General features: G+C 38.5%; 3 protein-coding genes and 1 long non-coding RNA gene across 11 annotated transcripts in view; 1 reads left to right on the top strand and 3 right to left on the bottom strand.

Annotated features, from left to right (window-relative positions):
• LOC133655822 (myosin-16) overlaps nucleotides 1–14,889 on the bottom strand; it is a 143,731-nt gene extending 128,842 nt beyond the window's left edge. For 2 of the 5 annotated variants that reach the window (XM_062056364.1, XM_062056367.1), the window contains exons 1-4: nucleotides 14,753–14,889; nucleotides 12,305–12,418; nucleotides 12,154–12,210; nucleotides 5,965–6,021 (exon numbers count right to left, since the gene is read on the bottom strand). In XM_062056364.1, coding sequence (XP_061912348.1) covers nucleotides 5,965–6,002 — 38 coding nt within the window. In that variant the 5' untranslated portion in view covers nucleotides 6,003–6,021; nucleotides 12,154–12,210; nucleotides 12,305–12,418; nucleotides 14,753–14,889. The remainder of the gene's footprint in view (nucleotides 1–5,964; nucleotides 6,022–12,153; nucleotides 12,211–12,304; nucleotides 12,419–14,752) is intronic. The other 3 variants (XM_062056366.1, XM_062056368.1, XM_062056365.1) reach the window with 2 other exon arrangements.
• Nucleotides 6,497–7,270, top strand: LOC133655078 (uncharacterized). Its single transcript, XR_009826937.1, has 3 exons — nucleotides 6,497–6,550; nucleotides 6,791–6,835; nucleotides 6,920–7,270. It is a non-coding gene; the product is annotated as an uncharacterized LOC133655078 (long non-coding RNA).
• Nucleotides 14,890–22,120: 7,231 nt separating the features above from the next.
• Nucleotides 22,121–38,881, bottom strand: pts (6-pyruvoyltetrahydropterin synthase). Its single transcript, XM_062054985.1, has 6 exons — nucleotides 38,662–38,881; nucleotides 30,104–30,183; nucleotides 27,065–27,087; nucleotides 26,425–26,481; nucleotides 25,131–25,201; nucleotides 22,121–24,145 (listed from the first exon to the last, which is right to left on the bottom strand). The coding sequence occupies exons 1-6, from the start codon at nucleotides 38,724–38,726 to the stop codon at nucleotides 24,022–24,024; spliced, it is 420 nt and encodes a 139-aa protein (XP_061910969.1). The 5' UTR covers nucleotides 38,727–38,881; the 3' UTR covers nucleotides 22,121–24,021.
• Nucleotides 38,882–44,237: 5,356 nt separating this feature from the next.
• LOC133655817 (glucagon-like peptide 2 receptor) lies at nucleotides 44,238–71,174 on the bottom strand. Of its 4 annotated transcripts, none has more exons than XM_062056358.1 (13): nucleotides 70,714–71,174; nucleotides 65,216–65,312; nucleotides 63,266–63,370; nucleotides 61,153–61,280; nucleotides 59,903–60,009; nucleotides 53,631–53,787; nucleotides 53,394–53,553; nucleotides 53,139–53,199; nucleotides 52,979–53,045; nucleotides 50,696–50,784; nucleotides 50,359–50,497; nucleotides 50,244–50,285; nucleotides 44,239–45,348 (listed from the first exon to the last, which is right to left on the bottom strand). In XM_062056358.1, the coding sequence occupies exons 1-13, from the start codon at nucleotides 70,804–70,806 to the stop codon at nucleotides 44,998–45,000; spliced, it is 1,596 nt and encodes a 531-aa protein (XP_061912342.1). In that variant the 5' UTR covers nucleotides 70,807–71,174; the 3' UTR covers nucleotides 44,239–44,997. The 4 variants fall into 4 exon arrangements, with proteins under 4 accessions (XP_061912344.1, XP_061912342.1, XP_061912343.1 ...); XM_062056359.1 differs by having other exon boundaries at nucleotides 61,153–61,274; XM_062056360.1 differs by lacking the exon at nucleotides 59,903–60,009 and having other exon boundaries at nucleotides 44,238–45,348; nucleotides 61,153–61,309.
• Between the last annotated feature and the right edge of the window lie 915 nt (nucleotides 71,175–72,089).

Genomic DNA, 72,089 nt, shown 5'->3' with positions numbered 1-72,089 from the left:
CACCGTCGCTTAAGTCAGGCTCGTCACAACACATTTAATGTCCAAACAGCTTTGTGCCACATCCCCCTTACACAGCTGGAAGTGCTGCCCAGAAGAACAAAATAAAGAAATATGACTAACACTAGCATAGAAGTTGAAATAACATTTAGAAAGAGCAGCAACTTTAGTTTTACTGAAGCTCACCAGTAATCCTGACCTAAATGCAGATTTGCAGGCAGGCACAGAATGTCTTTGTGACTGAACTACTGTATTTGTACAATCCTGCATGGGACAATCAGCCATTAATTTAAAAAAAAAAAATTGAGGGACAAGCGGTAGAAAATGGATAGATGGATGGGTGATATTAATCGAAATGAAAAAATTAATTGTGATAAATTTTTTTGCCTTATCGGCCAGCCCTACCTTTGAGGACCTCAGTTGTGAGAACACAATAACAAATTCATAGTATTAGTATTAGAATTTCTATAGTCGAATCTGATTAGTTAGATTGTTCCTATAGTCCAGGGATTGTCAAACGTTTTTTTTAATTTCTTTTAAAAGCACAGCTAATGGGGATAAAGAGATTTATTTTTCCACCTATTCCATCCTTAAAGAAAAAGGCTGAAACACTGCGATAAACAAATGAACACAGTAGAGATTCAATGGTTTAGTGGTTTTGACTCTGACGAAAAGCCGAGAAGACAATCAAACTTGACTATCTCCAGAGGTAGTAAAAGTCATGACAACATTTTCGTAGGTGAACCTGCAGAAGGATCATCACCGTTGCCAGAAAGGAGCAGTAAGGGAGGCCTCCTGTCTGATACAAACTGGTCGAAGCTCCACCTTTAAGGCACATGGGGTATGGAGAGCTCCATGGGCACTGGGAACGTGCTGACTGGCACTGCGTCCCCAATCTCGGAACATTCTGCCAACACAAGTCTGAAGACTGCACTTTTAACGCAAGTTGAAAACTCGTCATGCTGCGTCAATATGGATGGATACCTTTACCATTTGAAGCGATACGGTACCAATTCCTGGTATTTCAGTGTGTTTTCATGTGTTAATAAATAAATAAATAATAAAATCTATTGGTTTTTATTCATCATGTAACATTGAGCTAATAATGATAACTATGCTCTCCAGTTGTTATATCTTGTTTTTAATGCTTCTGAGTATTATATAGGGGGTTTTGCATGCAGTTGCAATTCCAAGACATTAAATGGCAGTAGTGTATAGACCAGAGCTGGGCAAATATTTTGACTCGGGGCCATATTGAGAGAAAAAAATGTTCCTGGGGGGGCTGTCACGCCAATTTTCTTCCCATTACAAAAACCTTCCTAACCCCCATTTACTTCCGGGGTCATTTCCGCTTACGTCAGTTCCTCTTACTTACGTCATTTCCTCTTACGTCATTGACAGCGATCGATAAATCCAAATCTCCTGAAAATGGTGGCGTCACTGGATGATATTCGTCTTTATCTGTCCCAGGGGACTTATGTCAAACACCAGCAGGCTTCGCAACATTTCAAGCGGAGTGTTAGGGCCGCTGCTGCGACCTTCTGTCTTCGTGGTAACTTGCAAAAAATATTAATTAATATATAATACTGTTAAATGTCTGTACTACTTTAAATCAACATTATTGTTGAAACAATTTCACTAATATGAATTAATATATAATAATGTTAAATGTCTGTACTTTAAATCAACATTATTGTTGAAACAGTTTCACTAATATTAATTAATATATAATAATGTTAAATGTCTGTACTTTAAATCAACATTATTGGTGAAACCATTTCACTTATATTAATTAATATGTAATACTGTTAAATGTCTGTACTTTAAATCAACATTATTGTTTAAACCATTTCACTACAATATTGTGTGTGCTGCTGTCCTGTGTAGAAGAGGTCCTGTACCATGGGAACAGAAGGGTCATTTGGACAGAGGGGGAGAAAGTGGCTGTGTTAACCAAAGCCCATGCAGGCCATTTTGGACCACGGAGGATGCAAGCGAAGATTGCTCCCCGGTTTTATTGGCGGTCCATCACACAGGACACATTGGATTGGGTAAGCAAGCTCCTAGAAGGAAGATAATTGCTTTTAATTTTTAATTTTAGTTGAAACACTCAGGTTAGTAGTTAGTATTAGGTCGCAAAGTGTTGTGGAATCAAATCATATCTACAATATGTTTCCCTTTATTACTGCTCTTAGGTGCGCACATGTCCTGACTGCCAGCGCTTTGAAAAATTAAAGACCGAGGCGCCTGAGCTGAAGCCCATCAAGGTCGTATCACCTTGGTACATGGTTGGTGAGTGGGTTTATTCACACATCCCTCACCTTTTCACGCACAACTATACAAAAACTCAGTCCACATTCAAATATTTGCTAAACTGAGAACTGGAATTCATGCTCTAGGTGTGGACCTCTTTGGACCTGTGAAAAAGTCGTCTAAGGGGAACAGATATTGTCTCACTTTGACCGATTATTTAACCAAGTGGGTTGAAGCAAGAACATTCCCAAAAAAGACAGCAGCCAATGTGAAGGAGGTATTCTTTATATTTTGGTGTTTCACTTACCCATGGCCATATATATATATATATATATATATATATATATATATATATATATATATATATATATATATATATATATATATATATATATATATATATATATATATATATAATTCTATTGTAATTATTAGTTGTACTAATATAATTTCTGTGGTGCCCCACAGGACTTGAGGGACATTTTCTACACTCATGGTTTGCCTGAAGTTATCCTCACTGACCAGGGCACTGAATTCAAGAAAGAGGTAACTTTCTTTTTCTACAACTGCATGTTTAAACTGGCCATATTTTTAGCAGACACACACATTCCTCAAAACACAAGTAACAGACTCCTTTTTCGTGTATAGGCTGAGGTAGCTTTCAAGGAGTTGGGCATTGAACATGGGGTTTCGTCAGCATACCACCCCCAGACCAATGGGCTTGATGAGAGGACGAACCAAACCCTTAAAGTGTCTATTGGGAAGACCATCAGGGGCCAACAGGAGAAGTGGGAGGACAAGCTCAGGGAGAGTGTATGCCCATAACACCTGTGTACAGGCATCGACCAGGTACTCCCCCTTCCGCCTGATGTTTGGTCGAGAGGCACGGATGTTTACGGAGGTAGGTGGTTTTTTTTTTATTTAGCTCTATGTAGGTCAAATCAAAATGAGTGCTCATTACACAGTGGTACCTCGCAATACAGTGTGGCTTTCGTCCAGCTAGGGGAACATCGGACATGATTTTTGCAGTTCGTCAACTGCAAGAGAAATGTCGAGAACAACACCTGCCACTATACATGGCATTCATTAACCTTACAAAGGCCTTTGATTCTGTGAACAGAACCGCCCTCTGGGGTGCCCTCTCCAAGATCGGATGCCCAGACAAGTATTTGAAGATCTTGCATCTGTTGCACGACGAAATGACCGCAGTGGTAGTTGGAAATGGCGGCTCTGAAACGGCTCCCTTCAAAGTTGACACTGGTGTCAAGCAGGGCTGCATCATCGCACCAACCCTGTTTGCTATCTTCATCTCAGCCATACTTCACCTCACCAGTCAAAACCTGCCTGAGGGAGTCCAGTTCATATACCGGACAGACGGCGGGCTCTTCAACCTGAGTAGGTTCAGGGCAAAAAGCAATGTGCTTATATCCTCCATTACAGAGCTTTAGTACACAGATGACAATGCTCTAGCTGCTCATTCTGAGTTTGACCTCCAGAACATCATGGATGCTTTTTCCAGAGCGTACCGACTCCTGGGACTTGACATCAACATAAAGAAGACTCAGATCCTGTACCAACCGGCCCCTGACACACCCTACCAACCCCCCACAATGTATGTGGACAACAACATCTTGGAAAACGTGGAGCATTTCGCTTATCTTGGCAGGCTTCTTTCAACGAGAGCTGTCATCGATGCCGAGATCCACCACCGCATAGGTTGTGCCAGCGCAGCTTTTGCTAAGCTCAAGAAAGTAGTTTTTGAGAATCGGGTCATCCAGACCAACATCAAGCTTTTCGTATATAAAGCTGTAGTTCTGCCCACTCTGCTCTACGGGGCTGATAGTTGGACCACCTACAGCAGACACCTGAAGGCTCTGGAGCAGTACCACCAGCGATGTCTCCGCAAGATCCTCAGGATCAGCTGGGAAGATAGGCGTACCAACTTTAGTGTTCTGAAGGAAGCTAACATGCCCAGCATCACTACAACTGTCATTCGGCACCAGCTGCGATGGACAGGCCATGTAGTTCGCATGCCAGACAGTCGCCTTCCAAAACAGATGTTGTACGGACAACTGACGGAAGGACAACGCACCCAAGGGGGGCAGAAGAAGCGGTATAAAGATAACCTCAAAATCCACCTGAGGAAATGCTGCTTCAACCTCAACACCTGGGAGGATGCTGCCCACCAGAGGGTTTTGTGGAGCAGGATGGTCGATGAAGGCACAGCACAATTAGAAAAGGACCTCCACCGTGCTGCAGAAACCAAGAGGCAACAAAGAAAGGAGAGATCCACTACCAAAACAGCTCCTCAGACCACCACCACAACCACCACTACTACCACGACAATCACGCACATATGCCCCCACTGCAATAGAGTCTGTGGATCACGGATTGGCCTCTACAGCCACCTGAGGACCCACAGATGACCAGACTTACCAACGGGAGGACTATCATACTCGCTTCGAGTGATCGCCAATGATGATGATGGTACCTCGCAATACGAGTTCATTTCATTCCTAGACGAGCTCCTTATGTGAAACTCATTTTGTGAGACAAATATTCCCATAAGAAATGATATTCGTGCCATTCATACATTCCAGGACCCTAATATAACCACAGCCTTTTGAACAAAACAATACGCTCCTGTGTAGATGAAAGTGTCTTTGTAGCCATAAATTCATACTTAGAAGTAAGTCTGTGTTGTCTTTCAATGTGTTAAAGGTTACAACTGAGTGTCCTGAGGTGATGGCAGCTCCTGACCAGGCTGATTCTCTGGAGGCCTTTGTGCAGCTCTGAGTTGGCCAGGATGAGGACGTTTTTGGAAAGGTACTCATTATGTTGATGTATGAAAACGTGTCCTGTTGAAGGATGATTACTTAATGGCTACTGGTTAATATTTAGTCATACTTGCCAACCCTCCCGTTTTTAGCGGGAGAATCCCGGTATTCAGCGCCTCTCCCGACAACCTCCCGGCAGAGATTTTCTCCCGACAAACTCCCGGTATTCAGCCGGAGCTGGAGGCCACGCCCCCTCCAGCTCAATGCGGACCTGAGACTGAGTGGGGACAGCCTATTCTCACGTCCGCTTTCCCACAATATAAATACGCTTGCAAGTTCCAAAACGAATGGAAACAAGAATTTCAGTTCATCCAGGACAGTTCGAAGGGGAAGGTGTATGTTGCCTTTAAATATGTAGAACAGACTTCTCCATTGAACACGGTGGCCGAAATGACTTCTCAGTCATGAACAGAGAAGTTAAACAGGACAATACTGCCCTCTAATGGATAGATAATTCAAGTATTTATTTTATGTAAATAAAATAAATATATATACATAGCTAGAATTCACTGAAAGTCAAGTATTTCATACATGTATATATATATATATATATATATATATATATATATATATATATATATATATATATATGAAATATATATGAAATAGGCTCCAGCGCCCCCCGCGACCCCGAAGGGAATAAGCGGTAGGAAATGGATGGATGGATACTCGAGTTGGTGAATTCTAGCGGTAAATAACCACGCCCCCAACCACGCCCCCCCCTACCCCCCACCTCCCGATATTGGAGGTCTCAAGGTTGGCAAGTATGTATTTAGTTATTCATTTTTCTTTAAATGCTCTGTAATCTAAACATCTTGAATCAATTAAGGTGATCAACAATGTGGAGAGGGCCCAAGAGAGACAGAAATTGTCATACCGGCAGAGGATGAAGAAGGGGGTCAAGCGCTTCATCATCCAACCTGGAAGGGAGGTCCTTAAGAAGGATGCGAGGAAGAAAGGGAGACCTGGGTGAACCATGGACCCAAACTGGAGCCAGACCATCTACAGGTATGCTTATCTAATGTCCCATTACATTTCATACCAAAAGTATCGCTGATGGCTTTTTTTCTATTTTCAGCTCAATACATCTGTTTGATTGTTATCTGTGAAAACATTTGCAAAGAAAAAAATATTTGATTGGAAACCAAGTAAATGGTGGTCTTTGACTATTGTACTCTAGGATTGTAATTCAGTCTGAATGTACTCACATGCTTGAATGCAATATTGAATTCTAACCACAACGTTACTGGTAAAATGTTTCATGATTGTCATATTGGTGATGACCAAGCCAGAACTCATTCCCTTGATGTTACAGAGTTATGCAGGTAATAGGTTTACTCTATAAAATATACATTTCTTGTAGTAAACCCAAAGGCTGTATACATTTTCATGGTGCTAATGTGTATTACCAGGAGATCCCACGCCAGACCTCGGGGAATGACTGTGGTGTTTTCATGCTCATGGTAAGTTGAGCATTTTTAAAGAAGAAGAGTAGGTTAAACTTCCCTCACAATGATGTGAAACACAGTATCAAATTACAAAAATATTTGGTTGCAATTATTGCTTCTAGAGATATTCCTATCTATCTATCATGTTGACGGCTCTTTTAATGAATTTAGTAGATTATTACAAAGTAGAGAAATCTTTTTTTCATTACACAATTATTACATGTGCTCAGAAAAATTACTATTTTCTATTTTTAGTACTCCCTCTGGCTCTGTACAGACACTACTTTTCACTACAGTGTGGTAAGTATTTAGATATTTAAAAGATTTCAAAATAAGCGGCTCTGAGAGGTAAAAATAATGAACTCATTGTTATATCTGCTCTAGCTGGACATGCAGTCAATCCGGCGTTGGTGGTGTGTCCTTCTAATGGAGCGCTTTGGCATTGAAGGGTAGGACAACTTCTTGAAATATCTGATGTATTGTTTATCATGATTAGTAACTGCCTGCGATGAGATGGCGACTTGTCCAGGGTGTACCCTGCCTTCCGCCCGAATGCAGCTGAGATAGGCTACAGCGACCCCAAAAAGGGACAAGCGGTAGAAAATGGATGGAAGGATGGATTAGTAACTGTAATCTGAAGAGCTTTTCTTCAATTTCCCCAAAGGCATGGCCAGAGGTTCTGTTATTGGACAGACAAGGCGAGCGGCCTATTGCAGGGCATTCTTCAGCCAGTCTTTAGGGCAGACCTGGGCATTGTACGGCCCGCGGGCCGCATCCGGCCCTTTGCGCATCCCTGTCCGGCCCGCGTGGCCAATCATATATTACAAAATACATTTCAAAAAGTATCTATGTCGAGTGTGCAATACAACGGTGCTGCTTTTGTTTTGAAAAGCGTTATTTGTATTACTTCCGTGTGGACGTATGCGCGTGTGCGATTGTGAGTGAATTGAACGGCGCAATTACAAATGACAAAATAAAGTTTAAAAAACATCTATGTCGTGCGCGCAATACAACTGTGCTGCTTTTATTTTGAAATGTGTTATTTATGCCGTATGTCCGGGGGGAACCTGTGAGTGAAGGCGCATAGAGACAAGTGATGAGACGCTAAAAAAAAGAAAAGTTGATGAGGATTGGCGTGTTTCCAACAAGACATGGACTGCCAAGTATTTCTTTACATAAATTAATGGTAAAGCCGTGTGCTTAATGTGTGGTACACAGGTTGCTGTGTTTAAATATCATTTTAATCGCCACTACACGAAGAAACACGAGGGAAAATACCGGAATGTGTCTGATGAAGCGCGCGCAAGGGAGGCTGATGCGTTGATGGTAAAACTGCAAAGCCAACAAGGACTTTGTGCCATATTTCACACCCCCAGAGATGCAGCCGTCAGGACAAGTTTCGTCATTTCTCACAAAAGCGCCAGAAAAAGTAAGGCGTTTTCTGACGGAGAGTTTATTAAGGAGTGCTTATTGGACTTTGTTGCGCTGATAATGCCCGGAGACATGGACTGTTTTTCGCTAACTTTGGATGAGAGCTCTGATGCAGTCAATTAAAGAGACAGCCACAGGTAATGACTTGTTCACAGAGGTAAATGCGTGTTGGGACAAGCTGGCAGGTGTGACAATCCAATCCACTTTATTTATATAGCACATTTAAACAACAAAATGTTTCCAAAGTGCTGCACAACAATATTACAAACAATATTCAAATATTATCCTTAGCTCCACCAATGACTAAATAAAAAGAAAAAACAATTACATATAAAACCAATATAAAAAACAATATAAAATAAATATGATTAAAAACTATTTTTAACAACAGATGGTTGTCCAAATCTGATGGGGAAAAATGTTGGATAATGCAGGATAAAGTGACCATCAAAAGCAATCTGCTTTTGTATAAAGTTAAGTTAGGTTAAATTAAATTATTATTATTATTATTATTAATTATTATTATTATTATCATCATTATTATTTATCTTACGGTATATCGAAAATAATATTGAGCAAAATTTAATTGAAATATTGTCGTGTGGCCCTCCAGCAGTGCTCGGGTTGCTTATGCGGCCCCCGGTGAAAATTAATTGCCCACCCCTGCTTTAGGGTAACCAGAACTCAGTCCAGGCCATCGACTGCGTCATCAAAGAATAACTGAATACAGTACTGGTATGCCATGACACAAAAGTGAATAAATTGTATCATACCTATGTTGCTCCATAAAAAAAATGATTGGAGAAATATGTAAGCTGGGGGAAAAAATAACTGGTTCAAAAAAAATAATCTAATAACCTTTATTGGTTTGTACCTTGATGTGGTTTAAGAGCTTTTCACTATAACATGTCTACTTCTGGGCAGCACGGTGGAAGAGGGGTTAGTGCATCTGCCTCACAATACGAAGGTCCTGAGTAGTCATGAGTTCAATCCCGGCCTCGGGATCTTTCTGTGTGGAGTTTGCATGTTCTCCCCGTGACTGCGTGGGTTCCCTCCGGGTACTCCGGCTTCCTCCCACCTCCAAAGACATGCACCTGGGGATAGGTTGATTGGCAACACTAAATTGGCCCTAGTGTGTGAATGTGAGTGTGAATGTTGTCTGTCTATCTGTGTTGGCCCTGCGATGAGGTGGCGACTTGTCCAGGGTGTACCCCGCCTTCCGCCCGATTGTAGCTGAGATAGGCTCCAGCGCCCACCGCGACCCCGAAGGGAATAAGCGGTAGAAAATGGATGGATGGATGGATGTTTACTTCTGAGGTGACCACCACTTGTGATTATAATTGACGCTTTGTCCTTTATCTGTGTTCCCCATTCTTTAGGTGCAGCTCGCGCAATGTTTGGAACAAAACATTTGTAAACAATAAAAAATCATTTTACATTGCAGTTTTTTGCCTCATTATAAAGTCTTGAAGAAATACCCAAGGTTTTTCTTTATTTTTATCTTCTTATTCTAAATATTGTCGTTTGTCTGACAACGGGTCATCTGACTTCACTGAGGTACATATGTGCACATAAATGTCATTTTAATTTAGTTCACTTACACAGAGAACTAAAAAAAAATGAATTTAACGAATAAATTTAGTTTTAATAAAGTTTGATAATGTTGATTGATAATGAATTAACTTATTTTTACATTGCAGTTTTTTGCCTCATTTTAAAGCCTTGAAGAAATACCCAAGGTTTTTCTTTATTTTTATGTTCTTATTCTAAATATTGTCGTTTGTCTGACCACGGGTCATCTGACTTCACTGAGGTACATATGTGCACATAAATGGCATTATAATTTAGTTCACTTACACAGAGAACTAAAAAAAACTGAATTTAACGAATACATTTAGTTTTAATAAAGTTTAATAATGTTGATTGATAATGAATTAACTTATTGCACACTGTTATTCATTTCCGCATATGTCCACGAGTCAAATGTGCAGTCAGGAATATCCTCAAGTTAATTTGTCAGATTAATACTTGTCCGATTAACACAGACGTTTTGTTAACGCTGTATTATAAAAAAGAGTCAAACGAAGTGCTATCAATTGCTGTCAAAGACGTAAGAGGAAATGACGTAAGCGGAAATGACCCCGGAAGTAAATGGGGGGTAGGAAGGTTTTTGTAATGGGAAGAAAATTGGCGTGACAGGGCCAAAGTGTATGTGTGTATAAATTATATATACACATTTAGCTGTAAAAATCTGCTGTACAGTATGTGTGTTTGGGTCCCTCTTTTTCAGGAACACTAATACCAAAAGTCACAATGTCCGATAGAATTCTAAAAACATTATGACAAACACCTAAAAAAAACGGAATGGAATTTTACTTTTTTTTTTACTAAATGGGACACCCAAAATGTACATGAAAATAAAGAAAGTGGGATTTACAATATTAACTATGAACAATAAAACACTGAATATTAACAACATATGAACATCGCAAAGTGTAATAAACACCTACAATATGATATATTAACATATAAAAATCTCCTTCTGCATCTGTTCCTGACACACGCGTTTCGGGCTGGCTGCTCTAAAAACAAACGCCCCCCCACTTTGGTTTGTTCCTCATCTGAGCTGCTGTGACGTAGATTACCGTAATAACTCGTATAACACCCAAAAGCGCAGATTTCGTCCATTGAAATACTTTCTATAGTTCAAGACTTAGTCATTTAAAAACAGCATTGCACATCACAATGGTGATGGTAAAGGTCTAAAAAAATTACATAGAAGTCCGGTGGGCCGGATTGAAAATCATAACGGGCCATATTTTGCCTAGGTCTGGTAGACTGTGGTGTGTTTTTTACACCAGCTGTTTGATTGTAACATGCATCTTAGTTGTAGTTTTCATTACCAAATTTGGAAGTGATTATATCGCCATGTAAAATCTCGATTGCTAATTAGTAGGGATGTATACCAAGTTCCGGTATCGGTTCCTAATTGGGTCGGGCCTGGAGGATTGTTATGATGCTGGACAAATGATACAGCTGTTGGATAGTTTTTGTTTTATATCCAGCTGACCATCCTAAAAATAACACGCTGTCACATTCACTTCAGGTAGCGCTGCTGCGCATAAAAAATACACTAGTAAGATCTGACAAGTAAGTGGTCTTTTTAAGTGCATATTGTGCACAGCAATATTGAGTTTGTCCTGTATTGAAATCGCTGACTTTGTGAGGTCCTTTATATTCATAGATGTGTTTTTGGCTGAGCAACTCTTGACTATCAAAGCTTGTTTATACTTGTAGCGCAAAATTTGACCATCAGAGGGCGACAGCGCTACGCTTCAGGTTTACTTGTGTTACATTACAATAATTGTGTGCAATATAATGCTGTGGATGTTTGATTTCTATAGAAGTGAAACATCTGTAGTTTATTGTGTGAATGCATTGACACTAAACCTTCTAATTTGTGTTTATATTTTCAGTCTTACAAACTTTTTCCTTACAAATGAAGGAAAAACTATGAAGAAATAAAACTGAGGAAAGAAAATAACTCATAAGAAGGAATATCAATCCTCAACAAAACTTCTGGATCTCCCCTCTTTTCGAGCTAATAACTATCTGTCTAGCTGCATACGCTGGAAATGTGTAGCAAGGGCGGAATAAATATAAAAATCCGTAAAGTTGTTGTGAAGCAAGATAACATTTGCCTAGTCGTTGTCTTGACGCCACTACATGGCACCGCCACCTAACATCCATCCATCCATTTTCTACCGCTTGTCCCTTTCAAGGTGGCGGGGGGCGCTGTAGCCTATCCCAGCTGCATTCGGGCGGAAGGCAGGGTACACCCTGGACAAGTCTCCACCTCATTGCAGGGCCAACACAGATAGACAACATTCACACTCACATTCACACACTAGGGACAATTTTAGTGTTGCCAATCAACCTATCCCCAGGTGCATGTCTTTGGAGGTGGGAGGAAGCCGGAGTACCCGGAGGGAACCCACGCAGTCACGGGGAGAACATGCAAACTCCACACAGAAAGATCCCGAGCACAGGATTTAACTCAGGACTACTCAGGACCTTCGTATTGTGAGGCACATGCACTAACCCCTGTTCCACCGTGCTGCCCTAATTGATTATATTGTTTTATATTATATTTATATTATATGACATTGCAATTGCACTGCTCCAACCTTTTGTGTTATGGTCTGGGAACGCCAAGAAGTCATTTTTGGTGAGTTGACAGTACCCTGGGAAGATAAAATTGATGATGAACATGAAAGGAAGCTGACAAAATAAGAAGATTTGATAGCAGAATGCAGAGAAAGAAGTTGGAGGGTCTACCGATATTCCATTGTGAAGTAGGCTGCTGTGGGTTCATTGCATTTTCTTTCCAGAAGTGACTTTGAGATCTCGGCTTTAACAGGAAACAGATCAAGTCAGTCAGCAGGGCAGTGTCTGAAGCAGCAGAAACAGGATCATCATGAGCGTGGTCAAAATATGTTCAAAACAGATCTGGAAGGGAAATACATCTGTATCTCCGCAGTTGGAATTCACAGGGGTGATGTTCCACGAGAAGCAGACTGTTTGCTGGTCGATGAAGAGACAGCAACATATTTAGTAATAGCCTTTTCTATCAAATTCAGCTCACCAGTGGGAGGTGGTGAAATGCACTGCTGGTCCACAACCGTGAGGGAATATTGACTGTAAGAGGGACAAAATTCCTGTTGACAGGATCCCACTGGTGATAGACTTTTTCCATACTCGTCATTGTGTAAATTTAACTATATTTAATATAATATATCAGGGAAAAGGTATGTGCTCTGCACATGGATGCCATACATAAGTATTATTTCAAGCTGATTGTAATTGTACAGAATAAAAACACAGTGGTGGATCTGTGTGGTCTTTACAAGATGATGACATAACAACAGCATTGCAGCTTGCACTGCAAGCATAGTTGACTTTTTTTAAAACTCAAAAAGCAGTTGTTGATAGACAACTTCCCTGATGTGAGATGTTACTTGATGTTGATGGAGTACAAACTCTTGGTAATAAAAAATACATCTGTTCAAAACTTTATTTACAGCAATTACGTACGAATACTAGTATTGATAAGGAATGTCAATATTGGTATGGATAAAATCCTAACGATATACATCCCAGTAATCAGTAACATGTCTGTGGCAAACCCAATGTTAATTAGCATTATGCTAGCGCATTTTGAAAAGTGGAGCCTAACTGTACATTTGAGTGTTTTCTATCAGGTTTTACATGAATCTATAACTGGTAGTACCGAAATAAACTATACAAATATTGAATTTGGTACTCATCCTTGTCATTCTGCACAGGAATAGGTATGAGGTCGTGAACACCTTTATCTACTTACAGTTTATAATGAAAACAATATTTCCAGTTTTGAATATTCCTTTCATAAACCTGTTAAAACTAAAAAATTACCTTTGAAGCAGGCTGAGCCTATATGACAAGGAATGTGCAGAAAGTTATCCCATGGTATGTGAGCTACACATATTTTATCTGGCTACTTACAAAACTATAATCTATGTTCAGCAACATATTTTGTAAATCATGTAGTAATAGCCGGTTTGACAAAGGATTGCACAAATGATTTGGTGTTTATTCCTCTGCAAATCCCCTTTGGGCGTTGTAATGCCTATGATGTCTGGCTTCATGTGTCAATATGTCAGTAAGTCGTCGCCTCACACTCGTGGCTGCGGAATCCGCTTGCTGCAGGCAGCAGGAAATCATGCAATAAATGATGTTTACCTTTCAACATTGGAACTGTGACAGCCGAAGGTGATTTATCTTGTTTTAAGTACAGGTAGGCGTGTGAAAAGAACAGCTCATTTTCATTTATTTACTCTGACAATTTAAATCTTGTTAGGTTTTTTAAATTATTATTATTTGTATTGATACGCTATAAGTTAACAGTTTCTGGCTTGAGTTGAGTAGACAGCCAGGTTGAACGGATGTCAGCATGTGCGCATGTGAGTTCAAGAATGTAACCTTTTGCTCTCAGTAGTGGAAAAAAGCAATGTGCAAAAAAAAATAGTCGGTCGTTAAACCTGCACCAGTCAGTGCCATGCAAACAGGTTAGATTTCGGTTTCATTTTTCACGATGTTATTCAGCGAGAGCTAATCACATCTGCACTGATGCTTAAAAATCTGATAAGATCTCACAAGTGAGCAGTATTGTGATGCCAGCATAATTTGTACGGTTTTATTTGTAGATATACACAACTCATTTTAGAGGCAAGGTTAATTTTGCATATTTGAACCTATGCAGGGACACAGGCCATCACAGAAATCCTTAAAATCGCAATTATTTTTGCCATGTCAGCACTCCATGGAAAGTTTAGATGTCATGTTTTTTCTTAAAGCATTTAATTTTTACAAATCTACAACAATATTTGTTTTATAGAATTTCATTTATGAACTACTGCGAACTACACTAGTAGTATAGTTGAACAGTATAAAAAGAAAAATTATAGTAAAATGTAAAACATTTTTATGGAATTTGTAATATCTGATTGGGGTAGCAGTCGATTATACTTTGGAACTGCCGCCATCTATTGGCCAAATCTGTTTGTTACTCCCTCCGCGGTCCGGGCTGCAGCCAGGGGTTACTTGCTCAAATCACACACATTTATTTCAGCCACGCCTTCTTCTCGGTAACAACGATGCCAAATATAATGCCGTCAGAACTAATAAAATAAGAAAACAGAATTTACAATTAGTCTGACATCCAATACATATCAGTAAGAATCATACCTCATTGGCCTCACAAACTCCAAGGGAATAAAGTTTATTTTTAATCCGAGACTCCATTAACGTCTTCCATCAAACACGTGTCGTCTCATGCTGCTTCCTTAATTCCGTCACATATTAATTGTCCCCCCAACAACGTGACCAAACCGGAACAAAAATATATTCCCCTCCAATTTACATGGGTTTTGCAACAAAAATAAAGTTAACATAAGCTTGCATGAATTAACCCAAGGAAATACCTTTTTAATCACAATATGTGTACAATATGAACTTATATTTATACATTGTATTTATTTATTCTAACCAACTATGAAATATATGTAACAAATATACATGTTGCTTCTGTCAGCAGCTAGACTGTTACTGTTTAAACGTAGGCATTTCGAAAGCAGGTGGTCATTATTTCATGATGTATTTATTTAACTATTCATTTCATGAACCTCTGTGGCGGCTTTATTAATTTGTTTTATCTGTCATACTAAGTGGGTGGGTTCCAACACCGGTACTTTAACTTGAACCTTTCCACCAGAGAAGTGTGGGAGTACTTTGATAAATTCCTCTACTTTGACTGCTTGGTTCTCTGGGTCAGCAGGTCCTACTTCCACATACTAGGAATTAGAACATGAGCTAATTGGAAGCATATACCAATATTTTAGTACCGGTACTTTACAATCAAATAATATTTTGTCATAAAAAAAGATAGTAAACCGACTAGACAACTTGTCTTTTAGTAATAAGTAAGCAAATAGAAGCTTCTAATTTGGCTGCCGACATATGCGGTAACATATTGTGTCATTTCCCATTCAAATATTTTGTCAAAATTATTAAAGGCTTATTAATGTACTTGGGGGGCGTGGCGCGGTTCGGAGAGTGGCCGTGCCAGCAATCTGAGGGTTCCTGGTTCGATCCCCAGCTTCTACCAACCTAGTCACGTCTGTTGTATCCTTGAGCAAGATACGTCACCCTTGCTCCTGATGGTCGTGATTAATGCCTTGCATGGCAGCTCCCGCCATCAGTGTGTGAATGTGTGTGTGAATGTGTGTATGAATGGGTGAATGGTGAAATAGTGTAAAAGCGCTTTGAGTGCCTTGAAGGTAGAAAAGCGCTATACTAGTATAACCCATTTACTTGTTCATTTAATGTTAATATCTGCTCACTTTCTGTTTAAACTTGTTCCATCTACACTAGTATTCACTTATTCGTCTGTTGTTTGATACGACAAATGTTGCTATCAATCCAATACCAAGTAGTTACAGGATCATACATTGGTCATATTTACACACTGCTGACTGCAATGGACGTGAGTCGCTAGCAAGAGCTAAGCACCTCTTGCAGAGCAGCGCTTCAGTTTTTATAGCTTCACCTTTATCGTTATTTTTTTAACCCAACATGTGTCCGTTCTCCTTTTTCTATCTTTACATTGTTTCTGCTTGTAAGTGTTCCTTGTAGGGCTGTACGGTATACCGGTACTGGTATAGTATTGCGGTATTAATGGATCAAAAACGGTACTATACACTGTTTGAAAAGTACCGGTTCCCGGGCATGACGGCGCATCGTCATGACATTGCTGGTTTACGAGCAGAGGAGCATGTTCGACAGCGCACAATCACAGAGTACTTACAAGCAGACACGGTGTGTAGACAGAAAAGGGAGAACGGACGCATTTTGGCCTAAAAACTGAAGATAAAGGTGAAGTTATAACACTGAAACGCCCTCAGGAAGAGCTAGCTAGCGGCGATTGTCCATTCGCAGTCGGCAGTGTTTTAGCTACTTCTAAATCACTAATCCTCTCCTCCATTGCGACAAATAAAGTAAGTTTCATACAAGTATCATCCCTGCAGGACGAGGAATAGCTAAACATGCTTCACTGCACACCGCAGGATATGATAGCTTTTTCACTCAGCTACATACTCCCCTCTGAACTTCACAAAACTGCACAAGGTGAGTTAGAATTAGTAAAACTAGCGCAAGTACAAATATTTATAAAAAAACGCCTCTGCGCGACACATGTCTCCCAACATAAAGGGAAATCAGAATAGCTGACCAAACTTCAAATACCCACTTTGTTTAAGAAAGTGCCATATACACCATCTCATAAGACGCCAACCTAAACATTACCTAAGGTTGAACCAATGTGAAAACTGTACTAGTAGTACACTGAGTGACTACTGTAGGTGTAACTTACACAAATAAAATCCAGGCAAACTTTCTGACCCTTTTGCCCGCCTTTGTGTTTCATTGTGTCATGTTCTGGATAAGTCTATTTACAGGCTTTACAACTTGACCGACTTTGCCTCACTGGACTATCTGGCTCGGTGCTCATGCAAACATGCAAACTGCCTCAAGTCTGTGGGCTTTGGGATTCTGATTCAGTTTTATCAAGGGGGATCTAAGAAAGCTCAGCGGTTGTGTCTTCAATTGCCGTGGGAACTATTGGAGGAATGGTCTCTGCTACCCAGCTGGCAGTGCATATTCTGATTGGTTCAACTCAGATGAAGGAAACAGGTCACTGTTATGGATCATTTGATGTCCACGACTTTGCTCAGAGTCACTATCAAAGAAGAACACATGCTATCGCTCAATTTCAACTGGCAAAAAGTTGGCCTGCAGAATCAGATTTATGTGGACTACTTTCCCCTGCCCTGTGTCAGGGTGTGCGCTCCAGGTCACAGCATCAGTTTTATGTAGCAGATTTTGATTAGTCTCTCTGACGAAAAAATTCTCGACACTCCAGTTCTGAGGTTCTGCACGTTTATTTTGCCTGTGAATGAAAAAGTAGCAAGGAGGACACGGTTAATTCAGGCACACACATAATCAGCAGCAGTTCCACTCTCTGCTTCACAAGTAGTCACATTCTGCCGACTAATGCGCGTCCCCCAGTGTGCGTCGCTAACAACAGTCTTGCAACAACTGGACGTTACCGAAAAACATATACATACATATTGTTTTGCCTAAACAAAACAAGCAGTCTTTGACAAGGTTCACACACAAACAACAATTAAAAAACAACTATTTACTCAGCTACACCAGTACACCAAATATTCAGAGGATATGTACAGTATGTACAAATATTTTCTATTGTATCAATGTGTGTTATTGTTTTATCTGAAAACCTAATTATTAAGATTAATTAATGCATCTTTTACAGCACATTGTGTGTAAGTAACATAAATTTACATGATCTTTAACCTTAACTGAGTTAACTTTTCTCTTGCATTTTGAGAATTTCACAGATAATCATGAACTGCAAATTGTGTAATGAATACTGGATTCCCAACAAAACCTATGCTGGGGAAAAGTCACCAAGGAGCAGCTGTTTGTCATGAAAGCCTGCGAAACAGAAAGGAAACCGCTAAGAACACAGAAGCTGCCTTTAGTCTACTTAAATTTAGTGGATACTTTGAAGATAAATCGACAGACGTTTGGCAGAACCCAACCCTGAGACACCTACTGTTGAAGAGGAACCAACTGTCACAGAGAAGCAGGAGCTTGCTGATCAAAAAGTTAATGAATTAAAAGAGAAAAATAGGCAACTGGAAACACAAAATAAGTGTTTAAATAATAGTGTCTACAAAATGAAGGCTAATTCACCAGAGAACTTTGAAAATGACAATGACAAAGTGAAGTATCATACTGGATTGCCAAGTTTTGCAACACTTACGGAACTTTTTTATTTATTTATAAATGGTTGATTTATATAGGCTAGTAAGGTAAAGTTTTGTACCTGACAAGTTTCGGCTATCTTGCTTCTGCAGCCTTCCTCAGAGGTGTCACGTGATGTTAGTGTGACGTCCTCTGTGATGTGTTATATGGATTGTTCCATCCCACCTGAAGTGGTGACGTCACACTAACATCACGTGACGCCTCTGAGGAAGGCTGCAGAAGCAAGATAGCCGAAACTTGTCAGGTACAAAACTTTACCTTACTAGCCTATATAAATCAACCATTTATAAATACACATTAGTAGGCTAAATGAACCTCTTCAACAACTTACGGAACTTTTTCATTTTTTGGCCCCTTAAGTGAGTGACAACATGAAATCATCTCTCAGCAAATTTCTGAAGATTATTATAACCCTATTTAGACCTAAACTGAATCTGCCAATCACAGACTTGAGCGATCGCTTTGGTGCATCTGAGCTACATTATCTAAGGCTTTCTTGGATACTTTGAACTTAATGTATCTGGCCTTACAACCTTTAGTGCGTTGGCCTTACCGTGAGGAAGTAATTGAAACAAGGCCGATGGTGTTTCGTAAATACTTTGGAAAGAAACCTGCATTATCGACTGTTTCAAGATTTTATCAGACCACTCATCCAATCTGACCGCAAGGGCACAGACCTGGTCCAACTACAAATACCATAACACAGCCAAGTATTTGACAGGCATGCAGCAGGGAATAGGCTGATTGACAACACAAAAATTTACCCGAGTTTGTGAATTTCTCCACCTGATCACCGTCAATGAACTGTAGAGGGGGATGGGTCGGTGCTATGCTTCCTATAGTTGAAGATTATCTCGCTGGTTTTCTTGGTGTTCAAAGCGAGGTTGTTCTCTGAACCCCAGGCTGTCGGCTTCAGGACATTCTCTCTGTAGGTAACATCATCACCCTTGGAGATGAGTCCAACCACTGCAGTGTCATCTGCAAACTCAACGATAATGTTGTTGTTGTGTGCCGGACTGACTGCAGTCATGAGTGTAGAGGCAGTACAGGGGGAGGCTCAGCACACAGCCCTGTGGGGTGGCGATGCTCACTGTGCTGGAGTAAAGGTGGGGGCGAAGTCTCACAGTCTAGGGTGGTTACAGGCTGGCTACCCACCAAAAAGGTTCATTGAAGCTCTAGTTCCTGAAATAATAGGTTCCTGAAGAAGTGTGTGGTTAGTGTTTTCACCGCATTTCACAGTATAGGGTAGTTTATGCAAATTAGGCTGATGACGAATGAAGGAGTGGTTTAGTATATTTCTAAACTGATAGCATGTAAATAAACAAACAATCTTAGGTCAGTTATTTTATTAAAGTCTAAGGAAATTAATTACAACGCAGTAATACACAAAACGATATGATTTATCTTTGTCACCGATTCTGTTCATAACTTTTATGGACCAAATTTCTAGGCGCAGTCAGGGCGTTGAGGGGATCCGGTTTGGTGGCTGCAGAATTAGGTCTCTGTTTTTTGCAGATGATGTGGCCCTGATGGCTTCATCTGGCCATGATCTTCAGCTCTCACTGGATCGGTTCACAGCAGAGTGTGAAGCAAGTGGAATGGGAATCAGCACCTCCAAGTCCGAGTCCATGGATCTCCCCCGGAAAAGGGTGGAGTGCCATCTCTGGGTTGGGGAGGAGATCTTGCCCCTAGTGGAGGAGTTCAAGTACCTCGGAGTCTTGTTCACGAGTGAGGTGAAGAGTGGATCGTGAGATCGACAGGCGGATCGCTGCGGTGTCTTCAGTAATGCGGAAGCTGTATCGATCCGTTGTGGTGAAGAAGGAGCTGAGCCGGAAGGCAAAGTTCTCAATTTACAGTTCAATCTACGTTCCCATCTTCACCTATGGTCATGAACTTTGGGTTATGACCGAAAGGACAAGATCACGGGTACAAGCGGCCGAAATGAGTTTCCTCTGCCGGGTGGCGGCGTCTCCCTTAGAGATAGGATGAGAAGCTCTGTCATCCGGGAAGAGCTCAAAGTAAAGCCGCTGCTCCTCCGCATCGAGAGGAGCCAGATGAGATGGTTCGGGCAGCTGGTCAGGATGCCACCCGAACGCCTCCCTAGGGAGGTTTTTAGGGCACGTCCGACCGGTAGGAGGCCACGGGGAAGATCCAGGACACGTTGGGAAGACTATGTCTTTCGGCTGGCCTGGGAACGCCTCGGGATCCCCCGGGAGGAGCTGGACGAAGTGGCTGGCCTGCTGCCCCCGCGACCCGACCTCGGATAAGCGGAAGAAGATGGATGGATATGATTTAAAAACTAAGGTGTTGGAGGCGTTTGTGGTAGTGAGGGACAGGAGGACACTGGACGAACAACTGGCCATCATAGACAATCCTGCCCACCCACTCCACCAGACAATTGAGGGACAGCGGCGCTCGTACTCCAACAGGCTCCTTCAGCTTCGTTCCAACACTGTGGGATTCAAGAACTCCTTCATTCCGCACTCCATCCAGCTGTACAATCACCCGACATACAGCAATAGATGATATGTGTCTATTACCTGACCGCTTCTATGTTAGTTATATCTCTTTGTTTATAATGTATATTTTCTGTTGGAGCTACTCTCTATTTTATGCTGCCCTTTTTTTTGGCTGCAGCTGTTACATATACTGTAATGTTGTACATGGTAATTGGGATTTGTTATATATTAAAGTTAAAGTCCCAACGATAGTCACACACACACTAGGTGTGATGAAATTACCCTCTGCATTTGACCCATCCCCATGTTCACCCCCTGGGAGGTGAGGGGAGCAGTGAGCAGCAGCGGTGGCCGTGCTCGGGAATCATTTTGGTGATTTAACCCCCAATTCCAATCCTTGATGCTGAGTGCCAAACAGGGAGACAATGGGTCACATTTTTATAGTCTTTGGTATGACTCGGCCGGGGTTTGAACTCTCGACCTTCCAGTCTCAGGGCGGACACTTTAACCACAAGGCTACTGAGCAGGTTCAATATTGTATATATCATATAAAAATATAATATATCAGTATATATTATATACTGTATATATAATATGTAAATAATACATATATGTTATTATTTTATATTGCTACTATGGTACATTTTTAGTCTACTTTATCCCTTTTGTTTCCACCCTCTTTTTGTGCCCTTGTGTGCATTATCATTTCCATCCTTTGTAACTGAGCTACTGTGTGGAACAATTTCCCTTGTGGATCAATAAAGTTTGTCTAAGTCTAAGTTTACTTGAGTGTTGGTATCTGTTGATCCAGTTGTTTCCTTAATGCCTTTACACATGTAAAATCAACCTCACGTAGTGGAGCATATGTTATACTTGTCTTTGAAGTGGGCAGCATCCAGTAAGCAGGTTTCTGAGTTACTGTACTCACTTCTCCACACAAAAACAAACTGAAGCGCCATGAGAACAGCATTCTCTCAATTCTGCCTTATAGTCACAGTGTGTTGAGCTGACCTTAGATTGGTTATCTGTGATTATCCAGGCGGTCATCCGGTTAATGCGTCAGTTGTCATTTAGCAATTAGCGTACCAGTTATCAGCTAGCGATTAGTGTGCCAGTTGTCAGCAAGTGATTAGCGGCGCTATACTAAATTATTTGACCATAGTATTGTGCCATAACAAAGTACCTTAAGAACCAGTTTAATTTAAAACACAAATGTATACAAAATACTAAGGGGGTCCCTGCTTCATCTCTCCAACAGTTTGTGGGGTCCTTAAAAAAGTTGAAAACTCCTGACCTAACTCATACCTCAAATCAAAGTCGGCCATTAAATAAATTGAAAATAATGTAATCGGCGCTTTACCCCCAAAACAGCACAATTTCAACATGTAACATGCCTTTTAAAAAAAAAAAAAACATTTATATAATAAATATTGCTTGAAAAACAATACAATATCAAACAACTATATATATGCAATGCAATTCTATGTATGTTAATACATAGAATACATACTAACTCAGTTATACTGAAAATAAACATTTTTTTTGGAAGTCCACCTGTTAGCTTATAAGAGGCAGAGCGCACAAGACAAGAGGGTTTGTAAAGCATGAATGCCCAGTGAAACATACTGTAAATCCGCAGACTCAAACTTGCGGCCATATGGGCCATTTGCGTCCCGCAGGCCCATATTTTGTATCTCTCAACCTAATGTCATAGTTTAGTGCACAGGTGTCAAACTCAAGGCCCGGTTGCCAGGTCTGACCCGCCACATCATTTTATATGGCCCGCGAGAGCCTGGAAATAATAAGCCTCAATAAAGTACTTTATTGTCTATCTTAATTTTGACAGAAAAAATACATATATGTAATGTAACCAATTTTAAAGTATTATGTTGTCTAATGATGCAAAATAAATAAAAAATTCAAATATTTTTTTGTTAAAATGAAAACAAATACTAAAATATTTGCTTGACTTATGATTTCAAAGCTAGTTCAAAGTTATCCATCAAATTATACACTGTAAAACTGAAAGTAGAATTTTCGGTAAAAAAATAAGTGGTACCGTTTTACATTTACAGTAATACACTGTAAAAACAACAACCATAGATTTTACGGTAAAAATAACCCAACAACCTGGCAGCTTCGCCAGAATTATACCGTAAAAAACAATGTCAATTTTTTTAGTTGACATTAATAAGCCATAACAATTTTACAATAACATTTTGGCGACTGAGCTGCCAATTTAAAATATAGATTTTTTTTCTACAGTGTATGTAAAAAAATAAATAATAATCAAATGCTTCGGGAATTGTGTTACAATATCATTAGGTGAATCCGGATACATTTATATTCTTATATTATTCACATTTACATAACTGCGTTGTGGCCCTCAATGAAAACAAGTTTGACACCCCTGGTTTGGCGTAATTGCGGCCTACACATCCTGGGTGGTTAGTAGTTAAATACATTGTTGCAATCTCGAATCCCACTATAAAAAACAATGCAAACACAAAAATTACAGTGAAACAAACACACATTGAGCACAGCAAAGAGCAACTTCCTATAAGCAAACATAAGTTTCTCTGACCACCTCTTGGGGAATTTAACAGTGTGCAAATATCCAATATTTATAATCAATTTGAATTTTATAATAATTTAAAGCCTATTATGGGTCTGAGACACCATACCTGCTGGTAGAAGTAGTTCACACATTTAGTCACTAGGTTCAGAACACTTTGTGCGGCCCAGCCTCTACCTCTGGCGACCGCCAGGTAAATTGAGTTTGAGACCCCTGCTGTAAATGTCTTTTTGTTTTATTCATAACTCAAAACAAAGTGGTTATTACATACGTTCATGACTGGTTAATGGATCTTGTGTTGTTCTAAAATAACAACAATCGAGACAATACAGTTTAAATTTAACAATATATTTTCAATTTCAGTCAAGAGGTCGAAAATCACTGATCAACAATTTATTTTACAGTATTATCTTATCTCTTTAAATTATCTTTGAAATAAAAGTAACAATAGGACTATACCATCTTGCAAACATTACCAGACTAAAGACATCTGTACCTGTCGAGCAAAAAATTAAAATGTATAGTACACAGCCATTCCATTTTTGTAGTTTATAAACATCACTTTTGTATGTTTATTATTCACCCCTGTATGTAACAATGTTCTTATCTGTCTCATGAATTTTTATTTCATAGAGATTTTTCGGTGCGAGGGCTTCGGCCATGCTGTCCCATATGTAAACAGCCAGGTTTTCAGTTGTGCTTGGGGAAGAACAAAAAGCAGTATTAGTTCAAGTCACAGCCGTAATAATAATATTACAATTTATTCAAATCTAGCATTAGTCAACACAATGGCTTTTTTTTTAAAACATCTTTTAATAAAACAAAAAGCACATGATAGTCATGGTCAAGAGTTTATGTACACTCAACAGTGGCTGGAATGTCATAAATGTTGGACTTTTAATTAGTTATCAGTTATACCTTTGAATGTATTTAGTTTTCTATTTTCTAATCAACAATCTTTATGTATTTATATACTTTCCGCTCATTTGACTCATTAAAAAAAATAAATGTTTTATATACATACCGTATTTTTCGGACTATAAGTCGCAGTTTTTTTAATAGTTTGGCCGGGAGTGCAACTTATACTCAGGAGCGACTTATGTGTGAAATTATTAACACATTACCGTAAAATATCAAATAATATTATTTAGCTCATTCACGTAAGAGACTAGACGTATAAGATTTCATGGGATTTAGCGATTAGGAGTGACAGATTGTTTGGTAAACGTATAGCATGTTTTATATGTTATAGTTATTTGAATGACTCTTACCATAATATGTTACGTTAACATACCAGGCACGTTCTCAGTTGGTTATTTATGCGTCATAACGTACACTTATTCAGCCTGTGGTTCACTATTCTTTATTTATTTTAAATTGCCTTTCAAATGTCTATTCTTGGTGTTGGGTTTTATCAAATAAATTTCCCCAAAAAATGCGACTTATACTCCAGTACGACTTATACATGTTTTTTTCCTTCTTTATTAGGCATTTTCGGCCGGTGCGACTTATACTCCGAAAAATACGGTATGTTAAAAAAAATAGAGCCATTAAAGGAACTTATAGCTAACGCGTTATCTTGTTAACTTTGACAGTTCTGCTATAAAAGACAAATTACATTTATGTCAATTGTGAGTGTATGTAAACGTCTTACTACAAATGTGTTATCTGAGCGTATGCATACCTGACAAGATTGGCAAAGTATGGGACGTCCTTATCTAGGTTCTTATGATCAAGTGAATTCATGATGACTTCCTGTAGAAGGGAATCAAGCAAGTATCAACATCAATAGCTCCATTTCCATTATATCTAGAAATGCGCAAAACCTAAATATCCCAATAACTGGTTGTGGAAACACCCATATTTGGACAAACCTCACAAATATAGCTAAAACATTTTTATGCTCTCATGAGGTGCTTTTTCAGACGTTTCGATATTGAAGTGCGTCGCAAAAACAAAATGGAAACACTTTTTTTGCATTAACAGGGCACCTAAACACCGAACTGGCAGGGCCCCTATGCAGGACAACGAGGGCAGACGAGTAGTCTCGGTCTCGCTTACTATCAGTCGGCCGGGGCGACCGGGCCGTCTCGCAGGTCCCTTCTCGGCAATAGAGGCTGACCCGCAGACTTGGAGAGACCCACATGACTAAACAATATCAAAGTAGCCATTGAATCCACAGTTTTTCTGTGAATTCCTAGTTTAAAATTCTGTCCAAAGCATCCATCTTCCTCAAAATGGAGTGTCGCGGGACAAGGATTTACGAGAATTACGACTCATAATGCAAAACCCTCCTTAATGGAAACACATACAAGTCGCAAATGTACATTGTTGAAGTTTTTAAAATATCGCTTTTGTTGTGCGAAAAACTGCAAAGGTAACACAGCTAATTAAACCTTGCTTAATACCTCTACAATTTGCCAGCCTTCTTCCACTAGTAAAATTTTAAATATTCAAATACTGTAACTGTCAAATGTGAATGACCCCACTTAACTTGTTAATTTACAGGACTAAATAATTTGTTCCAGGCCTGACTGTGGTAAAGGAATTTCGGGATAGAGACATTTTTTAGGCAAAATTATTTCAATTTCCTAAAAGAGAATGATAATAATAAATAAGATAAATAAATAAAGTGCTAGCTGCTTGCTACCACATCAGCAGCTGTAAGAATGCACATGCAGATGTGGATACGATTGTTGGAACCTTTCTGTGAAAGAAGAAAATAAAAACACGAATACCCCCAAATACGTCTCCATCCACTCATTTGACAATATCACAATGTTTATAAAAAAATATATATTTATAAATGCTAACTTGGATTTAATTGGATTACCCAACTTTTGCCTAATTTTTCAAGTTTCTTGCAGAATAACAGACTAACCACAAGATAGAAGTTTACACTAAGTGAAAGTAATAACTGCCATAAACATTGTGGATGTAAAACCAAAGTAAAGTGATTAGGGAAAATGTTTTCTTACCTCTATCGACCTCTTCAAGTCTGTCAGGTTAATTACCATACCGGTGATATTATCAATCTATGCAGAAATACATAATGAATAACATGCACATAAAAGAAATACATAATCACACAGACTAAACTTTCAATTGATAGTTAAATAAATAATAACATTGAAATCATAAATGACATTTAAATAACACATAATTAACACATTTAAGTAATTACTTAAAGATTCATGTATGTATTTAATTATGTATTTTTTGACACTCAGCAAGCAAAGCAAACAAAATTAAGACAAAAAATCTCTGACATTCTGTGAAAAGAGCTCAAGTGCCCTGTACTGGTCCAAATATTGTTTATTTACATTTAGTGTATGTTCAATGTCTTTCTTCTGTGATCTGACGCAAGGATACAAGTTGTTCAAATTGTAAAAGACTAGGTCCCGGGAGCGTGGAACATTATTTCTATGAACCATATAGACCACACATAAGCTACATTGAGAAATTGGGAATGTGAACATTGACTAATATGTGAAATAAATGCAATTCTGGATTGAAATCAATCTTGTGTCATTGTAAAAACTTTATGAAATTATGGCACAGTGAAAACAAAGTTGATATTTTTTGTACAGTTTAGTAAAAGCAATGTCTGATACTCACCTTCCCACGCACGGTTATCTCAACTGTGGAAACAAAAAGTTATAGTTAATAGTTGGGAAAGACACTACCTATGTACACTTTCTCAAATATCTTTCCTAACAGTATAGATTATACATTTACAGTATTTGATTTTAATTAGGTAAAATAAGTATTTGATATCAAAACAAAACATGGCTTGGTACAACAGAAATCAGACATTTCTTGTAGTTGGACACCAGGATTGCGTGAATCTAAGGAAGGATTTTGTTTCGTCTCTCCAAAACGGATACAAGCTTCCTTGGTAGATTTTCGATTAGATTAAAGAGGATCTGAACTTTTTTTGTAATTTTGTCTATCATTCACAATCTTTATGTGAGACAAGCACAAATATGTTTTTCTCTTTTTTATGTATTCTAAATTGCAAAAAAATAACATGAGCTAGAGGTGGCTAATATTGTAGCTTACACTTAAAAAGACCTCTAAAAACATCCAAACACTACCAAAAGTAGTTCATTTACCTGTCGTGGCCTGCATATTAACCAAGTATTACCAACATTGTTATTAAAAGCGCTAACGCAGAAGAACTACTTTTAGCAGCGCTTTAAATACAGAAATAACTGGCTACTGCGGCTATTGACATACTGAGCTGGTGAGCTGCTGCATCGCCTCTAAGTTGGTAAAAGTTTGTACTATATTTAAGTCATGCCTCTCACCTGTATAGTAAATTGGTTGTGGCTGTAAACTGAGAAGTTGGTCATCTTTGACATTCAGTTTATACCCAGCAGACAAGACAATATGCTCGTTTGCTTCCGACATTTTTACCTGAGGATTGCAATGACTACCTAACCAGAGAACACAAGTCTTGTGTTGATATAAATAAACATACCATCAGTCGGCATCCCACTGAGAGCTCATCCTTTTTATGTTCAGGCTCAAAATTATAAGGTTCTGGATCATCATTTGTCCCAAAGTAGTTGTTGGCTGTCATGAAGTCTGCCATGATTAGTAATAGTTGTTGTTAAGGAAATAGTGAACATTGTGAAGCACTCTGTGAAATCAATGTGCCCAAAAATAAATGTTCCAGCAATACTTAAAATGACCAAAATATGTTACTATATTACATGTATACTTACACCATGTTTCTAAGCCCTGATGGAGGTTTTTGGATGTTTTTCAGAGCGCTTTATAAGCGGAATAGATGGAAATGCCATTACCTGCATTGTTAGCCACTCATTGCTAGCTTTTATTTATGATTTACAATGTATAAAAAAAAACATGTGTTCTTGTCTCACATAGGGATTGTGAATGACAGGCAAATTCATAAAAAAAACTGCAGTTCCCCTTTAAGGTCCAGAAAAATGCTTGGCCACTCCAGGATTTTGATGTGTTTCTTCTTGAGCTACTGCTTTTTTGCCTTGACTGAATGATTTGTCATGCTGGAAGATCATCCATAACCCATTGTAGTGTTCTGTCTTGTATGGTACTTAGGGCCTGATTTACTAAGATCCAAATAACTTGTGCTAAACAGTGTGTGTAGTCTACAAAATAGTGTGTACTGTTAGTGGGCATGTTGCGTGTGATCTACTAAGACTGTGTGTACAATTGAAAATTGGTGCAGACAACCTTACTTAAGTGAGGATTTTGCGTGTACCATACAGGGCATCACCATGGAGACACTCTCATTTACTGCACATTCATGTTATCATGCCCCTACCTGAGGCGTTTTGCTATGTTTTCAAACAACATTTTAGCAGCAGATGTTTAGTGCATCTACACATTGACACCATTTTTTTCCTTTTATTTTTAATTGCTGAAGGTGCATGGGAGGTAGGCTGCACTGTGCTCAAGATGCAAAAAAAATGCATACTTCAAGAAATGTTTATCATATAGGATATACAGTATGTTACAAATATATATCCTATGTTAAAAAAAAAAGAATGCCATTGAAAAAATATTAAATGACGCCAAAACGCATTCAATGAGTTTGTTTAAATTCCCCCCTTAAGTAATCTATCAACTATTAAAATCATGACGATGTGTTTATTTCTGACCGTCCAAATATGTTGACACACACGCACACACACACGTAGGATGGAGGATTCTCTGTTCATCGTCTGTCTTTGCAGCGCGAGCAGTCCTCTCTCACAGTCATGTGGAACTGTGTCAGTTTGCACGTCCTTTTCAGACGTGGTAAATAAAACGCAAAATAGAGCTTGCAAAACAGTGATGAGTGTTGATAAATAATTTTGGGCCTGCTATTTAATGTAGTTGCATTTTTCTTCCCAGTATCATGGCCGTTTTGATGATCAGCATATTTTTTGCATATTAATGAAGACAGTAGGGTTGTCCCAATATTTTGGTACCAGTACCGGTACCAAAAAGTATTTTGATACTTTTCAATATTTTTTTTAAATAAATGGGACCAAAAAAATTGCATTATTGGATTTATTTTAACAAAAAAAATCTTATGATTGATTAAACATACAGTATGTTTCTTATTGCAATCAAATAACAATTTTGTCATTAAATAACGTCGTGAACTTACTAGAAAACTTCATTTTTAGCAGTAATTAAGCAAACAGGTTACAAGGGCTCCTAATTTAGCTGCTGTAGTATGCAGTGACATATTGTCCATCCATCCATCCATTTTCTACCTCTTGTCCCTCTCAGGGTCGCGGGTGGTGCTGGAGCCTATCCCAGCTTCACTCGGGCAGAAGGCAGGGTACACCCTGGACAAGTCGCCACCTCATCGCAGGGCCAACACAGATAGACATACACCATTCACACTATCATTCACACACTAGGGCCAATTTAGTGTTGCCAATCAACCTAAGTAACATATTGTGTCATTTCTCATTGGATTATCTTGTCAAAAATATGACGGACAATCGGTAGGAAATGTATGGATTATTAATATTTTTGTTTATTTACTGTTACTGTTATTTTCTGTTTTAATATGTTGTATCTACACTTCTGGTCAGATGTAAGAAGCACTTGTTTCCTGCACTGCATGTTTTTACTGACACAACATATGAAACAGGCAATTGAAACAACACCAACCTTTGTAGTTGTGTCCATGGCCATTTGGATTGTTGCATTTCCCATAGACTCTTTTATTTTCTTCATCGCTAAGGTGAATGCTACAAAGCAGATAAGAACCATGAATAACATGTATGTGAATGAAATGTATTGCAGTGAAAAGACACTGATGCCCTGAACAAATTAACTGGAGGCTACATGGAAAAACAGTGAGACAGTATCTGAAAGTGCTGTCTTCAGGCACACCTCATAAATACAATAGTTTATATGAAGTTAGGAACTTAGTTTAACATCACAGTTTTAATACCACTACCTCGTGAGGCAACTGTATTAGCTAAGGATGTAACGGTACGCCATTATCATGGTTCGGTACAGTGTGGGAACGTAATAGGAACACATTTGAATTATCGTAAAACCTTGATTAAGTACCGCATTTCGATGAACTAAAGGCACGGTGCCACTGCTCATTTCCTGGAGAAGCAGCTTCCGCGTTGATCGCTAGATAGCAGCTAGCACGCTGACTGCTAGCTATCTTAAATGCTAACATGCAAGTCATGTAAACACTTAAAAAATAATATAGCTCTTAAGAAGTTAGAACAATCTTTAATGTTTTTTCTGCCAAGGAAAACTTTTGTTGTTCACTTAATTTTAAAAAAATATAGTACTTTTGAGTACATACTGCAATACCGTTATAATAATGATAACTACAACAATAATTGTAAAATTTTCATATCGTTACATCCTGACTATCGGCTAATTGTTATGATTTAAGTTTGATTGATTGATTGACACTTTTATTAGTAGGTTGCACAGTGAAGTACATATTCCGTACAATTGACCACTAAATGGTAACACCCGAATAAGTTTTTCAACTTGTTTAAGTCGGGGTCCACTTAAATTTATTCATGATACAGATATATACTATCAGATATACTATCATCATAATACAGTCATCACACAAGATAATCACATTGAATTATTTACATTATTTACAATCAGGGGTGGGGGGGGGGGGGGGGGTAGGATATGGACAGCAAGTAGTGGACAGAGAGAGAGAGAGAGAGAGAGAGAGAGAGAGACAGAGAGAGACAGAGAGAGAGAGAGAGAGCGAGAGAGAGAGAGAGAGAGATCAGAAGGCATAAGAAAAAGTATCTGCATTTGATTGTTTACATTTGATTATTAGCAATCCGGGGAGGGTGTTAGTTTAGGGTTGTAGCTGCCTGGAGGTGAACTTTTATTGCGGTTTTGAAGGAGGATAGAGATGCCCTTTCTTTTATACCTGTTGGGAGCGCATTCCACATTGATGTGGCATAGAAAGAGAATGAGTTAAGACCTTTGTTAGTTCGGAATCTGAGTTTAACGTGGTTAGTGGAGCTCCCCCTGGTGTTGTGGTTATGGCGGTCATTTACGTTAAGGAAGTAGTTTGACATGTACTTCGGTATCAGGGAGAGGTAGTGGATTTTATAGACTAGGCTCAGTGCAAGTTATTTAACTCTGTCCTCCACCTTGAGCCAGCCCACTTTGGAGAAGTGGGTAGGAGTGAGGTGGGATCTGGGGTGGAGGTCTAGAAGTAACCTGACTAGCTTGTTCTGGGATGTTTGGAGTTTAGATTTGAGGGTTTTGGAGGTGCTAAGGTACCAGGAGGTGCATGCGTAATCGAAAAAGGGTTGAACGAGAGTTCCCGCCAGAATCCTCATGGTGCTTTTGTTAACCAAAAAGGAGATTCTGTAGAGAAATCTCGTTCGTTGGTTAACCTTTTCGATTACCTTGGTTGCCCTTTTATCACAGGAAAGGTTAGCCTCTAGAATGGAACCTAGGTAGGTGACCTCATCTTTCCTGGTGATAACAATGTCACCCACTTTTATAGTGAAGTCATTGACTTACTTAAGGTTGATGTGGGACCCAAACAGGATGGATTCCGTTTTACCCAAGTGTATGGATAGCTTGTTTTCAGCGAGCCAGGTGCAAGTTCTACAGAGCTCAGCACTGAGGATTTTCTCCACCTGTGACTTGTCCTTGTCAGATACCAGCAGGGCAGAGTCATCCGCAAACAAAAACAATTCACAGTCGCATGCCGATGACAAGTCGTTTATGTATATTAGGAACAGTAAAGGTCCCAATATACTGCCTTGGGGGACTCCACAGCTCACCGAGAGGGGGGGGGGGGGGGGGGGGACACGGTGCCGTTCACCTCTACCACCTGCTCCCTCCCCTCCAAGTAAGATTGCATCCAGTTCCATGAGGTTTTGTTAAATCCAGTTGCTCTGAGCTTATCCAACAGTATAGCGTGGTTAACAGTGTCAAAGGCCTTCTGAAGGTCCAGCATGACCATGCCGCAGTATTTGCCCGCGTCCACCTCATGTTTGATGTGGTCGGTCAGATAGAGAAGGCATGTGTCAGTGGAGTGGTTAGTTCTGAAACCGGATTGGAATTTGTACATGAGCTTATTAGTGGCAAGGTAACTATCGACCTGTTCATAAACTATTTTCTCCATTACTTTCGAAATGGAACTGAGAATAGAAACAGGTTGGTAGTTGCCAGGTTCCAATTTGCTTCCTTTTTTAAAGAGGGGAGCTACTCTTGCTATCTTAAAATATTTTGGTACTTGGCCTTGTGTAATTGATAGGTTTATTATGTGCGTGATGATCGGGGCAATGATGGAGGCAAGAGTTCCTGAGGAATTTGGAGGGAATATTATCAAGGCCGGTGGCCTTGTTTGGGTGGAGCGCGCTCAATTTTTTAAACACCTCATCAGCTGTGACCATTTCTAATTTGAAATCATCGTTGAATACTCCTAGCTTTCTGTAGAAGGCTTTAATGTGTTCTACACCAAAGCGACCAGAGTGGTGGGACAGCTTGTTGACAAGAGTTGCGGCTATGCTGGTGAAAAAGGTGTTAAGTCTGCTAGATACCTCCATTTTGTCTGTAATGAGGGAGTCACCCTCCTTGATGCTGATGTTGGTGAGTCTGGTTTAAAGTTTCTGGCTGCAACCAGGAAGCTGGTTGTTGAGAATTTTCTAGAGCTCACGTGGCTTATTTGTGTTTTCCTCTATTTTGTCGTTAATGTAATTTTTTTTTAAGGATTTAGTCAGGTTGGTTGACTTATTTCTTAATTTATTGCATTGCTTTTTGAGAGTTGAAAGGAGTGATTTGAGGTTGATATTATTGGGTTGTTTATCTACTTCTGTTTTACATTTTTGGTATTCGGAGTATTTTGCCAGCAAACATTTTAGGACAAGCATTCCCACCATTAGTTGTCGTAGCAAACGCCACAGCAAACCCCGTAAAATGTGTTCAAAACATTTGGTCTTATCTGCTAGCATAGCTTATAGCTAGGGATCGACATAACTTTGACTTCCAACCATTGAAAAAATAATAAAGTGAGTGTGAAGGACAGTGCTAAGAAGAAGTGGATGATATTCATTGAATAAAAAAAATAATTATCACAAACATGACAGAGTGCAGTGTACCTGGTGAAGCAATTTGAGTGTATCAATGCTAGTCTGCACCATACTAAAGCGGAAGAAGTCTTATCGCCAGCCAAAAATGCAAAAAACAAAGATCTAAATGGCGGACATTTATCCATGTAAATATGAAAGCTGCTGATCGTGGTTGACAGAGAAGCAGCTGGAAGGAGATACTGTAGAAGTTCATGCTACAAGGTAAATGCTGTGGATTATTATTACATTACTACATAAACCTATTGTAGTTGTTTGTATTATAATCAATAGTAATGTTTTTTATACAATATTATCAAAAAGTTAGTTTTTTTTAAAAAGACGTTACATCTTGAAAATATGAACTAGTTTTTTTGGGGGGGTAATCACCAATTAATTAGTTTTTAATTATCTAAATCGTTATTAATATTAAATCGTGGAGTGATTTGAGTTATGAGCTCCATTATAAAACCAATTAAGCTCTTAAACTGAGGTACTACTGAATATTGATCCTTTCAGTTAGGCAATTATAATTAAGCACATTTTTACATGACAAAAACCAGCAAGGTCTGATTGTTGCTACACATAAGTGGATCTGTGTATACCACTGAGGTTCATGGATTGAGTGTATTTCGAACATGCATACAATTACAATTCATCACAATTTCCAGTTTCTATTTCAACATGTTTAAAAAGGAGGACAAAGAAGCAGAGCTTATTTAACCCTACACCATTTCCATTACATAGCAACTGCTAACACTTTTGTTCACTTCTTGTTCTCAATTTGTTCACAATATACTCCTTGAATAAAAAAATAAATCATTAATTAATTAATAAATAGTGATACATTTTGCATAATTACATTTTATTGTGTGTGATCTCAATGCTGCTTAAGACTGCCACATCCTTCTATCACTGCTTGACTGCTTATATTTCTATTATTATATTTATGGTATTTCTTTAAACATCCTAACGCTGCTAGATATTGATGTGGAAATCTGAACCAAGTTTTATTGTTTAAAGTGTGTAATGACAATACAAAACATCTAATCTATTAGCTGCAAACAGCTCAAAAAATGTGTGCAGACTGCAAATGAATTGCAAAACAAACACCAACAAAAGCACAAATTGACAGAAGACATTTTCTTATTTGTTGTAAGCATATTTCTTTGGCTTTTAATGTTTTGTCTCTCCCACAACCTTATTCTGCGTCAATTGCAATGCCATGCATGTGTGTCATGGTCAATTTTGCAAACTAGACAATGAGGTCATCGACGACTTTTATGGTCTGTTCCATTAACCTCGAAAGTTGGAAGTCAGCGCTGGGAATGACGTCACAGCCGAGTTATGAGCGCAGTGTTGCCGATTTCTCATCAAGGACAGTAACTATTGGCTGTTCTAAAAGTCGTAAGATGACGTCATCGCCTCATTTGCATAATTTATTGCAAAGGGTTTCTGCAGACACTGTAGAAAAGATACAAAGGTGAGGCAAACCAAATATTTTTAAGTGTGACAGTCAAGAAACATTTATATTTAAAATTCCAGTCGAAACTTACGGCTACGAATTCGGAAATTCCGACTTCCTACTACAAATGGAACGCACCATAAAAGCCCAGACGGCAAATGTTTTACGCATGCGGGTGAGGCTCTCCGCTGTCCACTCGCGCAGCAGCAGCACTCGCTAACCGACAGCACCAGTCACTGCTCTCTGAGGACTGTAATTACTGCGTGCTTGCACCTCAAAGTCTCCAAGACATACAAAAGTCTCCAATATCACCAGAAAAAGTCGCTAGATGTGTCGCCAAATATTACAGAAGCTTCTATTATTGTTTACAAAAAGAGCAGCCATCTTTGAAGTCAACTTGGGAGTGGTGAGGAGTCAAGGACTCTCCGACTTTTCGAGTAGGACATCCAACATAGGGGGGCGTTCCAGTTTAAATTTCCGAATAGGAACTCGGAAATTCCGACTTCCCAATACAACTGGAATGCATCATTAGAAAAGCCAATACCTGCTTTTCTTACTGAGAAGTTAGCAACAATGGGTGTACTAATAATTTGACCCCTCAGATTAACATTTTTCCAGTGCCTCTAAGTCTGGTGACTTTCCAAATCCTCTTGGCAACTTTTTTGTAAACAGCTACAAGTGAAAAATCTAGCACCTTTTTCCAGTGTAATTTGAGGCTTTTCTGTGTCTTGGATACTTTTTTTGTATCTTGGAGACTCTAAGGTGAAAACATGCTGCAGTTACTGTCTGCAATGAGCAATGGCGGGTGCTGCCGTGAGCCCCTCCCCTGTTCCAAGGCACTCACGGGCGGGTCAGTCTGCTGTGCAAGCAGAGCGGAGACCCTCACCACTCAAAGTCCAGACTGCAAATAACATCCGCATGTGCAAATAAGCTGCCGCTGTTTTCGCCCTAGTATCAAGAGCATGATGTAAATGTAAATATGAATTTACTGTCATGTCACGCTAAAATAATTCACTGCAACGTCCCAATCCAATTTGTTGATGTTAATAAGCCAGTCAATAGATGAAAATAATGTCACAACTCTCTGGTCTGTTGATCAAATTTCATTTTCTAATATTTTAATTGATTTAAAGATTTAAAGAAAACAACCCAAGAATCAACATCCATCCATCCATCCGTCCATTTTTTACCGCTTGTCCCTTTCCGGGTCGCGGGGGGTGCTGGAGCCTATCCCAGCTGCATTCGGGCGGAAGGCGGGGTTCATCCTGGACATGTCGCCACCTCATCACAGGGCCAACACAGATAGACAGACAACATTCACACTCACATTCACACACTAGGGCCAATTTAGTGATGCCAATCAACCTATCCCCAGGTGCATGTCTTTGGAGGTGGGAGGAAGCCGGAGGGAACCCACGCAGTCACGGGGAGAACATGCAAACTCCACACAGAAAAACCCTGAGCACAGGATCGAACCCAGGACCTTCGTATTGTGAGGCACTAACCCCTTTTCCACCGAGTTTAAGAAAGTTTAATTTACAGCTCCGATCATACTTAGCAACTCAACTCGTTTTCCTCCCACAACAGCATTCCTCCCTCCTAGGCAAGGCAAGGCAAGGCAACTTTATTTGTATAGCGCTTTTCATGCACAAGGCAGACTCAAAGTGCTTCACAGACAACAAAGTGAAATGAAAGAAAATAAAAGCAAAATTAAAATGCAGACAATAAAAATAAAAACAGTTAAAAGTTAAAAGATTAAAAGATTTAGCTGAAGGCTAAGGTGAACATAAAAGTCTTCAGTCTAGTTTTAAAAGTAGTCAGAGTTGGGGAGAGACTGGAAGTTTATTCCAGCTATTTGTTGCATAGTGACTGAATGATGCTCTTCCTTGATTTGAGTTTACTCTGGGAACCACTAACAGATTGGTCTCAGAAGATCTTAGTGATCTAGAGGGCTTATATAGTGGGAGCATATCAGTGATATACTTCGGCCCTAGACCATGTAGTGATTTATATGTGAGCAGGAGGATTTTGAAATCAATTGTCTGATGTACAGGGAGCCAATGTAAGGATTTAGGAATTGGTGTAATGTGCTCACATTTTTTGGTCTTTGTTAGAACTCTAGCAGCAGCGTTCTGAACAAGCTGTAGATGCCTGACAGTTTTTTTGGGAAGACCTGCAAGGAGACCATTACAATAGACTAGCCTACTGGTAATAAAGGCATGTACAAGTTTTTCTAAGTCTTGAGCTGACAAGAGCCCTCTAAGTCTTGTTACATTTTTGAGGTGATAGTAGGCCGATTTTGTTACTGATTTGATGTGACTGTCGAAATGTAAATCAGAATCTAAAATAACCCCAAGATTTCTGGCTTTATTTGAGGTTTTCAGGGACAGTGATTGAAGGTGTTGGACGACTTTAAACCTTTCTTTTTTAGCACCAAAAACAATTATCTCCGTTTTATCTTCATTTAGTTGTAGGAAATTTTGGCACATCCAGTGTTTGACTTGTTCAATGCACTGGCACATAGGATCTATGGGGCGATAGTCATTTGGTGATAGCGCTACATAGATTTGGGTGTCATCGGCATAGCAATGATGGTCAATGTTATTATTTTGCATGATTTGTCCTAGTGGGAGCATATAGATGTTAAATAAAGTCGGCCCCAAGACTGAACCTTGGGGGGACTCCACACTTTACGTTACAACATTCACTGCAATCAATTATGCAAATGAAGCCATTACCTAAAATAGCTACTTACTTTTAGGACAGCCAATAGCTACTTTACCATGAATTGATTTACGTGGACCCCGATTTAAACAAGTTGAAAAACGTATTCGGATGGTACCATTTAGTGGTCAATTGTACGGAATATGTACTGTACTGCAGTGGTCCCCAACCTTTTTGTAGCTGCGGACCGGTCAACACTTGAAAATTTGTCCCAGAAATACAATCATGTGTGCTTATTGGCTGTATTGATCTATATTGATATATAATGTATATACTGTGTTTTTTATGTTGATTCAATTTTTAAAAAAAAAATTTTTTTTTTTTTTTAATTTCTTGTGCGGCCCGGTACCAATCGGTCCGCGGGTGTCAATCAATCAATCAATCAATCCTTACTAAAGAGCTCACAACACACCATTAGTATAGCCAATGGCTGCTTTCCTTACTAAAGAGCTCACAACACACCATTAGTACAGCCAATGGCTGCTTTCCTTGCTGAGAAATTAGCAACAATGGATGTACTAATAATTTAACCCCTCAGATTAACATTTTTCCATGACCACATTACGCAGCTGCACCATTAGGGTTAAATAATTAGAATTGAAACAAACACCCATACAATATCATGGAAGGTCCTTATAACTATTTGCTTAAATCCTGTATGTGTGTGTGCGAGGAGAACCAGGCGGTGTGTGTGTGTTTCTCTGGCCGGCGAGCCTCGCTGGGAGACGGCACAGTGAGGAAGAAGCGTCGGCCGTCATGCCGACGACAGTACAAGCTAATTAACACATCAGTTAAAGAGTCAAATGGCGATTTTATGTTTGCAGGTCATAAGAAACACCGTCAGAAAATAAAAATGATCAAATACGTTTGCTTTCGCGTCTGTGTTTTTTTAGTCACGGAGGCGACAGCGAACCTTTAGTTAGTAAGGCGGCACAGTAACATGAGGAAAGTACCTATGAAGACGGTGACAGGCGCTGAAGCTCTGGACGCGGGTGATGTATCCGACGCGCTCCTCCATGGCGGAGCCAGCCACGGTCGCAGCGTGTCGTGTAGTGGGGAGAGGAATCAGTGGCGGCGGATAATAAAGGCTTTTGCTGGAGCTCCGGGCCGCTCATGACTCACACAGCCATTGGTTTAAAAACAGGGCGTACAAAAGCGCTCACATGACATCTCACACATGCACAAGATACACTTTAAACGTGAGGTTTATTGATGTCTATCTGGCGTATACAGATTAGATAGACATACTATTAAGTTATCATGAATGTCATTACTCCAGTATTAGGTATGCAACCGGTGGCTCTGGAGCGCATGCAGCTCTTTCATGCCTCCGCCGTGGTTCCCTTTGGCTTTGAAACAAAATGTCAACAAATAATGGTTACTTAATTTATACATTTTTATTTTATTTAACAGTTGTTATTTTGGACAGTTCTGGGATTTTGTCATATAATAATAAAACATATTTTAATGTATGTCACAGCCCCTATGCATCATATCTTGCTGCCAAGCAATTGTTAAGTTAAAGTTAAAGTTCCAACGATTGTCACACACACACTAGGTGTGGTGAAATGTGTTCTCTGCATTTGACCCATCCCCTTGTTCACCCCCTGGGAGGTGAGGGGAGCAGTGAGCAGCAGCGTGGGCAGTGCTCGGGAATCATTTTGGTGATTTAACCCCCAGTTCCACCTTTGATGCTGAGTGCCAAGCAGGGAGGCAATGGGTCCCATTTTTTGTAGTCTTTGGTATGACTCGGCCAGGGTTTGAACTCACAACCTCCCAGTCTCAGAGCGGACACTCTAACCACAAGGCCACTGAGCCGTTTTTTGGGGGACCTAAATAGTTAATTTCTTTTGGTGGGAAATATTAATTATAATTTAATCTGGGTTGTGTTTTCATTGTAAACATTCAGTAAGGCGGTACCTTATCCCCGTGCTTCGAAAGTGAGATCATTATTTTGTATTTTCTCCCAAAATGTTATTGTTTTTAGCAATGGATGGATCAAAAAAGAAAAATGTTATTTAATAGCATTTTTATAAATTTTCTTTCATTGATGATGAGGTTGTTGTTTTCCCTTTTTAGTCAAATTAAATATGCCGTGGTTGTATGCCTTCAGAATATTGGAGCGAGTTGATTTTTTAAAATTCATTAATAAGGGAAGGACCCGTGTATTTTTTTCTATGTTCAAAATAATTTGGCGATTTGCTTTGTTATGCCCAGAAATAAAATGGGCTGAAATGGCTCTTTGTATGCTGATTGCTGCCGACCCCTGGTCTATATCCGGCATTATACACCACAATGTGTAGATCAGTTTATTACTCATGCACTTTGTATAATAGACTGTCTATAATATCTTTATTTAACTTAGTTAATTTATTTTCTATCTATTTATATAACTGTCTTACAGTTTTCAATAATTTCTGAAATTATTGTATTTAAAATATTTTTTGTAATTATTTAATAAATCGTATTTGTGATTCATTATTAATATTTACTTGTTGGTATATTTAAAAATATATACTTTCTAAAAAAAACATTTGCTATATATATATTATGTAATATTATTGGATTATTATTGTATTTTGTTTCTTTTTACACATGTAGATGTATTTTGTGTAGACCATAATTTTTCCTGTATTGTTAAAATTCTCTCGTGGAAAAAAATTATAGTAAAGTTGATTTGCATGGGGGTTATTTGTAGATTCTATAGTTTTTTTGAGAAAAGACAAAATAATGATCTCACTTTCGAAGCATGGGTATAACCGCCTTACTGAATTTTTACACTGACAACCCTACCCAAATTAAATTATAATTAACATTTTTTTAAATTTCCCACCCAAAAAATTTTACTATTTAGGTCCAAAAAATATATAACGAGACAGCATTCTGAGCGACTCTTTAAAAGGAATGGCTCTTCAAGATCCGTCTTGCTGCAGAGAGCTCTAAATCCCATTTCTACTCTCCATCTTCTTTTCTGTTGTTTAAAGACAGGAAGTAAATAAACTATCAGTAATTGCACATGAATGAATGAATAAGTGCAGCTTCTATAGTGTGTTGAAATGTACTATGGCAAACACGTTTTTCCTCAGTGTAACTCATTGAACATGTTTGAAATAAATAAATTATAACCAAAAAAGGGATACCAGCGAGAGAAAAGAAGAAAAGTGATAACAACCATTGAACTTGAAATAGAGCGTATTAAATCATTACAATATTAGCAATACAATTAATGAAATGTTTTATCAATATACATTTCCTATTGTGCCCCACTGGGATCCAATATAATTTTAAAAGCCCCCTGTGACATGATGATTTTCCTTTTTTCTGACTCGTACATTTTGTAAAAATGTTGTATACTCGAGTTAAAGCTAAAGCGTCAAATTTGTGCAATTGAGCATGAGCTTGCACACAGTTTTGGATGCCTCTGAACGCTGTGTTTTGTAGTCCTTTCTTAACTGGACCATTTGTGACATCACAGATTGACAGATGTACTTAGTATCTGTTGTGGGCCAGCCTCCCTACTTTCCCTACAAAAGATGACACAAGTCGTAGGTAAAGCAGAGGATTGATTTCCCATTTTAGAATCTCAATTGCAGCACACGCAGAGTCTGGCATTTGCGTGGTACGTCAATGGTGCGGTCAAAATGCCTTACTTTTTTTTTCTGATGTCACTTCTGATGAGGAAGGACGGAATGAAAATAACTCTGCATTGATTCAAAGTTTTTGGACTATTTTGGCAAAGATCTTGACCAAAACTCAAGATCGTTTGCTGACACCAATGGCTTGAATAATGTCTGTCGGAGAAACTAAACTAAAAATAGTTATGACTGCCGACACCCGCTGGCAGGACAAGTTAACCAATGTTGCGCAAGTTACATGGAAAATACTGTAAGCTAAGTACGGTAACAAGTTATTCTGCATTCACTACACTGAAGCTACTCACCAGAGATACATAACTAAGCTAAGCTACAATATAATTACAAAAGTATCCTAACTATATCAGAGATATATTTTTTAATGAATTAACTTGGCTAAACGAAGTGTTTGCCAGGTTGGATTAACAGCACGAGGACATGAAAGACTTGTCAAAAAGCATTAAGGAAGTGAAAAAAAGATACTGAAAAAATTAGTGTTGATACTGCAATACTTTGTGAACAATTGGATGGGACTGGAGGAAAAAGTGATTTGACTAGAAGAGAAAGATAATGTTTTAAAGAGGTAACATGATGAAAAGGTTTACATGATATCTCATCAAGATGAGTCAGATACAGGACATGCAAGAGGAGTCATTTTTAAGTTTTGCTTTCTAAGATAATTTTGTAAGAAGCACAAGTTATAAATGGTGATGGTGGAGGATTTGGATATATGGGAGAACCAAACCAAAAACAGGGACCACAAAACCTTGATAAGCCGTGTTTAGGAGACAGAATTAGGGGTTTGAGGCATACTTGCCAACTCTCTTGATTTTCCCAGGAGAGTCACAAAATTCAGTGGCCCTCTCGAAAATCTCCCGGGGCCACCGTTCTACAAAATTTCCACCCGGACAACAATCTTGCTACACCATCCTTCACTGGGCATTGTTTCTGGCCAATGTTAATTTTGTTGACTAAACATTTTAGTCTTGGATATTGTCAACAACCTATTTTTCCATGACTAAAATAGGACAATAATAAATCACAACAAATGCATGTTGATGCAATGACAAAATTGATTGACAAATTAGGCCCCGTTTACACTGCACACCAAATCGGGTTTTTTTTGTCCCCAAGTGACACAGATCAGATTTTTTTTGCCAGTCTAAACGCTCCAAAGTGCTTCGAATCTGATCTTATCGCTTCAGATTCAGGCCACATCAGGGGTGTAGTCCAAATCCGATTGGAATCTGACTCTATCAAATGTGACTTCAGTCTAAACGCAAAGTATGCGACTTTTTTGTCAGCTTTGGGGGAGCTATGTAACTCGTCTCCGCCGAGAAAGACGCAGTCTCCAGCTGAAGTGAATATTTCATCACAACCGGTTTCGGTGAGCAAAGCCTATTTAGGACGACCTAATTTTCGGTGCATCACTTGGAATCAATAATTAGGTGCTGGTGACTAGGAGACTGAATTAAGGGTTTAAGGAGCAGTGTGTGCGTGGGCATGTCTTTAGTGTCAGGAGTTATAAGTCGCATAGGTATAGGTGGGTGTGTTCACCAGTGGGTGTATGCATTAAGGCATTTAAGGAGAGCACATACACCTTTTTTAACATGCCACTCAAAATATTTCAAGCCTTCTTTTGATATAATTTTGATGATTACGGCTTACAGTTTATGACAATCTTTAATTGAAAATCTCACAAACTTTGGGGTTTTCAAAAACTGTAAAGCATGATCATCAAAATCATAAGAAATACAGACATATCTCACTTTGCATGTAATGAGTTTGTATAATTTCACATTAATTGTGAACATGAATGGACTTTTGCACAATATTCAAATTTTTTTGAGTTTCGCTGGTATATTTTTATTTTCTCAAAATCATTTTATTGTTGTTTTTGTTCATGTTTAAAATGTCAGAGAACAGTTTAATGGACACAAGATGACTTTAAGGGGAACAAACAAATGGTTTAAATGAGTAGTAGATAATAGATTTTAACATTTATTTAGGGATTATGTACAATTGACTTTATTTTGAGGGCAGCACGGTGGCAGAGGGGTTAGTGCGTCTGCCTCACAATACGAAGGTCCTGAGTAGTCGTGAGATCAATCCCGGCCTCGGGATCTTTCTGTGTGGAGTTTGCATGTTCTCCCCGTGACTGCGTGGGTTCCCTCCGGGTACTCCGGCTTCCTCCCACCTCCAAAGACATGCACCTGGGGATAGGTTGATTGGCAACACTAAATTGGCCCTAGTGTGTGAATGTGAGTGTGAATGTTGTCTGTCTATCTGTGTTGGCCCTGCGATGAGGTGGCGACTTGTCCAGGGTGTACCCCGCCTTCCGCCCGATTGTAGCTGAGATAGGCTCCAGCGCCCCCCGCGACCCCGAAGGGAATAAGCGGTAGAAAATGGATGGATGGATGGACTTTATTTTGATCAAACACTTGTATATAATAAAAGAGAATAAGAAACTAGTTACAATATTGTGTTGATATTGTTGAACAATAAATAGCGCTTACCACAAATAAATTGACAAATTTACAGTTAAATACATGTCATACCAAAGACTATAAAAATGGGACCCATTACCTCCCTGCTTGGCACTCAGCATCAAGGGTTGGAATTGGGGGTTTAATCACCAAAAATGATTCCCGGGCGTGGCCACAGCTGCTGCTCACTGCTCCCCTCACTTCCCAGTGGGTGATCAAGGGTGATGGGTCAAATGCAGAGAATTATTTCGCCATACTTAGTGTGTTTGTGACAATCATGGGTACTTTAACTTTTTTAACTAATGTGATCAGTATCGGCCAATCTCACTCATAGATGATGGTATCGTATAATCGGCTGCATAAAACCCTGATCGGAAGAACATTCTTAATTTTAAGTGTACTATAATTTTTGATTACTGACATACTTTGGCTGAAGCAAACGCACACAGGCATGTTAGATTTAAGGGGAAAAGTTACATATGTCTCTCCTTTGAGTCCAATTCTGTGTCTTTATTTTGGCCACTCAAACCATAGTGGGACCACATATACAATTCATGTTTTCTGTGCAACAAACACTTACAACTATACATTAAAGCTACCTCATTTGAAAATGAAACATATACGAAAAGCCTAATCACAATCAGAAAAAAACAGTGCGTTCATAGAAACCATTTCAATCCAGACATTTTGGCATATGGATATTTATATGTGGTTTGTAACAGAAATGTTATATTACACCGAAGAAAATGCAAATGATTAGAAATAGGCTTATATTCAGTTGAATTCTTCGTTGTAGTAGGACATGTCCTTTAATTCTTAAACCAGAGGCCTTTTTTTCTCTTCATTGTCATTATACAGAATATAGGCGACATATTGGAAATAAAATGTGCTTATGTACAAAAAGAGATTCTGGTGGATGGATGAGAAAAAAGCAAACCCTTTGAACAAATGATTAACTTCAGGGAACAAAGACGCCGCTCGTCGAGTGGGCAACTTGCCTGACTTCAGTTGCAGGCGGCAAGGGATTAGTCCCCACTCAGTGATGACTAGTCCTGGGTATACTGTAGTCTGCCTGGGGTAGGCTCCAGCCCATCGTGACCCCGAACAGCACAGGTAACAGAAAATGGATGAATAAGAGTTTTGAATCAGCATACAGACAACCTAAGTGCTTTCAAAACTCGCTTTCCTCTAAAATTTCCTCCATGGTCTCTCCATGTGTTATTTCCCCATCGCTACTGGATAAGCTCTTTCGAGTCAGAAAGTCGAGGCCTGTTGTGTCACATCCTCTAACGTCGTTTAGTCCATTAGCTCCACAGCCGTCCCGTAGGGTTACCTGCAGCAAGTGTGGATGCATTATAGAAAGCCCGCCTTCCTCAAAGGATCCCCTCCGCTGGCATTGAGGGCGGTGCCGTCGAGTGCTCTTCCATAAGTGCTTGAGTGGCGTACCCTGAAAACAACTTCTGAACTGGAAGTTGTTGGTGACCATGAAAATTTGCCAGCGTTTCTTCAGCTCCGCTTGAACCTAAAATTGCAGACATATTTATCTGTTCCAGATGATTGACCTGAGATACCAAAGTTCCTGCTAAAATCAGGTATGTCCAAACAGAGTGGTACAATATATGTAACCACAATTTTTACATCCATTGTTATCAATGCTGTTGTTGTAAATAGCTACAGTAAGGTCCTGTAATATTTTGAGAGTGACATGTTTTAATGATTTTGCCTTTTTAGAACGTACAGCAATAGACTTTAAACAAATTAATCGATACATCAGCATGTGATTCAAAAGTTGAGTTTCAGCATTGATTTAAGAGGTTTGACAAAAATATGACATTTACCATTTAGAAATGACATTATGTCAAAAACATCCATTTAACTTTCAGTGATTTAATCGACATAATTGTAAATATATTCTTCTTCTTTTATACTCATAATTTAATGATGTCCATAGACTTTATTCACTGCAAATGATTTTCATTCAAGCCTTAAAATGGTGGTTATATTTTGAGTGTGTGTTTGGGCACGCTCAATGTCCACAGTGCAGGTCAATTCCGATTTTTTTTGCCTGTATGCGACATGTGTCGGATTTTTTTCATCTCAAGGTGAACGGTCCAAGTCTGAATGTTTCATATCCGACCCAAGCCTCTTTTGTATGTGGATATAAATCAGATGTATATGCGATTCGACTGCAGTTTGAGCGCTCCCACGCGTCAGTCGCATTCATCAACCATAATGTCATTAAAAAGCGATAAACATCCTAATTCTTCGCCAAAATAGACGTTACAAAATGAATAGTCGACAAATGTGAAAATAATATGTTTTAGGAACCCACGTAAATATTCCTCCACTAATGTCCTTCTTATTTAATCTTCTAGGCGCAATAATTCAGAAAATGGTGACATTAATTGCACAAAATCCTTGAAATTGTCACAAATGCCCCAGGACTGACAACGATTAGAATCATAACAACATGTATGAGTTTACATTAAAAAAAGCGTGAAAATCTGTTTTGTATCCTGAAAGTTATGATGCATTTAATGCGCTGATGGATCATTGTGCCTGTCACTGGATGGCAATGTCAACCATTCCTAGATAGCAGCGTCTATTCATATACTAAGATGACGCTCACGGTGCCACCTGGAAATGGCAATTTAAAGCGTGGCTGTTGAAATGCATAATCAATCATGATTAGTCACTGCAGTTCTGCAATTTATTTTAAGTGCTGTTTAAAACCACTTTAAAATCACTTCTCACTTCTTTCAATGACAATTGCATCGTGTAGAAAATATAAAGTATTGGCTTGAACTAAATTAGTTTCTATGTTCCCTAAAGGCAAACTGATAGGAGACACCACTTATCCTTTTGGCTGAATGGTCTGTCATGAGGCTCCGCCACTCGTACGTGATCCATGTAAAGAAAGGTTCAAAAGTCTGAATTTGAACTAACTAGATTTTAATCTGAAAAAAAAAGGATTTGAATCTGGTAAAAACACCTTTTCAACTGTAAAAAAAAATTAATTAAATCTGAAAAAAACAAGCCGAAATATCAAAATATATGAAAGTGAAAAATTTAAATAAAGAATTAATTCAAAAAGTTTTAAGTGTGAATCATAATTATATTCAACCTGAAAAACAATTGTGTTCACTTGTTTGGAATACACTTGTGTATTTTTCAACATTAAAACTTTAACTTTTGGTTTCAAAGTTATTTTTTTCAAGTACATAATTTTTGACGCTGATTTAGCAAAATAAAAAAGTAAACAAAATACAAAAAAGGGGAAAAACTATGAAAAAAATGTTTTTTAGACATATCTTTGGGGAAAAGGTTCGGCTACAATATGAAGTTAAATAGTACGGTCTAATTGCGGTCATAAATCTGTCACAATGATGATGTTCAATGGGGTGCTAAATTAGTAATAATCTCTGAGGGCTTTTGAATGGATGTGACCACGGTGCTACTAAACCTAACCAGAAATATTACAAATACACAGGACATGTTTACTCACCGCTAAATAAAAGTTTAGCAGAGTATAATTATATCGATTATGCAATTCAGTCCATCAAAGTAGAACAAGAAAACCCCTGCAGAGTATGATGACCACATTGATGATCGACTGAAGTGATCAATCACCATAATCATGTGGCCCCCCTATTGGTTGTGGCCCTCAACAACTGCTTAGATTGTTTACTGTATGCCAGGGGCCGGCCCAGCATGTACATGTAGCTAGAAGTCCTAAACTATATGTTACATTATTTTGTCGCAGCTCATAAATTAAAGTTCAAAGTCTAAACATAAATCGCATGTGGATTTATTCATGAATTTATAAATCATAAAAAAATGTCACTGTCCAAATACTTGTGAATCTCACAGTAGTAGTTTACAAACAATAACAGCAGCAAAGGAAGCTCAGTATTAAAATTGTGATTAAGTTTAAAGTACCAATGAAATGTCGGGACATTACTTCTTACTATAAATAAGGGGTCCTAAAACATTTGACCTGTTTTGTGTATATACAGTATATTGTAATTGAATATTCAAGTGTTGTTCATTTTAAATATTCCTACAGTCAGCATGCGTAGTGCAGATTCAGACAGATTTGTCAACAATATTTTAAAGACTCTGCAACATTGCGTGGACATTGGGGGCGGTACCTTTGGATTGGCAGACCGGGGCGGTGGTTCCTCTCTTTAAGAAAAGGAACTGGAGGGTGTGTTCCAACTATTGTGGGATCACACTCCTCAGCCTTCCCGGTAAGGTCTATTCAGGTGTACTGGAGAGCCGCCGGATAGTCGAACCTCGGATTCAGGAGGAACAATGTGGTTTTCGTCCTGGTCGTGGAAGTATGGACCAGCTCTATACTCTCGGCAGGGTCCTTGAGGGTGCATGGGAGTTTGCCCAACCAGTCTACATGTGCTTTGTGGACTTGGAGAAGGCATTCGACCGTGTCCCTCAGGAAGTCCTGTGGGGAGTGCTCAGAGAGTATGGGGTATCGGACTGTCTGATTGTGGCGGTCCGCTCCCTGTGTGATCAGTGTCATAGCTTGATCCGCATTGCCGGCAGTCAGTCGGAACCATTTCCAGTGAGGGTTGGACTCCACCAGGGCTGCCCTCTGACACTGATTCTGTTCATAACTTTTATGAACAGAATTCAGTTCATAAAGTCAGGGCGTTGAGGGGATCCGGTTTGGTGGCTGCGGGATTAGGTCTCTGCTTTTTGCAGTTGATGTGGTCCTGATGGCTTCATCTGGCCAGGATCTCCAGCTCTCACTGGATCGGTTCGCAGCAGTGTGAAGCGACTGACATGAGAATCAGCACCTCCAAGTCCGAGTCCACGGTTCTCACCCAGAAAAGGGTGGCGTGCCATCGCCGCGTTGGGGAAGATACCTTGCCCCAAGTGGAGGAGTTCAAGTACCTCTGAGTCTTGTTCACGAGTGAGGTGAAGAGTGGATTGTGAGATCGACAGGCGGATCGGTGCGGCATCTTCAGTAATGCAGACACTGCATTGATCCGTTGTGGTAAAGAAGGAGCTGAGCCGGAAGGCAAAGCTCTCAATTTAGCGGTCGATCTACGTTCCCATCCTCACCTATGGTCATGAGCTTTGTGTTATGACCGAAAGGACAGGATCACGGGTACAAGCAGAGTTTCCTCCGTCGGGTGGCGGGGCTCTCCCTTAGAGATAGGGTGAGAATCTCTGTCATCCGGGAGGAGCTCAAAGTAAAGCCGCTGCTGCTCCACATCGAGAGGACCCAGATGAGATGGTTCGGGTATCTTGTCAGGATGTCACCCGGACGCCTCCCTGGGGAGGTGTATTGGGCACGTCCGACCGGTACGAGGCCACGGGGAAGACCCAGGATACGTTGGGAAGACTATGTCTCCCGGCTGGCCTTGGAACACCTCCGGATCCCCCGGGAGGAGCTGGACGAAGTGGCTGAGGAGAGGGAAGTCTGGGCTTCTCTGATCAGGCTGCTGCCCCCGCGACCAGACCTCGGATAAGTGGAAAAAATGGACGGATGGATGGATATAAAATAAATATTCCTTTTGTGTGTTTTGAGTGGGTTGGATGCAACTTAGTGTAGTCAGTGTACTGTTTGTGGAGCAATTTAAATGTACTGACCTCTATAAGAACAACAACACACTTGTCATCTTGGTGTTTTGTGCGTCGTTATGTTGAACAATTGCTTCAGAATGTCACAATACTCACTGGAATTCACACTGGAAAGACACAATTGTTTTGGTCCTTCCATGTGTTACCAGCTATGTAGACTACAACAATGTTGTGCATAGTCATCTACTAATTGACACAAACTACCATATACTTAAATTTCTAAAGCATTGTATGACATTTTTTCTTTTCTATTTTTTTCTTTCTTTTAACCAAGCAAAAAAGGACAGCCAAATATGAAGCAATGCTCTTAATACTCAATCGTTTCTTGACGTTTTTTGGTAGTGGACATGGCAGCGATAAATGAATGAATTGATTATAAATCAAATATTTTCATAGCTAGAGAATCAAAACTTGTTTACTACCTTATAAATATTTTTTTTTACCATTATGAGAGCCTTGTAGACATAAAATAAGACCCTTTAGCCACCTTCGCACTCCCTTAATACAATATAGTAACGCTGCCTGAGGCTGAGCCAATCATTGGGCACTATACTAAATAGTGCTATCTGATTGGTTTGGTCTTATTTTGTGGGCAATAGTACCGTAGTATTGCTATTGTTTGTTAATTTAGCCATTTTCTAATGCATGAATATGCTTAATTTAGGGCAAACATTTTGTACAATATGCCGAAAAGACAAAAAAAATATCTGCAAACCGCAATATTTGTAGCGCATTGTGGGAAGGGGTGACTATACTTCATTTATGAAGACCATAATCTAGAATTCAGTGTATAGAATTGTAATAAAATCATACCTCTCCATTAGCGAAGCAATACAACACGCCAACCAGAAAACCCTAAAAAAGGGGGACAGCATTGTAACTCAAGTTTGACTATTGATAAAACTGCAATCAGTATTATTAATCTTACCTGGAAAGAACTGATGGTGAGATTTATGAAATCCCGAGCGTAACGACTGCTTCCCGTCATGCATTCATCAACGAGTACGGTGAAGACGACTTCATGAATTCCCAACAGAGGAATCAGCACAAGGGTTGCTCTGGCTAAGCTGACATTAAATACATACATACAACCAAGCATAATTATACAACATCACTTCATGAGGAATATATTTTCCTGTTTTACTGGACAGACACTACTGACATGACTGCATGATCAATATTTAAATGTCAGGTCATATGCTGCTCAGGGTTAACTTTGTCCTAATGTGACTGAACGTGGTTAAAGTTAATTCCTGAGGAAATACCTGTATCTGTAGTCTGTAAATTTCACCTGATCTGCCTTTAGCTTGGACAGGAGCAGCAGCAGAATCTTGATGAATATAAAGAAAATTATCTGCAACACAAATTAAAGGTAGTTCGAAAATGGAAATAAATATCTGTTTTTACTAGTACTAGTTGTTCCATATCACAAGGACTCACATGACAAGAAGTGTTAAATGTGATGTGAAATCGGAGTAAATTGAACATAAATTCCTAGGCCATCGACTCCAAAGTCATATGATGACTTTGGAGTGCTGCTGTAACTAAGTGAACCTCAGAGCGGATAAATAAAGCAAAATCACCACGTGCCGCTATGACCTTTTGAGGTCGGCTTCGGAGGCTGTATCAAAACTTGTATGCAACATATTTAAAGGGGACCTATGATGATTTTTTTTTGCATTTAAACCCTTCCTTATTTTTCCATAAGTTTTGCTCCACGGTGACTTTTTAACCCGTTTTTTGAGTCAGTCTGCAAGCTGGCCCTTTGTGCAGGCGTTCCCAGATTGAGATTGAAACCACGCCCCACCCTCTTAAAAAGTGTCATATTTATTTAAAATAATGTACACAGTATAAATACATATCTTGAAGTCATTACCGCATTTTTTTTCACACAGTCGAAAATTTAAAAAAAAAACACCGGCAGACACCAGAGCGCATCAATTGAATTCATTTTAATCAGCCCCACATGTCATCCAGCAGCAATAAAATTATAAAATGAAATTGCTGAATAGACAACACGTCTAATATTTTTATTTCTGACTGTCCACCAAAATTTTGACGGAGGATTCTTGTCTGTCCATGGTCTTTCTTTACAGCGCGAGCACTGATCTTGCAGCCGTTTGTGGAACTGTCAGTTTGTAAGCTTGCTAAAGAAAATACCAAATATTGCTCGCAAAACCGTGATAAGTGTTGATAAATCACATTGCGCGTGCGTAATATTTATATTTGCATTTCCTCTTCCCAGTATTGTGGGCCCTGTGATGATCAGCATATATTTTGCATATTAGTGAAGACAGAGACGCAAAATGGATGGCACGCCTTATTCAACTCACTTAACAGACGCAATCCGCTTTGCGCATGTTTAGTAGATCAGCTTTGCGTGTGCTACCAGGTTTGCACGTGTTTTGGTACACGCAATTGAGTAAATCAGGCCCTTCATATCCAAATAAGGACATCTACCTCGATGTGCCAAAATGTATGAACCTTATGATTTGATACTAATTAGCATTGTTTAACACAAGTATCTAACTTTGTAACAACATTTATAAGTCAGAAAATACGAATTTCATCATAAGTCCCCTTTGATAGTTGTTTAAGAAAATATACGCTTGTAAATTCCTACGATTTATTTTTAATCCACAATGGATTCAACAAGCGATTAAATACTTGTTTAATTTAAGATGTTTGGTATTACCTATTAAGAAATTAAAATCTTTTCCTGGGGCTTTTCAATTGCACGTCAAGAGTTTATTTAATTGAAGTGAATTACATTTATAAAGCGCTTTAAATAGTGAAACACATTATCTACATTTTTATGAAAAATATGCTAAGTTTGAAGGGAATGAAACTCCCAACAATTGTGGTTTATCTTTCAAAATCGTTGATTTGATCATTTCACTGTCAATCAAACAGGAATTCAGCCTATGAAAAATCATGCGGAAGCCCAGCGTCCAGGCCAGCCCACTATCCACAGACTTCCAGAGACGCTGAGTGTCCGATGGGCGGAACAAAGCCGAGGATTTATCCAATGACTGTCTAGTTTCGCTGCAGTCTTGTTGATTTCTTCATTGGAACACATTGAGTCCATCCATTATATTTTACTATTATTATAACATCTATTATTTTATTTTACATTGTTGGAATACCAGTGGTAAATAAATATTTTCTTATTTTTGTTTGCTTTATTCTTTAAAGAATAAATATATTTTGTGCAATTGCAATGCCTTGATTTTAGTAAAGTTAATACATAGCCAGTCTTAGCCATAAATGCAATGGTAATATCATTTGGCATAATAGATTCTTTCGGTTTTGGGTCTCGGTTTACTTATTTTCGGTTTCAAACAAACATTTTAATTTCAGTGCCAATACCTATTACCTCATTTTTCGTTTTCAGTAATCCCTTCAATGAAGATCCCAAAAATATAGAATCGCATTAAAACCAAAGCTATTTTTCCCATAAGAAATAATGTGAATTCAATTATTCCATCTCATACACCCAAAATATTAACTAAATAAACAGTATACTGTACAGGTAAACTAACACATACCAGCACTGATAAAGTAATGGGGCCCTTTATGATCCACCAGAACCATCTGTTCACGATTGACCAGCACCTTAGGAATAAAATTGGGTTTTAATTTTGGCATGTAGAATGTAACATTTTTCAAATTCTAAATATTCCACAAAGTAGGTAATTAAAAACTCACTCTGTGTTTTCATATAAAATCTTGACAACTGTCCATGGTGTCACAAAGAAGACAGGTGTTCCTGAAAGTAAACAACAGCACAAACATATTTTGAAAAATGGAAAAAAATGTGTTTTAATATCATTTTAATGTTACACCCTCAACACCACCCTTAGGAAATGACAAGTGAAGTCCAGGCGGTGGTACTGACTGCTAAATGTAGGTAACAAAATATACAAAATAAATTAAGCAAGGGAATGAATAACAAAATCATACCCCATCCTAACAGCATGTAATTCTTTAGTAGACGTCGTTTGGTCAGCACAGCGGTGAATAGCAGTGTGTGCAAAAAAATTGCTTCCACCAATAGCCAGAAGTAGTTACAGGCCACAAAATACTCCATGGCCACTTTTGAGAGTTTGCACATAAGAGCTATCTGTGGAGGAGAACGTTTAGGTTTAGCAAAAAACATAATGAATGAATGCTTGTTACGTGTTATTAATGAGTTTATACCGGAGAACTTGAATAAGAATTCCATCCAGGGTCATCTTTGGGTAGGTTGGAATACATGATGTACAATACAATTTCCTTAGAAATGACAGCAACAGCTCTCAGCATGAACGACACAAACAGATTCATGTGAATGTAGTTCCTGGTACAATGGAGCTTCCTGATAAACAGAGAGGGCAAGACACGCATTCATAGTTTTGCAACTGGAAAATCAGTGCTGAAGATAAATGCTGTTGTTTGTTGGAGAAATGATTGGGCTCTTTATCTTGGTGGACTTCATGGGAAACTGTCTAACAAAATCATCATTGCCCTCACACTGGTACATCAAAGCTGAAGTTTGCCAGTGAGAATCTGAATCATGTTGGGGATGTGTTTTAGAAGTTGGTTCTTTGGTCTTCCTGCTATTGTTTGGCAAAGAAAGGGTGAGGCCTTCATCCCTAACTGTATGGCACCTACAGTTAAGTATGATGATCGAAGCATAATGTTGAGGGGCTGTTTTGTTGCTTTAGGCCTCGCATGCGGCTCTTTGACCACTCTGATGCGGCTCAGCTGCATACTTGCCGACCCTCCAGATTTTCCCCGGAGACTTCCGGATTTCAGTGCCTCTCCCAGAAATGTCCCGGGGCAAATATTGTCCGGTTTTCACCCTAACAACAATAATAAGGGCGTGCCGTGATGGCACAGCATTTAACGCCATCTACAACATGTACAAACAGTGTGCCAGCCCAGCCACATGTTGTATGCAGTTTCTGCTACTATACGTAAGTGACAGCAAGGCATACTTGGTCAATAGCCATACAGGTTACACTGACGGTAGCCGTATAAAACAACTTTAACACTCTTACTAATATGCGCCACACTGTGAACCCACACCAAACAAGAATGACAAACACATTTTGGGAGAACATCCGCACCGTAACTCAACATAAACACAACAGAACAAATACCCAGAATCTCATGCAGCCCTAACTCTTCCGGGCTACATCATACACCCCCGCTACCACCAAACCCCCGCCCCCCCAACCCTGTTTGGTGGTAGCGGGGGTGTATAATGTAGCCCGGAAGAGTTAGGGCTGCATGGGATTCTGGGTATTTGTATAACAATACTATAATAATCTACAAGGTTAATGTAGGTTGCTTCTCTTTCTTCCCCCCCATTTTTATGCATTCTTTCGTATCTCAAGTTATCATTACGTATATGTATTGTTGCAATTGGACAACTGTATTGTTGATAATAAAGGTAAAGTATTGGTAATGTTCATTATCAATAGCGCTATTTCTATTGCTCCATTTCTAGTGTAATAATGGTCATTGTCATTTCTGTATTATTTTTTATTTTCGCTAACTGCTTATTTGCTATTACTTTTACCATCATATTTGTACATGTCGTATTTGCTGATGTTGCTCTATTGTTGTTGTTGTTGTTGTTGTGTTTGCTGTTGTTGTTTTTGCCTCTCTGTCTAATCCCCCTCTTGTCCCCACAATTCCCCCCTCTGTCTTCCTTTTTTCCTCTTTCTATCCCCTCCTGCTCCGGCCCGGCTGCACCAAATGATAACATAAATACATTTAATAAAGTCAAATACAAATAAGGCAACAAGAGAAGTATCCTACACTTCTCTTTTGTAAAGTAAATCTGAACAGCCGATATGGGCATCTACATCTGCTATATGATTTGCCTGAGAAGCTGGACAGGACAAAAAAATAAAATAAATAAATAAATTAATTAAAAAATAAATAATGTGTTTGTCAACAAACTCCGCCGCTTCTGTAGGATCATCGAATTAGCTAGTACGGCCGTTGGATAAAGTGATCCGCAGTGACGCAGGAAAGAGAAGTCCAAACTTTACGTTGGGAGATGAATGCAGCCTCTTCTTCACCGCAGAAAACACAGCCCTCCTCCTCGCCACAGCCAGGGTAAAGTCAGGGTAAATTTTAAATCCTCTTGCCCATATAGGATAGCGGAGAAGCCTCAGCCGCCCTTCGCAGCATCTGGTTCTGGATTTGAAATAAGTTGACTCAAACAACGGGCGGCCGGTGGGGTTCACCATTTTTAGGCCTGGCGTGAAGAGTTTGGTGAGTCCTGTCAAGAATGGGCTTGTCTCCAAGTTACAGGATCTCTTGCAAAAATTGTGCGGTGAATTCAGTTGGACAGGGACCCACACAGCCCTCACTAACCGGACAGCATTCCACCTGAAGCGGTCCTCCAAATCGTCGCATTTCTTCAAGAGAAGATCGACGCTAGTGATTAGATTGGTGACGCGAGCATTAACATCGGTTAGCTCGGTAGCATTAGCAGCTAGCGATAGCCTCGCCATGGGACGAGAAAATCCTCTCAAATGGTTCCTTAACAGCCATTTTCTCCTCCTTGACAATGGATTTAAGGTTTTTCAGGATGTCGGCTCACATTTTGTCCATATTCCGACTCAAGTTTCTAAAAAGGGCAGAGTCGACGAGCGGCTCTTCCATGATATCTGGATCTGGGGACGCACGAGGCTTGGAGCGGCCTGGCTTGTCGGATTTTCCTATGCTCGATATCGCGGAATTTGCTGTTGAAATTTGCACAAAAAGGGGCTGCGTACGACCGGTCAGTAAAAACGTTATTAAATTACCGGCGAGAGTCAGCCACATCTCACAAAGCCCTAGCTAAGCACGCCCTGCTTTGTACATACTCAATCGAAAGACCCTTACACTGAATTTTTATACGCTGAATTTTTTACACTGAATTTTTATACGCTGAATTGTAAAACCTTGAATTTGTTTTTCAATAAAATTGTCAGCATAATTTGATGTAACAAAATTCAGTTTACAAAATTCAAATGCAAAAAATTAAGTTACATAAATTCAATGTAAAAAAAACAACTTTCGTAATAAAGACACAAATTGACATTGACAAACTTGCCATTGGAAAATGTACAAACATCCCTTGGCAGACATGTGCCAACTTTCCTTAGAAACTTCCAGAATATATATTTTTGAAATGTTGTACTAGGCCTAATAATTTTGGCCATTGTATTTTAGACTTTTTTCTTATTTCATTTTGCTAATGACAAACTTGCCATCCAAACAATACCCCGTTTGTTGACAAGAAGTTATGACAGCCATCGAAGCACATTCAATCTCTTTATTAAGCAGAGGTAAAAAATAATCCTGGGAAAAGATTCAAAAGAGCTGGCGTCAGAGTGGTCTGCTAAAGCTAAAAAACACAGCTCCGTTTAAACCCTCGATAACGTCGCACGTCACTAGGCAACAGGCGCCACACTGTGCTCTTAACTTAAACATTTCTCAACAGCATATGCCATATATTTAAAAAAAAATTTATGTAACGTATAAATTACATGTATTAAAAAGTAATTATGTTAGTAATTCAATTGTTTTTTTGGTCAAGTATCGAGTAACTATAATTTTAATTACATTTTTAAAGTAGGTTAATAAAGCTGTCACCTGTATTTTGTCCCTGCATTCTGGGGTCCACACCACGCAAAACGCAAAATTTCATTGGGAAACAAATACAATTTGATTTGATTTCAGAAGGGGGCTAATAATTTTGTATAAGTCAGCTGGGATAGGCTCCAGTCTGGATGAACAGTGTAAAACAATGCATACTGTAGATATTTCTGTTTGTCTCCATGCTAATTAATTTAGCATCTAAAAGGCAGTCTACCTACTGGACAGTGTTTTGTCCTATCCTGCGTGCAGAACGCATAAATCACTACACTGGCACATGCCAACTGAGCACGTTCATGATTTTTTTGAGAGTTTCTCAGAGAAATCACAAGATGGTTCCATTAGTACGGAGCCCCTAAAGGGACATGGAGGGAAAAAAACATTTTGCGAGATCTCGCAAAACATTTTTTTCCCATGTCAGTGAACCGGAAGTAAAACAGACACAGCGATGGTGAACAGGAAGTGAAACAGACAAAGCGATGTAGGAGCCTACCCATGATCCGTGGGAGAAGTTTATAGATTTCTATTTTAGTATATGCCTAACATATAAAGACATCAAATCGTATTATGGTCCCACAACAGAGTACAGATGATGGGTAGTCTCCCGCATGCTCCCGCTCCTCCATCGCTGTGTCTGTTTCACTTCCGGTTCACTGACCTAAGAAAAAAAACTTTTGCGAGATTTCGCAAAACATTTTTTTCCCTCCATGTCCCTTTAGGGAAGGGGTCCCCAAACTTTTTGACTCGGGGCCGCATTGGGTTAAAACAATTTGGCCGGGGGCCGGGCTGTATATATATATATATATATATATATATATATATATATATATATATATATATATATATATATATATATATATATATATATATATATATATATATATACAGTATATATACATATATATATATATATAGGATATATATATATATATATATATATATATATACATAGGATATATATATATATATATATATATATATATATATATATATATATATATACATATACATATATACATGTATATATACATATATACATATATACATATATATACAGGTATATATATATATATATACATATATATATATATGTATATACATATATATATATATATATATATATATATATATATATATATATATATATATATATATATATATATATATATATATATATATATTTATATATATATATATATATATATATATATATACTGTATATATACATATATATATTAGGGCTGTGAATCTTTGGGTGTCCCACGATTTGATCCAATATCGATTCTTGGGGTCACGATTCGATTCAAAATCGATTTTTTTTTCAATTCAACACAATTCTCGATTCAAAACGATTCTCTATTCATTCAATACATAGGATTTCAGCAGAATCTACCCCAGTCTGCTGACATGCAAGCAGAGTAGTAGATTTTTGTAAAAAGCTTTTATAATTGTAAAGGACAAAGTTTTATCAACTGATTGCAATAATGTAAATTTGTTTTTAACTATTAAATGAACCAAAAATATGACTTATTTTATCTTTGTGAAAATATTGGACACAGTGTGTTGTCAAGCTTATGAGATGTGATGCAAGTGTAAGCCACTGTGACACTATTGTTCTTTTATTTTTTATTTGTATAAATGTCTAATGATAATGTCAATGAGGGATTTTTACTCACTGCTATGTTGAAATTTTAACTAATATTGATACTGTTGTTGATAATATTCATTTTTGTTTCACTACTTTTGGTTTGTTCTGTGTCGTGTATGTGTCTCCTCTCAATTGCTCTGTTTATTGCAGTTCTGAGTGTTGCTGGGTCGGGTTTGGTTTTGGAATTGGATTGCATTGTTATGGTATTGCTGTGTATTGTTTTGTTGGATGATTAATTAAAAAAATAAATAATTAAAATTAAAAAAATCGATTAAGGCAGCACGGTGGAAGAGGGGTTAGTGCGTCTGCCTCACAATACGAAGGTCCTGAGTAGTCGTGAGTTCAATCCCGGCCTCGGGATCTTTCTGTGTGGAGTTTGCATGTTCTCCCCATGACTGCGTGGGTTCCCTCCGGGTACTCCGGCTTCCTCCCACCTCCAAAGACATGCACCTGGGGATAAGTTGATTGGCAACACTAAATTGGCCCTAGTGTGTGAATGTGAGTGTGAATGTTGTCTGTCTATCTGTGTTGGCCCTACGATGAGGTGGCGACTTGTCCAGGGTGTACCCCGCCTTCCGCCCGATTGTAGCTGAGATAGGCTCCAGCGCCCCCCGCGACCCCGAAGGGAATAAGCGGTAGAAATGGATGGATGGATGGATGGATTTAAAAAAAAATGAGTATCGATTCTTAATCGCACAACGTGAGAATCGCGATTCGAATTCGAATCGATTTTTTCCCACACCCCTAATATATATATATATATATATATATATATATATATATATATATATATATATATATATATATATATATATATATATATATATATTAGATATATATAGCGCACTTTCCGCGCGCGCAATGATGTCACGTTATCGATGAGAAAATGCATTTTTAGACAATATGATTTGCCTGAGCGGCTAGGAGACACCGTGAGTAGCAAGCAGTACAAAGTGTATAAGAAAAGACAGAAAAAAATAATATATATATTTTTTTTAATACTTGGGACTTCACGCGTGCCTGATTTTGGACGCTGGTGGGCCGAATCCAGCCCGCAGACCGTACTTTGGGGACCCCTGCTTTAGGGGCTCTGTACATTAGTGAATTTTCCATACCCTTTTACACAATGTGGCTAGTTTAAGAAGTACAGAAGGCACCAAGACTTGTGCTCAATGCTACTGACCTCAACATGGCCATGAGGAGCGTTGCCACCGTGAGGGAAGACAGTGACAATGAATAGCCAATGACAGAGATTAGCCGAAGGGCTGTCTGCCGAAGCATTTGTTCTTCCTAAACAAGCACAGGTAGAACAAGAAAATAGATTGAATGAACCTCACCAGTCAACACATGTTATGTTATCTTGCATTCAAAATCAATTATTTTTGTGGGCAGTGGATTAGTAAAGGTTAAAAACAAAAAGGTATGACTTTTGACCCCAAACAACATAATACATAATATTGAAATTAAGAGTACCCCAACATAAAAGGGTTTTGAGATGAGACCTGTTTCTCGGCTAATTGTTATGCTTTACGAGTCACAAGCAAAAATATGAGTTACAACCATCACTGCTAGCCTGCACCATACTGAAGCAGAATGAGTGTAATGCCATCCGAAAATGGTCAAATAAAATGTAAAGGGCGACGTTTATCCATGAAAATGTGTAAAAGCTACAGATGGTGTATTTGACGGAGAAGCAGCTGGAAGGAGATACCGGTGAAGTCCACTCTCCAAGGTAAATCGTGTACAATATTATTACATTACTTCATAAAACTACCGTAGTTGTTTGTATTACATTCCATTGTATTTTTTGAGTGGAATATTTCTCTCCTACAAGTTGTTTTTGTTTTTTAAAGACATGTTACATGTTAAAATGGTGCTGTTTTGGGGGGTGCAATCACCAATTAAACTTCAAAAGGGGACGTTGATTTGAGATAGAAGTTTTAAGAGAAAACAATAAAGCTCTTAAGTTAAGGTACTACTCTAGTAGAATCTTGCCTGCGTGGTCTCTTGTGAAGTGAAGTTAATTATTTGTATATAGCGCTTTTCTCTAGTGACTCAAAGCACTTTTACATTGTGTAACCTAATATCTAAGTTACATTTTTAAACCAGTGTGGGTGGCACTGGGAGCAGGTTGGTAAAGGGTCTTGCCCAAGGACACAACGGCAGTGAGTAGGATGGCAGAAGCAGGCATCAAACCTGGAACCCTCAAGTTTCTGGCACGGCCACTCTACCAACCGAGCTATACCGTCCCTTGTCATTCGGCATCAGTAGAACTATAGCCAATATATAACAGTATAATCTTCAAAGTTTAAAGATCTGATGATAATTATAAGAATTGTCTGATGATGAATGTTCTGCAGCAGTGTCGCGTGAGGACCGATATAATGGTTGACCTTTGCAAAAGTTCCCTTTCAGTCATTTTATCTTCCTCACCTTATCTTTGAAGTAATGCTCCCCCTGACATTCAGAGTCGTCCCTCCAGAGCTCGGAGGAATTCTGCTTCTGTCGCCATCTTCCGTCTTGCAAGCATTCCCTGTGCACTCTCCTGGAATTGTCTGCAGCTTAGTGAGATTTGCAGACACAATTTGTCCTGTTAGTGAGTCAGTTGGGAGACATTCAAAACGAGAACCTACCCAGAACCTGTCTGGTAGTAAATGCTTTTTGTCACGATCCCACATGACACTTTGGACTTTGTTAGTTATTTTCCTGTGTTCTGTATCATTTCCTATCCTGGTGCTCTTATTTGGTTCTACTTCCTTCCTTCTACTACTACTCCTTGTTTTGCTGCACCTTCACTTTGTTTAGTTTTCTGCCAGTGCACCTGTTTTTTATTTCTAATCAAGTCTATTTTGGTTGACCTGTTGCTCTTAGCCAGTACTGGATTATGTCCTTTTTTCAGTTTGCATGAGTTACTCTGCTGCTGCTACGTGCCTTGCACTAGCCTTTTGTTTATCCAATTTTTTATTTTTTATTTCTTTGACCTGCACGACTGCCCTCTGTTTCTGCATCTTGGGGTCACACCAACATGTGCTGCCATGACATTTTTGTGTATTCATTCTTTACAATAGTGTTCAAATGTCATACATCAGGGGTGTCAAAGTCATTTGAGATCGGGGGCCAGATGGCGAAAAATCTACTCCCAAGTGGGCCGGACTGGTAAAATCATGGCACTTATGGATAACTTAAAAATAAAGACAACTTCAGATTGTTTTCTTTGTTTAAAAATAGAACAAGCACATTCTGAAAATGTACAAATCATAATGTTGTTGGTTTTTTTTTACACTTACATGTTGTGGTTGATAGTATTCTATCATTATTTTTCGTTATTTATATTTTCTGAATAAAGGATGCGATAATGTTCATCAGTCAACTCATTGGTGTTCATTTTCAATCTATCAAGATAAAAAAATAATATCAAAATCAAATTACAGGATGTTATTTATGTAGTTTGCTCATTTTCCTCGACTGGTGCACTAACATGTGGTTTATTTTTTTTACATATGTAGTATAATCTACAAAGATTCAAAGAATTGCTATTGTGACATCTAGAGGACACATTTAGAACAGCAGTTTCTTTCATTCAAAAATTTCGGCTCGTTTTTATACTTAGCCAACTCATTCTGCGGGCCTGATCCGGCCCTTGAGCCGTACGTCTGACACCCCTGTCATACATCATTATTAGTTTTGTTGCTGCAGCAATGCTACACCGACCATTAAATATAACCATTAGTTACACTCTGCAAGACAACCGTAAATACTGTATTATCAAAAAATACACTCAATCAAGGCAAAATATCAAACTAAAATCACAACAATTTAAAGTTGCAGGCGCCGCTTGAGAACCTTAATTAAGCTAAATATTAATGTGTATGCCTGTTACTGTCGCACTATTAACTGTTTTTAAATGACTGCTGTGAAAATGATCACATACAGCATGTACTGTGCATTTGTATGTGCTCAAGCACGACAAATTGTAGCAAAGGCTTTGTGGACTATTTGCTGTTGTGTTTATTTCTATTATGTATGATAGCAGTCATTAATAGCTGGAGAAACAATTGCATTGATTATAAAACATCATGTCCATGTTGGGGCTAATCACCTGTTCAAATCATGCTGAGTCAACAAGAGTACAAATGTACTCGTTTGAGCACATTGTGTGGCAGCCCTGGGGATACAGTAGCAGCATAGGTGCTACAATTGGCTAAGATTAAATTAATTAAAAAAAAAAAAAAACACTAGCCCACGGCAGCATATTGGTAAGCGTGCATAATTCACTGAGGTTAACAGAGGAGACACCACCTCTGGCAAAAAACTGACACTTAAAACATGGCTGTTTAATTGAACATTTAGTTGAATTCACAGTGCTGTTGAATTATCCTGATCCTGTGACCAAGCAAGAGCATCAGTTGTCCTATGATAGACATATCTTATAGTAGATGCCCTTCAGTAAGGTTTGTGGAAGCCTTAGGGGCACATTTATCAGGGCTTTCACATGAGAGAGTTGCAATTATGATTATGTATATTTGTTTAATTACATTAACATTACCCTTGCTGATCCATGGTAAGTAAGGAGGGCAGGGGACCGACACATTCCCAGGGCGTGAATGCGGCCAACACACAAAAGTGTCAAAAGTTCCCCTGCAGTAGATTCCTGAAAGGCATCAATTTTGTTTATTAGCAGCAATAAATACATTCATTTGCTTGTAGTTTGTATAGTGGAATGTTTAAAATCAAATACTCTGAGGTTTATGCAATCTGAAATTCAGCTTTTTGGGAAAATACGCCTCTAAATATGCACAAATGCACTGAAAACAGCCATTCAGCAGATTAGTTCGGCACATTTAAATTTGGTGTGCGTGTTTCGCAACACTTTTTGCCGAGACACGTTTTAAAAGTTTTGACTCAGGTTTCAAAGCAGTGAAACTCCACTATCGCCATATTTTTGTCAGACTTGTTAAAGTTAACTTCATCATATTTTTGTATATTTCACTGTGGTTTAGTTATTTTTACACTTGTGGGACAGAGACAAATACTATAACATACATTTGTGTACGTACAGTCATAGGCGCCGATCTACATTTCAGCCAGTGTGTGCTCGGTGTGTGTGTATTAGTGTTGTCCCGATACCAATATTTTGATACCGGTACCAAAAGTTTTTCGGTACTTTTCTAAATAAAGGGGACCACAAAAAATTTAATTATCGGCTTTATTTTAACAAAACAATCTTAGGGTACATTGAACATATGTTTCTTATTGCAATTTAGTCCTTAAATAAAATAATGAAGATACTAGACAACTTGTCTTTTAGTAGTAAGTAAACAAACAAAGGCTCCTAATTTAGCTGCTGATGTATGCAGTAACATACTGTGTCATTTATCATTCTATTATTTTGTCAAAATTATTAAGGACAAGTGGTAGAAAAATGAATTATTAATCTACTTGTTAATTTACTGTAATATCTGGTTATTTTCTGTTTCAACATGTTCTATCTACACTTCTGTTCAAATGTAATAATCACTTATTCTTCTGTTGTTTGATACTTTACATTAGATTTGGATGATACCACAAATTTGGGTATCAATCCGATACCAAGTAGTTACAGGATCATACATTGGTCATATTCAAAGTCCTCATGTGTCCAGGGACATATTTGCTGAGTTTATAAAAATAATACAAAAAACAAAAACAAAGAAGATTTTGTGATGTTAAAATCGCCTATATACGCTATTGTACGTGGTGTCGTTACAGTGGATGTGAGGTGTAGATCCACCAAAGGCGTTTGTTTATATTGTAGTGTCCCAGAAGAGTTGGTGCTTCAGGGAATTCTGGGAATTTGTTCTGCAGTGTTTATGTTATGTTGCGGTGCAACTATTCTTCCAAAATGTGTTTGTCGTTGTTGTTTAGTGTGGTTTCACTATATGGCACATGTTTATGACAGTGTTGGCATTGTTCATACTGCCATGTATGCCCTTCATTCGCTCGTGTGCAGTGTGTTCAAAGTCAAGATGATTTTGTCATTAGTTCATTATCGAGCACATTGAAATCTTGTTTAGACTTTGTTAATTATAGATTATATGTTATATATTATATGACTTTTCGGTTATGTAAAACAGACCGACCTCGCCACCAAGTTAACAACAACCAGAATGATTAATCAAAAATAATTTTTAAGATTGAAAGTTGCCATCAATCCCACGTGAGTGCTTGGGCCCCAAAGCACCCACGGGATCGGCGCCTATGCGTACGGTATGGTCTATGTGTATCACATTACACCTTTGTTATTGTGTGTTTAATTATTATTACATAATAATAATTATTACATATAAACCTTTGATTATACTTGACGACACAGATTGTTACTTAGAAAAAATGACATGTGCGGAACTAAACATATTTCTATTTACATTGTTTTCTGTTAGATACTTTTAGGATTGAATACATCTGAACATAGAATGCCAAAGTATATTATTATTATAGGTTTAAGTGACAAGCTCACCAGTTTTGGGGAGTGTACTTGATGTGAGGGTTCTATTGCAGGCCTCCCAGTAGTCTGTACGCTTTGCGATAAGATTTTCAAGCACTGAGCATGTTATCTTCCATGTGGAGTCAGAAGAAGAGAAGAAAAAAATTATTGAAACATGTTCTTCAAATATACTTTATAGAGACAACATGTATTATATATAATTACAGTGTGTCAAAGGTATCTGAAGGCTGCAAACAGAAAAACCGAAGGATGAGGGGCAAGTGCTTTGTGTTTTAGGTATCAAAGCAAATTAGAGAGAATATCTAATATATCTCATTAACAAAGACAGACAGAACAACCCGCAGACTTATAAATGACAATTTTGACACCTCCTCAGTATATCACGTAGGCACTGATGTTGGCACATTTGAAGTGTTGTCATGGGTTAGCGTTAAGCTTTTTTGTAATTCACATTCGATTACAAAAGTACAAAATATACCGGTAGTCACAATTTTTTCAAGTGCTCCTATTTTATCCCCATTTATCTTTCAGACTAACACCTTCTAACTTTAATTCAGGGAGATCATGGATGGACAAACATGTTTTACTTTAGTGTTTAACATTATAGTATTTATTATACTGTGGTTGTATTTATTATTCTTTGTTTAGCCCCCCATGCACTTGTTTAAACAGCAAAATGTTCCCAAAGGGCGAAATCCCAAAGAACTTTGTTGAATTTTATTAGACAAAAATATTGTCTTTAAAAGGAATTTTAAACTATGGGAGTCATTATTATAATACCATACATATACCATAAATAATAGCATGTTATGCTGACCCAGTTTATAAATTAAACACACTGATTGTACTTAAGCATTCCCCTCGATATGTAATATATTTGTAAATAATACACATAGTACGTACATATACAGTATGTATGTGTGTGTATACATACATACATACATACATACATATATATATATATATATATACATATATACACATACATATACATATATATACATACATATATACAGTAGATACATATATAAATATATATATACACACATATATACATACATATATATATATAGACACTGTATATATTAGGGCTGTCAAACAATTACAATATTTAATCGCGATTAATCGAATTTTGTTCATAGTTAACTCAAAATTAATCGCGATAATCGCAGAAATAAATAATTTTTCATCATTAATAACTGTACCCTAGAGATATACTTTTTAGGGTCGGGGTGGCTTCATTTTGCCGCATGACAATGTTTTCACCTTCTCTATTAATTAATAAAATGTAATATTCGGCCTGCTAATCATTCTGTAATTAAGGACTCGACCAGGACATGTTTTATATATACATATATACAGTATATATAAATATATGAGTGTGTGTATATGCAAATGCATATACACATATATCACGTTTATACTGGTGTGGAGCGGGAAGAGAAGTTTAAGCAAATGACATCTCATCATGCAAGTAGTACTCAACAAAAAGCAACATTCGCCAGTTATTAGGTGGCTCAACTATTTGCCACACACGGGAACTTCCTCAAACAGTTCCTTTTCGGTGCATCATTTGTCAATAGTGCGCAAATAATAAACTAAATGTAGCCATTCATACTGTAACTACCTGATGGTGTTAATGTGTATGTTAGTGTGTTATGATTGTAATTTTTCCCATGGTCTGTGAACACACCGTGTCCACGGAAAATGAACAAGTGTTTTGTGTCTAGGAATGAAACACGGAGACAGACGTGTGTGCACGGAGGAAATACTAGTTGGAATTGGGCTCGTTGTTAGCATTAAATTGGCAATAAAAGCTAAAAAAGACCGTCAGACTTTGTTTTCTGCTGGATGCTACAACACATTATATTACTTTTATTTTGTTCGGTGTGGCGGCTAACATGAAGCAGTGGCGCACCGCCACATTCAAATACATTAAGGGGAAACCATATTATATATATATATATATATATATATATATATATATATACATATATATATATATATGTATATATATATATATAATATATATATATATATATATAATATATATATATATATATATATATATATATATATATAATATATATATATATATATATATATATATATATATATATATATATATATATATATATATATATATATATATATATATATATTCCTTTTCAACCTATATTCAATTGAATAGACTGCAAAGAAAAGATACTTAACGTTCAAATTGATAAACTTAGTTATATTTTGCAAATATTACCTCATTTGGAATTTGATGCCTGCAACAAGTTTCAAAAAAACTGCCACAAGGGGCAAAAAAGTCTGAGAAAGTTGAGGAAGGCTCATCAAACACTTATTTGGAACATCCCACAGGTGGACAGGCTAATTGGGAACAGGTGGGTGCTATGATTGGGTATAAAAGCACCTTCCATGAAATGCTCAGTCATTCACAAACAAGGATGGGGCGAGGGTCACCACTTTGTGAACAAATACGTGAGCAAATTGTCGAACAGTTTGAAAACAACATTACTCAACGAGCTATTGCAAGGAATTTAGGGATTTCACCATCTACGGTCCGTAATATCATCAAAAGTTTCAGAGAATCTGGAGAAATCACTGCACGTAAGCGGCAAGGCCGAAAACCAACATTGAATGCCCGTGATCTTCATCCCTCAGGCGGTACTGCATCAAAAACAGACATCAGTGTGTAAAGGATATCACCACAAGGGCTCAGGAACACTTCAGAAAACCACTGTCAGTAACTCCAGTTCGCCGCTACATCTGTAAGTGCAAGTTAAAACTCTCCTATGCAAAGCGAAAGCCATTTATAATCAACAACCAGAAACGCCGCCGGCTTCGCTGGGCCGGAGCTCATCTAAGATGGACTGATGCAAAGTGAAAAAGTGTTCTGTGGTCTGACGAGTCCACATTTCAAAATGTTTTTGGAAACTGTGGACGTCGTGTCCTTCGGATCAAAGAGGAAAATAACTATCCGGACTGTTATAGACGCAAAGTTGAAAAGCCAGCATCTGTGATGTTATGGGGGTGTATTAGTGCCCAAGGCATGGGTAACTTACACATCTGTGAAGGCACCATTAATGCTGAAATGTACATACAGGTTTTGGAGCAACATATGTTGCCATCAAAACAACGTCGTTTTAATGGACGCCCCTGCTTATTTTAGCAAGACAATGCCAATCCACATTCTGCACGTGTTACAACAGCGTGGCTTTGTAGTAAAAGAGTGCGGGTACTGGACTCACCTGCCTGTAGTCCAGACCTGTCTCCCATTGAAAATGTGTGGTGCATTATGAAGCGTAAAATACCACAACGGAGACCCCGGACTGTTGAACAACTTAAGCTGTACATCAAGCAAGAATGGGAAAGAATTCCACCTGAAAAGCTTAAAAAATTGGTGTCCTCAGTTCCCAAACGTTTACTGAGTGTTAACTTAAATTCTAAGTTAATGATTATTTGCAAAATAAAATGTGTTTCTCTTGTCTTTGCAGTGTATTCAATTGAATATACGTTGAAAAGGATTTGCAAATCATTGTATTCTGTTTTTTTAATCATTTACACAACGTGCCAACTTCACTGATTTTGGGTTTATACATGTATATGTGTATTTAGGAGTAATCTTTGCTTTCACTTGGAGTCGTTTATTTACAGTCATATTGACTCACCCAAGTTGGGTTTACCAGGGCTGGAAAAAGTAGGTGCAATAACCGTATGACCCAAAACCTTTGTTTTTGCTAGAAGTTTAAAGATAAATGAATACAGTTGTGACATTTTCATTTCAGACGGATTTCTTTAAATTTATTTGCAAAGGCATAACTTTATTGTATAACAAGTCTTAGTTGTACTTACGTACGATATGTTGTGTACTATTTTACACATCACGTTGTTTACATATTGACAACACAAACGCCGCCATTGTAATGTTGCGGCAGCATGAATTTCTTAAAGGTTTTGAAGATTTCAAACTTAAAAAGTTTGTTAGTTATCAATACAATACATAACTTAATTGCAATAAGGTATTATTTATTTAAAAACGATGGTTTCTCAATTTTCTTTTTTTATACTACTAAATCGATTTATATTCCAGAGATAAATTCTGTAAACATTTTTGAATACTCGCCTCCACGCTTAAGCAGATGTTGAAATCTGAACAATTACCACTAGATGTCAGTATTGAACACCAATTATTGTGCAAAAACAACTCTGTGGAAACCACAACAAACATAGCTCCACCACTGTAACCCATAAGAACCTTTTAAATGTTCAAAAAATGGTTCTTAAATTTAAGTCATTAAGCCCTAAGTGATTCATGGAGTGTTATCATGCGACTATCGCAGGATATGACTTCCTCATAAAGCTAGCTATTTCACAAAGAGCCTAGTTTTGCCCATTGAAGTTTATTTCAAACCAATTTAACAGTTCCAATGCTTTAAGGTGGGTCAGATATTATAATTCAACTTCAAAACCACCCAAAAAAATCCAAACAACATGCAAAACACAACAAATCAGCCTTAAAATTCTAATAACGTGATTTAATTGAATTATTTTTTTTTTTTTCGTTCAACTCAAAGTAAATTTGTGGGATTAAGCACAAAACATGTCCAATTAAGCTTTTTAAAAGGATGAATACATACTCTATACCAGTGATCCCCAACCACTGGTCCGGGGACCGGTACCGGTCCGTGACGCATTTGCTACCGGGCCGCAGAGAAACATTAAATAATTTATAAACGACTGCATTTTCTCCGACTTAACATTCGCCTGTCCCACTAGACACACCAATAAGATTGTTTATAGATGTACGATAAAACTCCCCATAGTAAGTTGCCATTTGTTATATTTGTTATAGCTTTGTGACATGACACAATGCACATTAATGAACATATGAAATATAAATGTGACAGATTGTAGCCAAAGGCTGATTTCCATCTGCATCTCATTGCAAAGAAACAAGCCCAGGGCTCCCACTAATTCGGCATTCTAGTGAGTTGTATTTTTCATGCACTTATTTTTGCTGTATTTACGTGGCACAAGTGGAAAGCCGGTCCCTGAAAATAATGCAGACATTAAACCGGTCCGTGGTGCAAAAAAGGTTGGTGACCACTGCTCTATCCCATGAACACCCAATAGAACATATACATAACATCACAGGTTTTTGACATTATTATTGAGAAAAGTGATCTGAGGTAAATCCCCCGTCAATGATAATAATAATCCTAGCACATTTGAATGGAGCAGTGCATTGCAAAGTTTCAGTCTCTTTATGACTACTTATGGTTCATCCACACTCTGTGTCATTAAGATGTCTAATATGAATCACAGCCAATAGGCGACTTTTCAATTCACTGTAACTGTACTTAACCTCAAGTACTGAATGAGCAATTTTTCAGTTTCTATTTTCCTTCTTTTTTTAAAGGCTGAGTGTGAATTCATAAAAATACCATTTTGGGAGATATCTGTCTGTTCTATTGCATTTATATTGTTAGAATTTCACTTACTTGATGGTTTGAGATTATTAAAAGGAAGAAGAGAAGTCTTCCTCTTGCTGTTACCCAGGTCCTCCTGTGCAGGATCGACAGCAGGGATGGCATAGCGTTGCGTAGTTACATTTCAAATGTTTTCATGACGAATAATTTTCCGCTCTCCGATGTCATCGGACCTGTCATTCATGTCCTCGGAATGTCAGCATGGCTCTCCTCACCACATCAGACGCAATTGTCTGATGTTGCACCACTTGCATGAAGTTGCAACAGGATTTATTGTACGACATATGCACCAAAATATTAACCTAAAATATTAACCGTTTTCCAACGACCCGTGAGATTCTATTGTTCTTAAAGTTGCAATCAAACGACTCATCTAAATTAGAAAAAAAGAAGTGCATATCCATAATTCACTTCCCCTGTGCAAGTGGACTTCACAGGCTGGGAAGGAAACAAGTCCTTCCTTTTTCTTTTTCCTTTTGCCCTGCCTATAGTTTCAGTTCAGCTGTGTGTGCGTGTAGATCCTCGCCAACAGATCGCCTCTCCCACCCGTCCTCCTCTAACCAATCAAGATTAGGCCCAGGAAGATTCAGGAACTAACCTCGTTGACTAGAAAATCTGATTTCAAAGGAGCAAACAGGCAGGGTTGCACATTGGTATATACCAGCTGACTGAGCGGACAGGTCATCATTATTATTCTAGTATGAGAACGCAAGCCACCTGCATTGAAAAAGAAATGGGGGAGATCGTTAAACCCTCCCTTCTCACACAGTAACTGGACATCGCATTACATTTCTGGCACTAATGGAAAGCCAATGTAAACTAACATAACTAAAGACAAACACAAGGCAAGCCGGTGGTTCACAGCTGCGAACATGCACTAAATCAAGCGCTTCAAAGTTTTTAAGGAAATAACTCTGTTGACCCTGCATTGGGGGCATGGCCTGGTTGGGCCCCACTTTATCCAACATTTAGTGCGGCTTTCCTTTTCTTGAAAATGTATAAACTAGTACCTCAACTTACAAGCTCAAAGGGTTCTATGACCAAGTTCTTAACTCAAAACACACTTATCTCAAGTTGACATGTGTATATATGTATATATAAGTAAACACACACATAAATGCACATATATGTGTATATATCTATATGTATACAGTATATGTATGTACATATATACATATATATGTATATATATATATATATATGTGTGTATACTATATATATATATGTTAATAAAAATAAATAAAAAAAATTATTGCATTACCATAAATGAATGATGAGTAATCAAAGTGTACTGCCTTTCTTTAACCTGACTCTCGCCACATCCTTGTAGTTTGGTGAGCTCCACACAAGGATCTGGGAGTTCTCAATAGGAGATGTATTTCAGAAGG

Source organism: Entelurus aequoreus, linkage group LG08 (genome assembly GCF_033978785.1).
Source record: "Entelurus aequoreus isolate RoL-2023_Sb linkage group LG08, RoL_Eaeq_v1.1, whole genome shotgun sequence".
Taxonomy (NCBI): Eukaryota; Metazoa; Chordata; class Actinopteri; order Syngnathiformes; family Syngnathidae; genus Entelurus; species Entelurus aequoreus.
This window is presented reverse-complemented; position numbering and strand designations above follow the sequence as displayed.

What these genes read in the sequence shown, in the direction of transcription:
- pts (XM_062054985.1), bottom strand. Translation starts at nt 38,726, where the DNA reads ATGGAGGAGCGCGTCGGATACATCACCCGCGTCCAGAGCTTCAGCGCC. An exon ending in AGATAACCGTGCGTGGGAAG is followed by an intron (nt 26,482 to 27,064) that starts GTGAGTATCAGA and finishes ATTTCTGCATAG; the next exon opens with ATTGATAATATCACCGGTAT. An exon ending in TACTTTGCCAATCTTGTCAG is followed by an intron (nt 24,146 to 25,130) that starts GTATGCATACGC and finishes TTCTTCCCCAAG; the next exon opens with CACAACTGAAAACCTGGCTG.
- LOC133655817 (XM_062056358.1), bottom strand. Translation starts at nt 70,806, where the DNA reads ATGCCATCCCTGCTGTCGATCCTGCACAGGAGGACCTGGGTAACAGCA. An exon ending in TAATAATCTCAAACCATCAA is followed by an intron (nt 65,313 to 70,713) that starts GTAAGTGAAATT and finishes TCCACATGGAAG; the next exon opens with ATAACATGCTCAGTGCTTGA. An exon ending in AGCATTACTTCAAAGATAAG is followed by an intron (nt 60,010 to 61,152) that starts GTGAGGAAGATA and finishes GTGCTTGTTTAG; the next exon opens with GAAGAACAAATGCTTCGGCA.